Below are 72089 nucleotides of genomic sequence, written 5' to 3'. Positions count from 1 at the left end.
TTAGTAAAGGTACCTTACAATTTTAATTTTAAGGTTGGAATTCCATTGACGGTAGGGCTTCAAGGAGAGATAGCTCCATGCATGTACTGGTACCTCGCTTAGATGATGAAGAGTATAGAAAGGAAGTGGAGCAAATTGAATTCCAATATCAGCAAGCATTAAACAAAATATCAGTAAAGAGGCATCCAGCTAGCTATCATGGAAGCAAATAAGAAGAGATTGCCACGGATAAAATAGAAGGTCTAGCAGATTATTTATATGACCAAAGTGATGATGAAGAGCATAGAAATGAAGTGGAGCAAATTGAATTGCAACAGCAGCAAGTCAGCAAGCACTAAAGGAAATATCAGTAAAGAGGCATCAAGTTCTCATGGAAGCAAAGCAAATATTGTCACGGAAAAGATAGTGCGAGTTTAGCCATGGATCAAACTCTTTGCACTCACATGTAACTCTAACTGTATAGAGACTATAGAAAATTTGAAAAAAAAAATCGTACCTTTATATTTTGATGATTAGATTGCTCTGTTGATAGAAAAAAGGAAGCACTTGCGATCATTTTAGTTAGGTAATCAGAGAAAAGCACCACCGTGGAGATGAGAGGGAGAGAGTGAAGAAAGATGGGTTTTTAGTATGTGGGGTTTCTCTGTTTCATTCCGTCCACAGAGAGGACTCTTAGTCTTGCGTTCTTCAACTGTATCCCTAAGTTTCGGAGTTTTGGAGTTTTTGTTGGAGACATATATCGCAGACGCAGACTCGCAGTTTTTCTCTCCTGATTTTCCATAATCCCCCTGTCGACGTGGACACCCTCAGAGCGCTCTAAAGGGGACTGCGATTATAGCCAAACCTATTGATTAAGAGCATATATATTATAGCCAAACACGGGGAATATCATTTAAAAGGGAACTGGATTAAGAGCTTATTACATTTTCCGCAACCTATTGTAATAGAACGTGTGCAAGATATGGTGTCAACAGAAAAATATACACAATGTTATACAATTTTAGAGCATATTGTATACTTGATTAAGTGTTAAAAACCAACTTAAATACAGCAAGAAAACCAAGTGTTATTACCTTCTCTTTCTCTAGATTAACGCACTTTGTCGAAAGAATGCTTGTTCCTGAGCAAATTGCATACAAAAACACAAACACCAATCAGCAAGGGCAGACTTCCAACAACTAATAATTGGCAAAACTTTTTTAGGGTACTGATGATCAACAAATAATTATCAACATGGGCACTGATGGAAACGTTATGTATCCTATTAGTTGGATATAGACTCAAATTCACATTGTTTGTTTTTATTGTTTGTTCTTGGGTGTGAACAAAATGAACATTGTTTTAAACCAAACAAATAATACCATTTCAATCTACTACTCAATATTCGCTTTGGTGGAGATAGTAGCACATAGAAGTAATTACAATATACACAAAACACAATGTCAGCTGCATTTCAAACTTGTGCACTTAAATAATCACATAGAAGATCAATCTTAATTTAGCATATTATATGTATATGATTAAAATATCGGAGGGGGGAGGAATTGAAAATAAAAAATCGTACCTTCATACTTTGATGAGTGTCAAAAAGCAAATCGTGATAGCAGTGAAATGATTCCTATTATGATAACTATTATTTGTCTCAGTACTTCAACATTGCAAATGGTGCAATATGGTGTACAAACAAACATTCATTGCCACCTATATCATGATATTTACTTCCATAACTACTATGCATGCCAATATTATTACAGTATATCATTATATTGAGATAAATAAACTTGCAAGAAAAAACACAACATATGAAACTTAAATTCGATAAGGTAAGACATTGTATTTAGGATTTTTTCAGACCAACTTGTTTACTCTCCAATGATTATAAATCAATGTACTATATATATTTACTCTGTAGTCCTGATGTAATCCAAATGCTTTTATGCCGCCTTCAATCCGATTAGAGTGGGCCGGTAATGGGAAAGAGGAGGCATAGTCATCCATGATATCAGCCATTACAACTCCTATTCCATTTGCTAATAGGACCCTTGAACCATCCTTAATCCATCGCGAGAACAATCTTTCCCTCCGCTTTGAGAGAATTCAGATTACCGAGCAAAACGAAAACGTGCAAAATCAGGTTTTGCACCAGCCGACACATTAGCTACATCTCCTCCCCAGACAAGGGGTATGATGTTCCATTGAGCACAAAATTGTTGATGGCAGTTCCCTTCATGTTTGCAAAAAGCAAAGCCGCTATAGAAGGGGAATCAAATGGTAATGAATGAATAGCAAAGGATGTTGTGGGACTTACAAGAAAGATTTGTCCATCGCCAAGCACAACTTGGGACACAAATTTCCTGTCGATGGTGCTGGCAGCCACTGTTAAAGACCAAGGTGAGAAGTTGGAGACTGTTCTCAGAAATGGTCCGGCGTTTCTTGCTGAATTTGAGCTGCTGAATTTGAGGTCAATATTCCTTTCCTCATTGCATGGAAAGAGCCAATTGCTATTGGGTCCTTGAAGTATTCTTGTGGCTCCTCAGACCCAAGAGAAACTGATATGACGTTGACTCTATCTGCTATTGCATCGTCGAAAGCAGCGAGTCCATAATAGCTAGCACCTTTTCCATAATAGCTAGCACCTTTTACAACATTTCCTCCAACTGTTGAAGCAGTATGGGATCTGTGTCCCTCATAATCTCTTGTTGATTTGAAGTCAGAGCTATCATATTCACCCCTGCTATTGTAGAATCGAGCTCCAATGACCTTGCTGTCAAAATGAAACTTTATCAGTTTATAATGAAATTTGATTTGGAGTAATCATACAAACATTGAATAATATTGCTACAGAAACAGATTTACTTATTGCAGGTAAAGTTATCAGCACTCTGGCAAGTTCCCTTCCATTTTGCAGGAGGAGGACCAAATCCTTTATCGTCAAAACTCTTTGCCTCTCATTTGCACACAGATAACTGCATTTGCCTCTCTTGGGTTATGAGTTTCCTTTTTTTTCCCCTCTCAACTGGAAAAAGTAGATCTCCACCACCAATGTAGACTGAATGTGAGAGGAACTGAGGGTGACTGAGCAACCACTAAAAACTCAACTCAAGAGGGGAAAAAAATTGAAACTTTAGTGTTTTCTTTTTTATATTCTAAAGAACTCAAAAACTTGTAGCACGATTTCGTACCTTGCTCAAAAATTGGTAGGCTTGGTCCATTAATTCTATATCACCTCTCTTTGAACCTTCTATGCTTAGGAGAGTCTATGCTGGCTACGTGAAGAAAAAAAAAAAAAAAACCATCACTGTCATCGAATGGGGGTGGGTAATTGGAGTTGGCGGTTAGTGTTTTGAGGTTTTGTGGATTTTGATAATATGAAGAGACATATTTTTTAGAATTGGCAGAGATATCACGTACGAACATAAGGGTTCGGAGACGAAAGGGAAGAGAGGGTGTAAACCCAAAATATAGTTTCGGTGGGGTTAAATTTTGTGGGACTCTTTAGTCATTGACAACCCAATCACTCCCATAAAATTTAAGCATCAACATATAATTAAAAACCACCAAAGAACCAATTATAAGCACAACAAACTATCAAAAACATGCAAAATAATAAATGTGTACTAAAAAGAAAACACCGTATTACAAACAATAAGCATAAGTCAATATTTAGTCCAACAAAAAACTACAAATTACAAACTAAATTAGACCAATAAAAAAAATTGACCTGGGTCTTACGAATTGAAGGGCTCTTAATTCCTTCGGGGCAAGCCATGTAGCTGTTGAACGTTGTCCCGTTACAGATAGATGGTAGGTTTAGGATTACCTACTTGTGATGCCATACTTTAAAACTTGTCCAATTTGAAGACAAAAAAAGAAGAACTGAGTTGAAGAAGTGTATATGAGAGGGTACTAAGAAATGGTAGTCATCAAAATTGAAACTTCGTCACTTGATTTTAGGTGAAGAAGATGATGTTTGAGAGACGGTGGGTTTTGTTTGCTGTGGATTCTTTGTAGAAAAGAAAGGGTTTTGGTCGGGGTCTTGGGGAAAGAGTACTGGGGATTTGGGGTTTATTAGGAAGAGCGTGGGTCTTTTTAGCAGTTTTTTTCTCCACTTTTTTCGTAATCCCCCTCCTTACGTGGATAGCCTAATAGAGCTAAAAAAGGGAGTACTATTATATATATATAAAGATATTTTTAATGAGGTTTTTTTTTTATACCACCTGTTGTTGTGTTAGCATTAACCCTTATATGTGGTAATGCAATAGCCCCAAAGGCTTCTACCATCCTTATGTATAAGATATGCATTATAGGATCTGTTGTGTAGGATAGGAATGTGATTTATAGGTTTCAAGGGGTATATATGTATCTCCAATGATGTCCCATTGGGAAGTTCTTTTCCCCTTCTCAAATTAGTCATTTAATTGAATGTGAAATAATTTGTTACAAACTCCACATCTTGATAAGCAAAATAGCCTTAAGACATTCATGAGGCTGGGGTATGCTATTATATATCTCAAAGATTTAATTGAGCCCGAAAAGGGTATGCTATTATATATCTCAAAGATTTATGAATCAATCAATCAAGCAAGTGCTTTCGAGTTCTTGGGCAAACCAAGTTTGCCTTTACATCCCAAATGTTAAGTCCTTTAGTATTTGAAACAGTCCTTTAGTCGTGGGGTTTTTAGGCGGGTTTAGCTATCCTTCCATTCTAAGTGGGAGACATCTATCGTAGTTTTTTTCTCCGCTATTTTCGTAATCCCCCTGCCCAAGTTTGCCTTTACATCCCAGCGGTTAAGTCCTTTAGTATTTGAAACAGTCCTTTAGTCGTGGGGTTTTTAGGCGGGTTTAGCTATCCTTCCATTCTAAGTGGGAGACATCTATCGTAGTTTTTTTCTCCGCTATTTTCGTAATCCCCCCTACTTACGCGGACAACCCCAATGAGCCCGAAAAGGGTATGCTATTATATATCTCAAAGATTTATGAATCAATCAATCAAGCAAGTGCTCGAGTTCTTGGGCAAACCAAGTTTGCCTTTACATCCCAGCGGTTAAGTCCTTTAGTATTTGAAACAGTTCTGAAGAGAGGGGATTTGGACAAAGAAAACAGAAATTTGTTTTCATTTCTTTGTGCCAAAATGTCGAGCCTAATATGCGTATTATTGATGCAGAATAATATGCTTGGCTTAATTATTGATGCAGAATGCTAAAACAGAAAAAATTACATATTCATTAGCCTGAATTAGGCTGGTGAAAAAATATAAACACATATCATTTATACAACGACCATTCTCGACAGAAAACTTCACACAGTGAATGAAATTAAACTAACCATTTATTCTTAACAAATCAAACTTAACAAACAAAAGTCTATAAGAAACGATCACGCAAAACTCAACCATGCACGCGAGCTTTTATTGAATATCCAAAATTCAATTAGTAAATAAGTTTGTTTGATATACATGAGCAAACCAAAATTTCTCAAAGTAACTAATACATCCACCAACGCTTTGAAATAACAAAGAGAAAGTAAGCCTCACTAACCTCGTTAATTCGAGCACCAAGCCTCGCACCCAAAAGGAGAGTGAAGAAGGCGATACAAAGAGTCTGCAAAGAACCTAATCGCCTATAGTAGCCCGGGCAGATGGAAAAACTCAGAGCAGATTGCAAAGTGTATTGTGTCCCCGACATCCGATCGATCCTATCTCAATGGCGGCCTTGAGTTCTTGAAATATTACCGATTTCATCCCCCGAACCTGAATAAGCTTCGATCACTTGTTCCTGCCCATCACACAACACTCCTCCATATCCTCGCGGCTCGATCATTTTAACTTCCCATCGGCATTCAATTTATTCCTTTGTTCACGGGGGTTCCACCGGGTTCCATTTACTTACTTTTGTCGAGATTTAGGTTCGAAGGTGGTTTATCATTTTGCTTATTAGAGTCGAGAGTGTAGAGTCGCTTTCTTCCTTCTAACGCCGAAAAGACCAAGAAGTGGAATCCAACTAAACGTAAGTGCAGCCTGGTCCTTTCTAGATCCCTTTACTTCCGGCAACCATTAACCTTGAAAGAAATTTCCATACATCGAAACGTGAATCGCAAGAGCATTGTAATTAAATTTAACTAAAAAAAACAAAGAATTTAAATCAATAATAGTAACACAAATCACTTCCGCACAACTCCTAATAATAATAGTAATTTAAGCGGAAACAATTAAATTTGAAGTTATGGCAATTCACATGAGAAGAAAAATGTAGTAAAATAAGGTATTCGTGAAGAACGCTTACCTAGTGGAGTGAGAATCCAACTAACAATCAATCACTTTTATTTCTTCATTCTCAGTTTGCATAAGGACAGATGAAAATGTTTAGCAGAATTTGAGAATGCAAAATCTGTAAAGAAATGATAAAAAGTGGTAAACTGACCATATCATCTGAAGGTATATGGAGGGCAGGTTTATTGAACTGGTGAGCCACATTCTCATCGTCAAGAATGGATTTAGCTTTTCTAGCAAGAACTCCCCAAAAGCCATATTTGGATTCATTCAAATTCTTCATTGACGTATACTCATAGGAGGTGGAATCCTATATGCAAAAAGGAATAAATAATGTATATAATAATAATAAGATATTTCAATGGAAACGTGAAATAGACAACATGGATGAATGGAAACCTGTCTAGAAGCAGCAGATTTTTGGCGGTGGTCAGGTTTATTGAACTGGAGGCGTCAAGAATGGAGCAGAGTCCCGATAGGCTGATGAGAGAGATGAATCGCGATGGGCAGAGGATGCCCGGATCGCTTGGGCCGCCAGAGACGACGACGACGAAGAAGAAGAAGATGGAGCCGCCGCCGCCACCGAAGAGTTGTTGTTGTTGTTGTCATCATCATTATTATTATTCGATTTCTTCTTTGAAAGTCGAAGACCTGGACACCTGTCTTCTTCGATACGCCATCAATCCAATCCAGAACAATCACACCGCAATTGACATGATTCAAACCCAACACGCGATCGATTCTTCTTCTTCTTCTTGTCTTTTTTGGACGGGCGAGATGGAACGGCAGCGTCAAATCAAAATGTTTGTCTACGTGGGGTATAGTTGTTTCAGAATAGAAGTGTTTTGTGTCTTGTGAAAACATAATTTTCTCCACTTTTTTCTCAATCCATCCTGATTTCTCGTGAGTAAAAAGGGTACTTAAAATTTGCCTACGTGGACACCCTCATAGAGCAGGAAAAGGGACTGCTATTATATATATATAAAGATAACAAAATTTGGGTTTCAAATTACGTATTACTTGACAGTTCTGGATCAGTTAGCTCAGCCTGGCAAGTGACACTAGAAACCTGAAACCTGAAGTTACACATGGAATCCTCTAAATCCGGGCCATTTAATAACAAAAGCACCAAAACTCAAAAACAATATAGTTACGTATTACATTACTCGAAGTTGAATCGGAAAGTTTCAATAATCTCATTAGCTAACCTTTCCAACTCTAATCTCATTAGTTGGCATGTTAAGTGCAGCAAGCACAAATTTATTTGGAGACAATGAAAATGTCAACTGGTTCAAGTTTTGAGAATGGATCAATGGACATGTACTAGAGTAAATCTTGATCAGTTTCAATGTCTAAGTCCATATTACCTCCTAAATTCTAACCAACAATGATAACTCAATAACTCCCTAATCATGATCGACATGGATGATGCAAACCATGCACACTTGAGTAGATCAAGGGCAGAGAGAAACCTCTGTTGTACCACACTACCACACATCTGACACATTGGGTCTATCTCCATTTTATGCCTTCTTAGTATATCAGTAGTATTTTTTTTTTTTTTTTGGACCGTTAAGGAGGGAGTATATCAGTAGTTGGAAACATGTTTTTACCTAACTACCGGCTTCGAGAGACTCAATCGGATTGTGGCCAATGCCTTTCTATCTTGCAAATCCCATATGCCTTGCGGAATCTCATCGGGCTTCTCACTTATTAAAGTTTCCATCAAATCCTTTTGATAGAGTACGTCCTCAATTTGTATCTTCCAATAGCCGAAGTTTGTACTATCAAATTTCTCTATCTTGTAGCTTTCTTTATCGGTCGTCATAACTTCTAATTAACCAAAACAACGGTGGAGACCCTCTCAGAGAAATTTCTACAAACACCTAGCTTTGAATGCTAAAGGTGGAGTATTTTCCTCACACACCTTGTATATAATGATTCAAGAACCAAACTCTGATACCATTTGTTGGGAGATTTTACTAGAAAGTCACACCTCAATCTAGTTACTCTCTATCCCAAATGATTTCTCTTGGATTTCATACCAAGGAAATTACTAACCCAAGACTTTGGTAGTTATCACAACAAACTCAACAAAGCAAAACCACTAATTTATCATCACAATTAATAGCAAACAATAAATATAGAAGTAAATGCAAAGAGACACAAAGATTTACGGTGATTCGGTAAATGTTACCTACGTCCACACAAGAGCCGAGTTTCCTTTATAGTAAAGATTGGAGAGTTTACAAGAGGTAACTAGAATCAAGAACAAGAGGCCTTATTCAAACCCTAGCTCAATAGAGCTCTCACAATTCCCATGAAATGAATCACTCAAAGTTGTCTCAAAATCCTAATCTATTTCCTTTATATAGGTACACATAGAAAAAGGTGAGAAAATAGGCTTTGAGCTGAAATTTCGTCAACTGTCGAAATTTTAAAATAAGGTGGAGCGCGGGTGCGCCTTGGACAAGGCAAGGAAAGCGCGTGCACGCCTTCTTCGTATCCAACCTCCAGTAACTTTAGTGCGTGCGCCCCTTGGGTTTGGCTGTAGAGAAGCGCGGGCGCACCTTCTTCTCCAAATTGAAAACATGCTGAAGACAATGGTCGGACACCGGAGCAAAGCTCGACAGTTCCACAAACCAAACAAGAAACACACCTAATAAATTTCAAGGGCATGGGACGATGAGAGTACCAAGGACCAACAAAATCTGCGTAACAACCAACTTTAAAACAAATATAAACAATGGAAACAAGTGTGAGCTACTGTTGAAAAAGGAGATACATTGAAAGGTTTTCAAATAAGAAACACAAAAGCTGTAATTGAGAGACATAAACTATAACTTTAAACATATAGGAGAACTACATTTTTTTTCTTTAATAAGAACAAATAAGAGATACATTCTGTTAACAAAAAAATAGTAGGGTTAATCAATATTACCCCTACTAGATGAGCCAATTAGGATTTTCCCCCACTAGATGGGAAATTAGGGTCTCCTCCCTAAATACATATAATTTATTTTTTTATTTTTGTATTTAGGAAGGAGACCCTAATTTCCCATCTAGTGGGGGAAAATCCTAATTGGCTCATCTAGTGGGGTAACACTACTTCACCCTAAAAAGTAACACAACATGAATTCATGTTGGAGAACTAAAGATATTTGTGCTTAATATCTCCGCAAATTTGTGAACTTTTATCGCTCAATTGAACTAGAACAGGGGGGGGTTTAAATCAGGAACTCTCAGTAGCATGTCCGCCACCAAAATCCAACCCAAAAATGCGCAAAGAGGTAAAACCTTGGCAGTTCAAAAATGGCAGCAAACTTTCACCAATAAATTTTGGTAGCCTACCAAACCATTTTTTCACACCCCTCACCTGCCCAAGCACTTTGATAGTTTGATTCATCCTCTGTTTAATATCAGTTCTATCATGGAAAAGTTCCAAATTTATGGAGAAAACAAGCACACGGCCTCAGTGTTAAGTTCTTACAAATTACAATGAAGTGTCTCAAATTCAGAAAAACAGAATTGGGTTGAGAAGAACCATCGGTCAGCATAATTAGTCCAAAAAATAGTTCAGTTGAAAACACGTAACACAGTGTAGCTGTCCATGTCCCACTTGGTCCCCTCTATCCTTTTGTCGTACTTACATCAACACATTGACTTGAGCAACACAATGCTATAGGAAATATGTTTCTTTTAAATAAACAAAGAGAAGTACCTCAAAGCAGAACACAGTTATTTTATAACAGGGAAAAGACATGTAATTAAGTAAATTGGAAGCAAAAGAAAACCATGAATACTTTGGCAAGCACAAAAACATAGGAAAGACATGAAAATTTTCAGGAAAGGACACATACTAGAGCTTTTATAAAAGAAAAAACTGAATACTAAAGGGATGCATGTTATCTAGTAAGAAAGTTCAGAATTTTTCAAACACGAGTAAACATTTTTCCCGAAAACAGATGCACAAAACACAAGTAAACATTTTCAATTTTTAAGGCTGTGCTTATTGTCTCTGCTAATTTGTGAACTTTCATCACTCAAAAATTGAACTTGAACAGAGATTACACAGGGAACTACTTGGTAAGCACATTTCAAACCGTAATATGCAAAAGGAGGGACAACTAAAATGGTAGCAAACTCTCACCGATAGATTTTGGTGCAGTCTACCAAACCATTTCCCCCCAGGTCACCTACCCAGCACTTGATTCATCCTCCTCTGTTTAATACAATTTATGTCATAGAAAAATTCCAAATTTAACCTAAGTGGTGAATTTCTATCATGAATTGTCGTCTCAAAAACCAGAAAAAATCAATTCAGTAATAGAGACTGACTACTAATCTACACAATAAAGATAAATAAGCAATGAACAACAAATTTAATAATAAGAAAAAGAAACAAAAATATCGGACTGAAACTATAAATATATTGATAGGAAAAAGTAAAACACAATTGAAGAAGAAGAAAAGCATCGACATGAGAGAGGAAAGTTCAGACTCGCTCTCTTTTCGTGCGAGGGAAACAAAGTGGCGCGGTGTTTCCATATTTATAGACAAACACCTGTCTAATTTTGACATACTAACCAAACAGATTTAAGAATGGGCCCAAATACGATGTTAAATAGGCCCAAATATCTTCAGGCCCAAAACTACTGTCCAATTTCACCGCCCCAGTATCCCCCGTCCAAGGACTACAGGTCTACAGCAACCGTTATCTAAAAATGGAGCACGTTGATAATCTCTCAATGACCCGATCCAATACTGCAATGTGACGCCTGATAATCACAGTAATAAGTAACAACTAACCACGTCATTGAACATCTCTGAAGATTTAGAGAAACTCATGACACTGAATACTCTGATTCCAATGGAAGTTCAACATTAATTTTTGGGAAATGAGTAGTTTTTAATCAAGAGTAACTAAAACTCTTTGCGTTCCGACCTTTCAAAAGTAGATACCTACATGGAGATCTGAAGTAATCTTGTATGGATTTGGGGTGCTAACTGGATGGCAAAGTGGCAAGCTACCTCCAGCTTTCTTATTGATCGAGATCTGTAGTAAAGGTATGAGCTTTAGAAAGGAAACAACTTTGCAATTTTTTCCCCGTTTTTCTCAGTGTGATGGCGGTGCCTGCCTAAGGTGGTAGAGAATCCCAAAGTTACGGCCCTTCAGAGGTATTTCCGGAGAGATTCAGGCCAACTATGTAAAGATTCCGGTCGTCCAGTTTTTGCTTCTCTTTTGCAGTATTGGTGGTGATGATGTGGGTTAGCATATAAAGACACAATTGAAGTTAGGATTTAAGAGAGCCATCTCCGATCATATCCAGGCCAACTCTGATCATTTTCAGGCCAACTCCGGATTAGTCTATATAAGAAGAAGATGCTTTCTGCTCCGATCAGCTAGTTCACTCAATCACTTTCTTTCACCATCGCGAGGGTCTCCTGATTTGTCTATTGCTATTGATTTTCCAGCTTCTCCTCATTTCTGAATATGTTTGCAGTGGAGATGTATCTTTTGTTTGCGTGTGATGGCATCAGCGGCATTTTGGGGAGAAAAACATCGGGTTCTGACGAGATACAAATTGCTTTGCAGAGAGGAATTGAGGCCTTAATTAATCGATTTCCTGCTTGTTTGGGGGGGATGAATCGATGAAGTGAGGGGATTTCCATTGATAGCAGAGATTTTTCTGGTCATGCGAAGTTAGTTCTTTCCGGGTTTTTTGTCTGAGTTCATGAAACACCAATTTTGGATGATGTTGCTGCAGTATTAATCAGAGATAGAGACAGTGCTGATATTTCCGTTGCAATCAATTTGAGAATAACTTTCTGGATGGTGGTAAGAAAGTGATTGAAGTTTTATTCCTACTGAGTTTCGAGAAGTCGGGTGTGACCTATGTTGTGATTCTTTCTGAGTTTACATCAGTTTAGGTTTTGTGGTTTCTTGTTCAAGGCTTTGAGTTGTATGGGTGCTGATTTTAGTTTGTCTTGGTGGTTTTTCTTGATGTAAGACGAGTGGGTTAGTAGGGGTGTACTGTTGCCGGCACGAGAAGATTTCGGTTGCTCAAGAATTGCCTATGCTACTAAGGTCGCACTGAAAGTAACCATTTCATACCTAGTGAGACAAAGGTGTGAATGATACTTCTTTGAAAGCAAATGATCGATGACACGCGATAACTCATCCACACAAGGTGTTGTTACTTTGAACGGGTTCGCGAACTTCGTCGCTTCGCAACACCTTTTGGTGCAATGATGATATCCCGAACTGTTTGGGGATGGGCTCTAAGGAAACACTTCTGAACCTTAGGAGCCTTGTGAAGCAGTTTAATCCCGATGTTTTATTTCTTGTAGAAACTAAACTTATGTATAATAAACTGATGTATGTAAAAAAATCGCTTAAATATCCTCAAGTTTTTGCGGTAGATCCGGTAGGGCAGAGTGGTGGTATTGCAGTGCTCTATAAGGATAACATATCCTTTCAAGTGATTGATGGCTGTAAACATGCAATATCTGGCACTTTTATCAATTACCTAACTAATGTATCTTGGCATGTTTCTTTCATCTATGGGGAACCGATAGCCCACAAAAGGCGTGCTGTATGGGATTATCTCAGAGCTTACAAAAGGGTTTTTTCTGGCCCGTGGCTCATTATGGGTGATTTCAATGCTGTGGTGTGCTCTGCTGAGAAGGAAGGGGGGAATACTATACCCCTTAGACATTTGGATGATTTTGTTAGCCTTATTAATGATCTTGATATGACTGATCTTGGGTTTTCTGGACCATCTTTTACTTGGTCGAATCATAGAATGGGTGAAGCCAATATTAGAGAGAGACTGGATCGAGCAATTGCGAATGTGGAATGGCTAGATATTTTCCCTATGGCATGTGTTTCACATATTGCAACTTCTTCGTCTGATCATGTGGCTCTGGTTCTTCATATGACTGGTGTGGTTGATAGTGGCCCAAAACCTTTCAGATTTCATGACATGTGGTGCAAAGATGTTTCATGTGAAGGCGTGATCGAAAACTGTTGGAGTCACCTATCTTTGGGGTCGCCATCTTTCATTCTGAATTCTAAGTTCAAGTTTCTCAGAACCTCTCTTCGGACATGGAATAGGGAAGTGTTTGGGAACATTTTACCCGTGATTAAAGAATCGTAAACGGTTAACTTCACTTATCTCGAACATGTTACGGATGTCAATCTTCCGAGATCAAGGAAATGAGAAAAATATTATGGACCTATATCGAAAGAGCGGTTATAATTGGAAACACATCTCTCATTCAACCTTAAATCTTTGGATCTGCGACAACAAGATAAAAGTTTTTCACTCCTTTGCTAGCTTTCGGAGAAGGAATGGTATTGATAAAATTCAGAGAAAGGATGGCACATGGCTTACCTCCGCACAAACTATTGCCAATCTAATTCCTCACTTCTTTTGAGGATATTTTCGGACCACCATCTAACCCGACCCTTCCTTCTCTCAATACAATCGTCAATCTCTTTGAACCTTTGTATAACCGATATAGAAAACATGTCTATCATCAGATGTCCTTCTATTACAGAGATTCGAAAAGTTGTTAAATCCATGGGGAGTCACAAAGCACCGGGACCTGATGGCTTTTCAGCCCTGTTTTATCAAAGATTTTGGAGGATTGTGGGTCCTGACCTTGTTAAGATGGTTCAAAAAATTTTCACTGAAGGAAAATTTGGTAAATATCTTAATCAAACTTTCATTTCTCTCATCCCCAAGACAGACAACCCTTGTTACACTTCACATTATAGACCCATCAGCCTATGTAATGTTTCCTACAAGGTTATCACCAAACTCCTTGCGAATAGGTTAAGAGGGTTGTTGCCTAAGTTTATCTCTCCCAACCAAGGTGCTTTTGCACCCAATTGTGCAATTAGAGATAACATTGGAGTAGTACATGAAGTCATCCATAAAATAAAAAAAGCGGCGAAGAACAAACTGGGTCTTTTTGCTTTAAAGATGGACATGTCAAAGGCTTACGACAGAGTTGAATGGGTTTCTCTCCTTGCTATCATGAGTAAGTTGGGTTTCTCTGATAGAGTTATTGCGCTGGTTCGTTTTTGCATCTCTACTGTGAAGTATAATGTTTTGCTGAATGGCTCCCCACTGAAGACCATTACACCGATGAGGGGACTTCGGCAAGGGGACCCCCTGTCTCCATACCTTTTCATCATACTCTCTGAAGCTTTATCCAGACTTCTTCTACAAGCTCAAGTTGCACAAGCCATTTCTGGCATCAAGATCTCAAGAAAGGCTCTTAGTATCTCTCATATGCTATATGCGGATGATTTGATTATATTTGGGAAGACTTTACCGAATGAAGTTCACAATATCGATAAGATTCTGAGACTCTATTGTGATGCTACTGGTCAAATGATAAATAGAGACAAATCATCTATTCTTTTCAGTCAGGGAACAAGTCATGATATACAGGAGTCGGTGAAGCACACTTTGGAGGTGGCTTGATGATGGTCTCCGATATGTATCTTGGCTCGCCTATCATCTTTTCAAAATCTAAGGTCCGGGACTTTCGCTTTTGCTAGATAGAGTGAGAAGTGCGATGGCGAATTGGCGGGAAACTTCTTTCCCGGCAGGCCTGACAACTCTCATTAAAGCCGCTTTCAAGCAAAGCCAGCTTTATACTATGTATGCATTCCATATTTCCATCTCCATCACCGATAAAATGGACAAGGCATGTCGGGATTTCTCGTGGAATAGCCCGATAGTAATGCCATTCACCTCTCAGAATGGAGTAGCTTGTGCAAAACGAAAAGCGTATGGGGTTTGGGTTTTGTGGATGCTCATTTTTTAACTTGGCACTCCTTTGCAAACTTTTCGGAGAGCTATGACGAAAAGTCACTTTGGAGTAAACTCATGAGGTCTAAGTATACCAAAACTCTTACCCTACATAATTTCACTACAGATACTTCTGATGCTTCTCTTATCTGCCAAGGTTTGAAAAAAGTTAAGTCTTTTGTGGAATTGGGAGCACTTTGGAGGATTGGGGATGGTGCATCGGTGAAATTTTGGACTGACCAATGGGTGATGGTGATGAACAAGCCATGGGCTCTTCTGGATCTTGTCACCCCTCTTCCACCATGTGTGGACCTGGAACTTACAGTGGATGATTTTATAAATCCTGACGGCTCTTGGGATTGTGTGCGCCTTTCTTCTCTGGTTCCTCCTATGGTTCTTAATTCTATCAAGAGTGTGCAAGCTCGTCCATCTTCTTATGATAAGTCATTTGTGGAATCCGCTCCAAATGGAAATTTTACAAGAAAGTCCGCATATGATTTTATTTGCTCTCTAAACATGTCAGAAGGTCAATGCTCAACTAATCCACAAAATAAGGATTTGATGGGAATATGGAAGCTCAAAATTCCAGCAAGAGTGAAACTTTTCTTATGGAAACCGCAAAAAATTAATCGCCTTTGGTAGTGCTTTGGTGGAACATCACATCAATGTAGAGAATTTGTGCATTTTTGCAATGATCGAATCGGAAAATTTGGATCATTTGTTCTTTGAATGCACTTGGAGCAAAAGACTTTGGTTTTCTTCTTGGCTAGGGCTCAGAGTGGAGAGTGGAGTTTTTATGTCTCAAAGATGGTTTAACTTTTTTCAAGGCAGAGATAGTCCTTCTGAGAATGTTTCCCTATATGCTTTTGCTTTGTTGTACCACCTTTGGTGGCATAGAAATGATTGTCGGTTTAGGTTTGTTCGACCTAACCATGAACAAGTTCTTGCCAAGGCTTTGGCTGATTGGCAGGAATGGACTACTGTGGATAGCCCCTTGGTTATCTTTTCACAACAGATGGAACTTTCTGAAAGTGAGGGGGAATGGATTGCTCCTCCTTTTGGTCGGCCTCAAAGTTAACTACTATGGTTTGTTTATGAAATCTAAGCTCTCTACCGTCTGCAAAGAATTATAAGAGATCGAATGGAGTGTGTGTTGCCGCGAACCCAACACATGCGGTCCCTCTCGCGACCGGCTAGCCTTCTTGCCGCAGAATTTCGCGGTTGATCTCGTCGACAAAAGGGAGTGGTGAATGCGATCTTTGAAGGAACTGATCAACAAGTGATCAAAATCATAACTAATCCATCAAGGAGCTCAAATAGGGATCAGAAGGCCTTTGTAGAAGAGATGAACATGAAGTCGATGGATATGATAGAATTTTCGCTTAGGTACACTTCGTAATAGGAATAAATGGGCTATAAAGCTAGCAGAGTGGGCTAGTTCCGATGGTCCAAACAGTTTTATTTGTAATCGTCCTAGGGATATTTTACCTATTTTAATATAATGTATGAAGGTTTTATCAAAAAAAACGCCATTGAAAACTAACGCGTCGCGAGGTTTTTATGTATCATTCCCATTGCCAATACTACTATACTACCACACCAAAGATCAACTACTTGGCTAATCAAGAGTTTTAATTCGGATTTGAACAGGGAAAGTTGTGATATGATACAAAGAGCTCCTATGAACACAATAAACTCCAAAATCCATATCCACATCATGAAAGGTAATCTGATTTCGACTGCTGCAATCAGTGGCGGAGCCAGGAATGTAAGTGAGGGTGAGCCACTCATAAACCAAGCATAAAAAAAATAAACACACTAATTTTTTTTTAACTAAAAATTCAAACCCGATCACAAAACAAGTATATTTCGAACATAAAAAAATTATATAAAATAATTGCAATAAATGTAATATAAAAAAATTAAAAAAAATAAAAAAAAAAATAATTCAATCTAAACAAATACTTATTCATAGTTGTCCTCGGCGCCCTTCTTTTTTGTCACCCTTCTTCATCTTTTGGAAGCGTTGCAAGATCAACTCGGTATCAATGCTATCAAAAACTTCTTTTTCAATGTATGTTATTAAACAATCATTCAACCATTCATCCGCCATCCGATTGCGTGCAGACGATTCTTTATGATATTCATAGCAGAAAATGCCCTCTCCACAATAGAATAGCAACAACGGTAAAATCAGCCCAACTTAATCAACAAATACACAAGTGGGTACACAATATCTTTCTTTGTCTCAACCATTATTTTGGCTAGGTCGCTAATTCCGCTTTACTTTACCAAACTTAGTATCGAACGCACATCAATGATATAATTCTCAAGGCGATCCGCTAATTCCATCTGATCTATCTCTGAAAAATCATCGGGATAAAATCGAGCAAAATGGATCAATTTTTGCTTATCGAAAGCAAAGAAAATGACTCACAAGGATCAAGACATGCTATGCAAAGAAGTAATTGTGTTTGCTTCATTAAACCGGTCGTTTAACTCTTGAAGTTGCAAATCAATACGTTGATAGAATAATCCAACACGATAGTAATGTAAATTGGTGCTTCCTTCCGCTCTTCGCCGAGACCTCCCTCGAGTCACATACCTCTTTCCATATTTGGAACAACCACATCATGTTTGGCACATAGTGAAGAAACTTCAATCGGAGACTATCCCACCCATCATCTCTCATCGCCCGTAAAGCGTATTCTTTGTTATTTTAACAAGAGCCATAGCATTGACAATGTCTTGGTCTTCACGCCGCAAAGCCTTTGACAAATCATTGCTAATTCCTAGTATCGCTTTCATCAAATGCAAATTTAAGATAAATTCAAAAGATCAAGACTCAACTCAATAATCCGTAAGCCTCACCTCTTTGTTCCGAAGCTTGAACCATCTTCCGCTATATTATCAAGCACATCAAGTAATCGAACCATAACCGCTTTTATCATGTCAAGAAGTGTATAATAGTGTGAGCCCCATCGAAAGTGTCACCAGATCGCTTAAGACTAGTCTCTTGATTCAACCCTTTACCACTTGAAATTTCTCCGCTTTGTAAGGGCAACAACTCTCTAGTCTTCATTGCTTCACGTAACATATCTCGTCGCTTACATGATGCTCCAACAAGATTTACCACATTAGAGAAACACTAAAAAGGTTAGCAATTGACTCATGGTTCTTGCAACCCTACAAGGGCTAACTGGCCGGGATGAGCTGAAAACAATGAACATAAAATGCACTCATTCTCTTTCATTATAAGTGTTTTTAGGCCATTCAAATCACCTTGCATATTGCTTTGCCCCATCATACCCTTGTCCACGCAGCCTAGATATGCTTAACCCATGCTTAGAGAACAACTCATCAATTGCCTTTTAAGTGTTACCGCACTAGTTTCCTTAACATGCACAACTCCAAAAATCTCAATCACGCAACCTTTCTTTGTCGACATAACGCTAAAACAACCGCCATTTGCTCTTTAATTGATATATCATGTGCTTCATCGACTAAAATAGCAAACAATGAATTTCCATAATCCTTTAAAATAACATTTGTAGTTTCCACAAAGAAATGCATTCACAATCTCTTTTTGTATATCGGCGAGGTCAATTTTCGATTTTTAGAAGCATTATCAAGAACATTCTTAATGACTTCAAGTATGATCTTTCAAAAATCGTATAAGTTCAAGAAAATTACCTTTTACCGATCGACTCCTCTCGATTCATCATGGCCACGAAAAGCTAAACCTTGTCTCCTTCAAAAGAAACCTAATACAATCCGGTTATTGCAGCTTAGATGTATTCGGTAATCCCTTCGAACTTGGTCAGATTGTCTCTCAAGAAATGTTTCGATATGCTGCTCTTGATTTAGCAATGCCTGTGCTGCCCTGTAAGCAATATTATGAGCACTATTTGGTCCTCCAACATGCTCTTTTAATTTGGTTTTCCTTTCCCAATTAGTAAACCCCTTGTAAGAGAAAACATCTCCGCCTCCTTGTGCCCCCTGATCAGATTTAAAGAGATAACAATAGTGACAAAACGCGGCATCTTTGTGAATACTATATTCCAACCAACTAAACTCTCCATACCACTCTTTCCGAAAGCGGGCCTTCTTGCCTATTGTCCTTGGAGGAAAAGTATGATTTAAGGGCAAGGACCCCTAAGCAAATATGTTCTTCTCTGATTCATTCATCATTAGGATGATAATCAAATCTTGTTCCTCAATCCGGGGTCTCCCTAAGACTAGACAAGTCAAGTTCTTCATTTATTTCCATGTTGAACCCGCTTTGACGTAGGTTGTTCAACACCACCATCCTCGGTTTCTTGGTGACCTCGCTTTGAAGAGGATCCTACTTCAACACTAACAACATGATCTGTGTTACTAGTTGGTTGAGCGGGCAACGACTTTTCTTTGATCAAATACTTTAGCATAGCTATTTAAACAATTAAAATAAACCACCAATCAATTTAATTGAAATTGCACAAATTAAAATAAACCACCAATAATGTTCACAAAATAAAATAATAATCACAAACATATAAAAATCTAAATAATATGGTTTAGGAATCGGTACAAAAACACGACAAAAAATTAAATAATATAAGAGTTACCTAGTTACCTCCACAAAACCGGTAGGTGTAAAGTTGTTTGTTTGGGTAGAAAAGTAGAAGACTTAAATTTTAATATATGGTAATAGAGAATGGAGGAGAAGAGAATTAGAGTAGGTGAGGGAGTTTTTTTTTTCTTTCTATTTTTTTTTAATAGATACAAGATGGTTTCTATTTGGGTTTATATATGGGTGGATAAATACGAGATAAAAGAGAAACATACGGAATACAAGTACTATTGGGTTTTCTATTTGCTTTTTTAGTACTATTTGCTTTAACCAAATTTAACCGAATCAAATTGTAACCATAATTCGTGATTCCGAACGAAACTCCGGAATTCCGCCCGGAATTTCGGTTTTTAAAAAAAAACGGAATTCCGAATATAGAGTCGAAAAATCCGAAATTCCGAAATTATCCGAAATTCCGAATACAACAAGGGTCGAAATTTAATAAATTTCGGTTTTTTAAATTTATCGGAATTTCAAAAATTCCGAAATTCCGAACTATGATTGTAACCAAATTTCAGCACATCCTTTTAACCGAATCTATTTGTACACATGACATCATGACATCAGCATATCCTTTTGTTTCCTTTCTAATTTCTAATCAGCACATGCATACTTTTCTTTATTTTTTTTGTCTTTTACTTATACCACTTAGCACTTGCGGCAGTTGCCAAAATCTTGATTGAAGGTGCGTGCCCTACTTCTCCAGTCCAGGCGCAGTCTTTTCAAGAAGAAAGTCACACCGCTAATAGGCGGAAGAAGAGATTCCCAGCTACTGACTCTAATAAGACTAATAGCCGTACCGCAGAAAGGGATAGTAGCGGACGAGACAAGCTCCTGCGTCTACAACAGATCCTGCAGTTTCAGCTTCGACACCAGCGGCTACTTAAGCTGAAGCTCCTGTTCAAGGGAAGGGTTCCAAACCAGCTGAAGCCGCTACTCGTGCGAGTGAATTCAACCTGCTTCCGCCCCCCTGGCCCCTGAATGAGTTGCCGGCTTCTGGCTGTGCTACCGGAGGCTCTGGGGAAGTCGGAATAGGAGAGCACTCATCTTGGGGTGGGCTTACTACTTAGATGCTTTCAGCAGTTATCCGCTCCGCACTTGGCTAGAACAAGCTAGTAGTTATGGCTTAGTAGGCACGGTCCGGGATTTGAACGGCATAACTGATAAATTTTTTTTTGGCTTGGATCAAAGTGAGGGTACGCCAGGGTGTATGCTGGCCCCCCCTGGCTCCGCCACTGGCTGCAATGCCTGGCACTTCGACCACTTTTGTCAAATTAATGCGTTAAAATTTTGAAAGAAAAAACAAGTAAAGGAATGGAAGCAAATGACTCAAGTATCAGGTACTTTGCCTATAGAAAAATGAGAGAAAAAGGCAAACGAAGAGAAAGTTGAAGAAAGTGGTTCTGGTGGAAAGCAAAGGTAGTCTAGAAACTTTTTAACGGGTAAAAAGTTTGTATGATCTTCTGAAAACCACGGCTGCTGTAGGGGGAAACATCCAGAAAGTTCCTGCACCAAAGAAAATACTCTTTACAGAGTCGTTTCCTCTTCTTAATGGTTGTTTCTGCTGTTTTTTGGATTTGGAGATGCGGTTGGAATAGTTCCAGTTCCTCCAACAGAGACAACTATACAAGGAATAGTTGCAGTTCCTGTCGCTGCGTGCAATAATAGCTGGTTCAACTTGTTCAAGTAACCATCTAATGGTTTCTCCATCAGATTTATGGCCAAGTTCTCGTGTTAACTGGAAGGATCTTGCAGCACAAGTTGCTGTGATACGAATCCTTTTTCCCTTCCATCAACCTTTATATGCTACCGTCATTGAAGCATTTTTAGGTTATCAGCTTGGAGTTCACTGCAGGGGACGGAACGAATATGTAAATTGTTCAAATTGTGAAACAATGAACCACGGTAATCACTGAGGTGGCGACCTTGTCTCTCTATCAAATATCAATACCTCCTGAGAGCGTTCTCGCTGAGTCGATCCTAGAAGTATAGGTCCTTGACTAGCGAGACTCGGAGAGGCTATGGAGCCTGTAAGCTCTAGAGAGCGTGTTGCTCACGGAGAGCGTGGTAGCTTATGAAAGTGTATTGCTCACTAAGAGCGTTCTCGCTGAATCGATCCTAGAAGTATAGGTCCTCGACTAGCGAGACTTGGAGAAGCTATGGAGCCTGTAAGCTCCAGAGAGCGTGTTGCTCACGGAGAGCGTGGTAGCTTATGAAAGCGTATTGCCCCTTGAGAGCGTTAAAACTTCAGAAAGTGTTGACAATGCATGTGTACTGGTGGTGCTTGCGGTGCGAATTGCGTGATTTGGCGATGCGAGTAGATTGTAATAACAAACATAAGTAAATTAAACTTGAATTTACAACGAATGAAAACATGGAATATACAACAATGTAGTTTTATTGATAAAACTTCTTTAACAAATAAGTGTTCCAAGGGCGTGGCAATAATTTCCCCTCTTGGGTTTTGATCCAGTACGCTCCATTGCCTACAACGCGTTCCACTCTGTATGGGCCTTCCCATGTTGGTGCTAGTTTTGAGTCATCTTGAGTCTTTTTCAAAACTAGATCGCCGTGTTGAAAAGAGCAAAGATTCACTCGCTTGTTGTAAGACTTTTTCAGAATTTGTTGATAAGATGTGACTCTGATGGCGGCTAGGTCACGCCGTTCTTTTAACAAGTCGACCTCTTGTGCTAGGATGGAGTCATTGTGCCCCAAATCTACGAGTTCTGATTGAGTCGTAGTGACTGTCAGTTCGGTGGGGATAACGGCTTTTGTGCCATAACACAAGGAGAATGGAGATTCGCCTGTGCTGGAGTGAGCTGTGGTGCGATGAGCCCATAGAATGTCCTCTAACTGATTTGGCCATTGGCTCTTGTTCTTTTCAATCTTTTTCTTAAAATTTTCTAAGATTGCTTTGTTGCTGGCCTCTGCTTAACCATTGCTTTGAGCGTACTGAGGAGTGAAAAATGCATGAATGATCTTCCACTTGGCTAGAAATTCTTTGACTGTTTTGCCCTTGAATTGGGAGCCATTGTCCATCACCAGTGTGTGTAGCAAACCAAATCTGGTGATGATGTGAGTCCAAATGAAGTTTCTGACATATGACTCTTTGACATGTGCTAATGGAATTGCTTCGACTCACTTAGTGAAATAGTCGGTTGCAGCTAGGACAAAGTGGAAACCGGTGCTTTTCTGTGGGATGAACGGTCCCATGATGTCCATGCCTCACATGTAAATGGCCATGGGCTTGCGATGTTGATCAACTTCATGCGAAATGTTGATGATGTTGTGGCCAAATGTTTGACATTTTATACACTTGAGGACGTATGCTTTGGCATCGATCTGCATGTGAGGCCAAAAGTATCCTTGGGAAATCGCTTTATAGGCCAAAGAGCGACCTCCAGCATGGTTTCCACACTCGCCCTCATGGATCTCAGCAAAAATCAATTGACCCTGTTATGGACTTATGCATCTCAAGTGCGGTCCACCAGCAGATTTTTTGAATAACTTGTTATGGACTAAAAGCGAAGAACGGCGTGCCCGATATGGATTTGCTCGGCTTGCACGCTTCTTTCCGGGGCGCGCCATGTTGGATGTATTCTATGATGGGCTGCATCCAGGTTTGACTCATCTGATTGTCAGAGAGTGGGCACAGATCGCTGATTGCCAGGGCGTGCTCCCCTTGGTAGGCAGGTTGGTCAACTACCTTAATGAGTAGTTGTCTTGGGGCGCAGCTCGGTGTTTAAGTGGCTAAGTAAGCTAAACTATCTACATGACGGTTCTCGTCACGTAAAAAATGGTGTATGGTGGCTTTCTTAAAAGAGGGTAGTAAATGATAAACGAATTGGAGATATTTAGAAAGGTTACCTTCGTGGGTAGTGTACTCTTTTGCAATCTGGCGAACAACCAGTTGCGACGTCACTAAAGACTTGAAGTTCTTTTACACCGAGCTGCAGCGCCATACGAAGTCCCATGATTAATGCCTCGTACTCCGCCTCATTGTTGGAGGTCGCGAAGTCGATGCGAACTGATTTCTCTACCATAGCTCTATCTAGGGACACTAAGACGACTCTGATTCCACTCCCTCCCAGGTTGCTAGAACCATTGACAAAGAGAGACCAGACTGATTTGGTACTTTCCTTTATGGGTGCGATCTCTGTTTCTAGTTCCCAATTTGGGTCATCGACAGGGAAATCTGCTAGGAAATTTGCCACGACCTGACCTTTCTGAGAAGTTCAAGGGATAAACTCCATGTGGTGTTCTCCGAGTTCTTCATCCCATACTGCCATTCGAGTCGTCTTGTTTTCCTTATGAATGATTTTCTTTAACGGCAGGTCGGTGAGTACTTTGATTGGATGCGCTTGAAAGTAAGGCCTGAACTTCCTTGCAGAATATAATAATGCAAGTATTGCTCGTTCAATGTAAGAGTAGTTCTTTTCAGCTGGCGTCAGCGTCTTACTTGTAAAGTAGATCGGTTTCTCTGAGTTGTTGTCTTCCTTGAAGAGAACCGAACTGATAGCAAAGTCTGATATTGCTAGATAAAACCCCAGTGTTTCTCCATCGGTTGGTTTTGCTAGGACGGGAGGTGTTGTCAGGTATTCTTTGAGAGTGGAGAACGCTTGGTGGCACTGATCGTTTCACGAGAATTGCTTGCCTTTTTTAAGAAGTTGTAAGAACGGTCGGCATTTGTCTGACGCTCTGGATATGAATCGGTTTAGTGCTGCAACCATTCCGGACAACTTTTGTATTTGCTTCTTCGTCTATGGATCGGACATGTCTAAGAACGCTCGAATTTGGTCTGGATTAGCTTCGATCCCTTGTTGTGACACTTGGTACCCAAAGAACTTCCCGGAGGACGCTCCAAAAAGGCATTTTTCTGGATTTAGCTTCATTCGAGTTCGGCGTAATCTGGAGAACGCTTGCTCGAGATGCGTGAGGTGGTCCCCTGCTTTCTTGCTCTTGACTACCATGTCATCAATGTAGACTTCCATGGTGTCACCTAACATATCTTGGAACATGTCAGTGACGAGCCTGCGATAAGTTGCTCCAGCGTTCTTAAGGCCGAACGGGAGAACATTATAACAATAGATTCCTTGCTCGGTGATGAATGATGTTTTCTCTTGATCTTCTTCAGCTAGTGGGATTTGGTTGTATCCACTGTATGCATCCATGAAGGAGAGGAGCTCATGGCCACAGGTCTGGTCCACAAGTCGGTCGATGCGAGATAAAGGGAAGCTATCCTTTGGCGTTTCTTGATTTACATTCGTGAAGTCGACGCAGAGGCGAACTGTGCCGTTCTTCTTTGGGACTGTGACGATATTAGCGATCCAATTTGGATAGTCTACTTTTCTGATGAAACCGACTTGCTTCAGTTTGTCGACCTCATCATTGATTGCTTTTTGGAATCTCAAAGATAACCGTCTAGGTTGCTGACGAACTGGCCTTGCGTTAGGATTTACATTTAGTCTATGACATGCAACATTAAGGTTTATACCCGATACATCGATATACGACCAAGCGAAAACATCTTTATTCATTGCTAAAAAATTTACAAGTTGAGCCTTGTCTTCCAAGGGATTGATTTCTGGCGACACTTTGCCATTCTGAGGGACGGTGTAATTAGCAGCTGGGATTGGAGCGACCTCTGTTGCGACGACAACAGGGGCTGATGTGGCCTCTGTGGTCATAACAACAGGGGTTGGAGTGACCTCTGGAATGGTCTTTTGTTGCGACATGATGGTGCGACCTCTCCGTCCTAACGGGTACAACAACAACAAGCTTACAAAGCCGGATCAAAGGATCAACAAATCTTTGGATTAACCTCTAGGGTCCTGACTGGTGGAGCAACAACTACTTGATTGACCTCTGGGGTCCTGATTGGTGGAACAACAACGGCTTGAGTGACTTTTGGTGTCTGGCTAGATGACGAGATCTACTTCCTAGAGCCCCCAACATTTTGTGTTAGTGCTTTGATTCTGACTTCAGTGACCAAGTCTTTGGCCATTGTATAGCTGGTGGGCTCGTTCCTTGTGTGGACTGATAGTTTGGCGGTCTTATTTGCTGAGAGAATTTGATTACAATGATAAGCCTCGAGCTGATTGCTTCGAAGCTCCATCATGCCTCTAGGGCCTGGAAAACGGAGAACTTGATGCAATGTTGATGGTACTGCTTGCATTTGATGAATCCAACGCCGACCTAGTATGGCATTGTAAGATGATTTGATATCCAGGACGCTAAAACGCGTATTGAAGCTGACTTTATCTTCGCGTGTTCCCACAAAAACTGGGAGTACGATATCACCAATTGGGTCGGCTCTGGAGCCATTGAACCCGTAAAGAGGAGCAATCGGATCTATAAACACTGACTTACGTTCATCTCTTGGATGGTATGATAGAACAGAATGTCGCACAAACTCCCAGGGTCTATCAGGACGCGCTTAACTGTCCAGTCGCTGATCTTGATATGGACGACAAGTGCATCATTGTGAGGGAGGCAGACCTTGTTGAGGTCGGCCTTTGTGAAAGTGATATCCTCTGCGTTGCGACCTAAACTTCGCAGGGCATGTGCTGCCTGTGAAGAAAAATGATAAACTTCTTGAAGGGCGCCTACGCGCCTTCATTTCTTTCTAGAAGATGTCACAGAATCATCTGAGAAAGTGATCATATGAATGGTTCTATCGTTGTCGCGATCTGACGAATGTTGACGTCGCTCATGGCAAGAACGGTCTCTGGGACGTCCTCTGCTGCGGGAACGAGCTTGAACATTGTGGCGGCCATGGCGAGGTGGGGATCTACTACGCACGCGGCGAGCCATGAGCTTATGGCGCAAATCACCGTCGGCAATGTTGGTGTCTTGCTTGATATGTCCAAAATTTAATGAGGTTATGGAGGTAGTGCTTTAGCCCCCGCAAAGCATCGATCTCGTGACACTTGGCTCGGTGAAACGCGCAGTGCGGTTTGTCAGGTCGGTCTGCTGGTTGCCGCACATCAGGTCGGAAATATGAAGCTCGCTTGATCCTTTCCAATATGTAACTGGGAGAACGTGTCAGGACATCGAACTCTCTGTTGTTCAATCGGTTCCCCGACTTTGGTGCTTGTGATCTGAACTGCTTTTTGTCACGTGAGGTGTCGTCAGAGATCGCGACGACCTCTTGGTCTTTGCTAAGCCGTGGTGCTTCAAACCTTCTTGCAATTTAATGTATTTGTCTACCCGAGCATATAGCTCGGACAAATAAGTTCCTGATGCTCTTTCATCGATTGATCCGAGAGTCGGTGTTAAGCGACTCGGCAAAGCGCTGAGAATGCCGGTGGCGAAAAGACTTTTAAGGCCGCTCTCCATGCATAGCAGTTCGGCTTTGAACCGACCTAGGAATTGGCGAATGGTCTCATCTTCACCAAACGGTAACTGAAAAAGTGAATCAAGATCTGCTTTTTTACGTCTATTGTGGACGTACTGACTAGCAAACAGATCAGTGAGTTGCTCAAATGTCTTTATCGAAGTCCGACTTGGTGAGAGAAGAAACAATCGAGTCGCGCCATCTTTGAAGTGACAGAAATAATCGACAATGAAGATGATCGAACTTAGGTGCACTGTAGAGTGCTAAACTTTGGATGTAGCGGGCCACGTCCTGACCAGGGCATGTGCTGCCATCATACATCGGAAAACATGGTCGAAACGAAATCTTGGGGAGGGTTTACCGAAAATACCTCGAAGTGAAGGGGGATCGCACTACATTTTGAGCATCTTTTGAGCAATCCGGGTTGCGTTTTTTAAATCTTGCGACTTCGGGCGATCCGATCCTTTCGATAGTTCGTTAATCCGTTGATTAACCGTTGATGCCATTCTCGGCAACATTACCAACCGGTTGTTGTTGCGTCTACTTTGCACACGAGCAAAGATTTTCCGCCTCGAAAGCAAGGAAATGCTCTCATTTGTTAAACCTAGCTGGTTTGCGAGGCTTTGAACTTGAGCTTCGAGGGCTTGCCATGCTTCGCGGGCTTGAGATTTTGGATGTTTGGTTTTGAGTTGTGTGAAAGTGGTTTCTCAAGTAATCGAGACCACAGATGCCGCCAATGTAAAGGTGCGCTTTGGTTTCCATTACAAGGGGGGAAGAAGAATGTGATTGGATTTAGGAAAGACCGAAGTTCGCTATGGAGCGCGAAATACCACGATATTCTCTTGATTACGGGAGAGAAGAATCGTGTCTCAATGAGTTCAAGCGGTGGTATTTATAGGCACAAGGGGTGTTGATCCATCACGACGTGTATTGACATGTGCATATGTAGGGTGGAGATTATGAATGTGTGTTAGGTTGGTTTTGGTAGGAATGGTGTGATCATTGGGAGTGGGTGCGAGTTCATATTTCACGGGTGATTGAAAGTACGCGTAAAGCTTTGGTGATGATTATACCGATTAGAGATGGTGTCTTTATTCGCGTTACGCTTTTAGGTCGCTCGTCGCTTGAGGTATTCTTGAGCGAGCTGAAGTGTACCACCTACATGAAGCGAGCTGTTCACGACTCGATCTTGGAAGGCAATGTCATGAGTTCGTTACGATCTTTGTTTATGCTTAACGCGTGCTTAATATTCTTTAATGAGAATATTACTCCCTTACAATGACCACAAGTAAAAAGGAAGTGCCAGACCTGCATTTATGTATTCCCCACCCCCCCCCCCCTCCCAACTAAACGTATTGGGATCTCCTCGTGTTGTTTGTATGGTGTCAGAGAGGGTATGAATATATAAGGACATCTATGGACATTATATTGAAAGGTTAGAAGTTGATAGTCATGCACGACAAACTGGAATATACACATAACACATTTCTTTTGTAATTTAATATGAGCTAATTCTTGCTTTCCTTCTTTGTTTAGCTCATGAAAAATAGTACAAAAATTAACAGTACTAGGGAATATCCCACTGTCCAACATTTCATTAACAAGCCGCAGGGCTTCTTCAGACCTGCCTATCTCACATAGACAAGTGATGAACATTGAATAAGTTCTAAAATCAGGATATGGTCCTTCCAGTTTAATTCGGAGAAAGACGCTCCAAGCATCGGAAATCATTCCGGGGTTCATATATATCCACAGATCAGGGCAAAATAAGTAACAATGGTTGGCTCACAATCTTCTGTTCTTATTTTCTAGAAAACGTCCAAAGCTTTCTCAATATGTTTGTCCTTAACATAATGAATCATTAAGGATGTATGTACATGGATTGTGTGATTAACACTGCCCTGCTTCATTTCATCCACTTTTGCCAAGGCCCGCCTCCACTTTCTTGGCTCTGAAGTGGGAGAGAGAGTGGCGTATTTTTTGGGAGAAAATATTGAGAAATCTTTATTTCCATGTATATCTTGTATTAATTTCGTTTTAGAAAAGAAAATTAATAAATAAATAAAAATGAAAAAAAAGGAAATTAATGATAGAGTTGTTTGCTGGACACCTGGGCTACTAAGGGTGCTGGTAGATTTTACCAGCAAAAGTGCTGGTGAACAAATCCGGACTCCTTGACTTGATATTCTAAATCCTAAAAATTGGTTTTGACTTGTGGGCAGTGAACCAGTATTCCAGTAGCAAGTAGTCCATTGCAGCTGTTACTATGTGGGGGCAATGCTTTGTAGATTTCTCATAGTTTGTTAGCGTGTCATGGTGCAATCGTTATACATAGGTTGTTAGTCATTTTATTTAGTCTTGCTGCCTTGTGAATTGTGATCCTTTTCAAATATGCTGTCTTGGAATGATACTATATATATTCGTAACTAGTAATCTACATGCTACTAATTCGCTGCCTGGGAGATTGTTGGCAGTCCATGATAGCGTGCTGTCTTTTTTTTTCGATGCATGATAGTGTGCTGTTTGAAGGTTCATCTCACGATTTTTCAGATTGTGCTTGAAAAAAAAGGTTGTTCGTTTTGATTTTCTGAAAAAAATGTACGCTAGACCTTACTTGGTAAGTTGGTAGTGCGTGTTTTCTTGCACATCATACGTTGACAGAGAAAGTCACCGAGGGTTCACCTCTATAGATGTGCGGATGTGCCTACCGTGATGGAACATATTACATCTTTGTAGGTTGTGCTCGATACTATCCTACAAAGTAAATTTTATTGTAGACTATATATTTATATTTGTAACCAGTATTCCTTTAAGCAGCATATTACTTCGCCAGCTTACTTTGACGTTTAAACCGGCCACACCAATAATTTAACTTTTAAACCAAAAAGTCACCCTCAGTTGAGAGTTGAGACGTAGGGTGCTTGTTTTTCAACCTCTATGCATTATTTTCTGACTCGATCTCATTTTATCAGTTTAAGGAAAACTTAAGGCTGTGCTCTTTAAAATAGAATGTTAGGGTTTCGCGTCTAAACAATCACTTGGGCTTATTCTTTGTAAATGGCCAAGGTTACCTACCTGGCTTGGGCATTTGGACATTTGGACCTTGTTGGTCCTAGGGTGGAATTAAAACATTGAACCCTCATTTAGTCCCTGGTGGCGAGTATATCAGACAATATCAGTTCCCTCTCAATACACCAGATATATGTCAACTCAACTGAACTCTTGATTCCCGTGTCATGTGAGATTCCAAAATGTGGTTCCTCACTTCCTCGTGCAAATAAAAAACGTGTTGGCTTGACTATAAGTTGACTCTAGTTTGACTGTAAAAGGCTCAAAATGTCGATATCGACGCGGATATCACAAAAAGGCCAGATAATTTAACCGATATTGAGGGCATTTTAGACATTTTGGGGGCTTGGATTAGACTAATTGGGGCAGTAGATTAGGGAAGGAGATTAACCATTCCGAGCAGGTACTTCTTGTTCAGGCAAAGGAGCTGCGAACCGAAAATGGTTAATCTGAACCGAAAAAAAACAATAACAATGAGTTTCACTTGTTGGAGAGAGAAAGAAGCTAATTTTCAGATCTGTTCTCGTATACTCTCTCCGAAACCAACTGAATTGTGCAAAGGAACTCGAATCCAGGGTAAGTTTTTCTTGTCCTTCTACTTCAGTTTTGCATCTAGCATGTTTTCCTTTTGAACAACTTCCAATGCATATTTAGATTGAGATAGAAAAAATCTCTTAACTGTCCTCTGTACTTCCATGCCTAGGAAGAAATGGATGTCACCGAGTGTTTAGAAGCTGTGTAGACTTTCTTTTTGTAAATTCCCAGTTTGGATCTTGTAGACATTGAGTGAATTGATGAGTCAGGTGGATTGCTAGATTGAGAAATTTTCTTCTGAGAACTTGTGACCAGTGTGAGGAATGAATTTTGATGCATTTTTTTTTTTTTTTTTTTTTAATTGAATTTTATTAATGGAAGGGATCAATTACATACCTACGTATACTTACCACACAAAGCAACAGTCTTGATGTACTATGGTGACAGAGAGGATCACCCTTAGCACAAACATGACAGAAACAAAGCAAAAGAATACTCCAACCTGAAGGATAACACTCCACCAGTTACAAAGCACTATTTATGATCCCCTGCCAGTTAAACACCAAGTCCCTGAACCTATAGTCCTTCCTTTCTAGTGTTGTCGAGGACCAATACCATAAGAAAGCCTTCACTTCCACACAAGCTCTTTCAGCCCTAGTACACTTGTTTCTGAAGACTCTATTGTTTCTTGATTTCCACAATACCCAAATCACCGCGTACAGAGTCATTCTCCATACCTTAGCAGCGAAGCCGACTCCTCTGAGCTTAGGCCATGCCACTAGCCATTCCTCCAAAGAATCTAAATTGAGCTATCCTAGGAAAAGCAATGCATACCGGCTGCATCATAAGCATCCACAATTCCAACAAGAAAAGAGCAAATGAAAAAAAAAGGTGAAAAATATTCTCGTGGAAAGGTTTGACACATAGAGCATACAGGGGAGATGTCCATTCTTCTTTCTGAATAAGGGAGTTTGCTGTTAAAGTTCGTCCATGCACTTGCTACCCAAAAGAAGAACTTGACTTTAAGTGGAATGGGGACTATCCGGACCAACTTTGTGGGGAAGCTTGTACTGCCGTGAGCATTGCCGATGATACTTCCCGTCAATCGCGTCATAAAAAGGAACTAACAGAGAAAAACACCATTATTAGTCAAACACCAACACCCCCGAAGTCTCGTTGATCTGTTAAGACAATGTTGCCTAACATAGCAGTAAATTCTGCATATTGTTGCATTTCCTAGTCATTGCTAGCTCTCTGAGATGAAGATTCCAAGAGATACTAGTCAATCCATACTGCCAAACTCATCACCATGCCGCTTCTTCAAACTTGAAGCTTGGAAAATGAAAGGAAACTTCACTTTCGAGCGGTTCGACCAATCCATGGATCCGACCAAAATCAATGCTATTACCATACCCCAAGACAAAGGATATGCCGTTCCGAAAGTCAGGGAGAGCTGCGAGAATTCCTTTCCAGAGACATACACCATGTGAGTGTGTAACCTGGTTAGGCCATCCACCATACCTACTAACTCCGTATTTCGCAACAATCACCCTCTTCTATAAAGGATCAACTTCATTTCCATATCTCCACGACCAATGTCCCAAAAGAGCTTTGTTCATTGTTACAAGGTTGCAGTAACCAAGACCACCACTCTCCTTTGGTGTGCATACTGTCTCCCACTTCACTAAATGGTACTTCCTTTTAACTTCTGTGGAACCCCAAAGAAAATCTCTAACACTTCTTTCGATTCTCTCAGCCACACTAACTGGGATCGTAAGCAAGGACATGTAGTAAACTGGCAAATTAGCTAACACACTTTGCGTAAGAATCAATCTCACACCTTTAAAAAGAAGTTTCCTTTGCCACCCACCCATTCTTCTTTGAAGCGGTTTCTATCCGCGGGATCCCATATTTTCTTATTCTTATGCGATGACCGAGAGGTAAACCCAGTATCGACAAAGGCGAGTACCAATACCATATCCCATAATGCGAGCCAACTCTTCCGGGTTATCGGCCTTACCCACTTACCTCATACAAATTGGTCTTCATCATATTAGCCTTGAGGCTTGACAACACCTCAAAAATCAGAAATACCGCTTTGACAACCAAAAGTGAGACAACTAAGCATCTATCATAAACAGATCGTCATCGGCAAAATTGTGTAGAATGCTCACCTCCCTAGTAGGAGCCGGTTTAAAGCCTTTCATATATCCCGAGTCCATAGCTTTTTAAGGCTAAACGGGCCGTAGAGCTTTCATCACAATATTGAACAAGAACGGAGATATCGAGTCTCCTTGCCTCAAACCCGGGGCTTCTAAAGTACCTGTAGGCAAACCTTCAATGAGCACGTAAAAGAGGTCGAAGAGATACTCAATCTAATCCACCCTCGAATTTATCAACAAACCCCATCCTTTTCATCAAGTAATCGAGAAAATCCCAGTTAACACAATCGTATGCTTTGGTTATATCCACCTTCAATAATATGCCACACTCCTTCATTCTAAGAAGGGTCGATACATTCATTGGCAACAAGAGGGCCATCCAATATCTCTTCACCACCAATGAATGCACTTTTGCACACAATACACAATTGTCGGTAAAACTGCTTTTAATCCGTGTGGCCAAAACTTTGGAGATTACCTTATAAATACCACCCAAGCTAATTGGTCTATAGTCACCAATGATAATGCACCCTCCTTTTTAGGGATTAAGGTAATGAAAGTTGAGTTGTTTCTTACGTCCATAGACGTAAGCTCTTGAAATTCAGCTTACAATAGCCATAAAATCTACCCAAATGTTTGCCAACACTTCCGATCACGGTCATTTAAACCGGGTTTCCAGCCTCGAGCTCTCTCCCACCATTCGTTAATTGGTAATATCTCAATTTCATCAATTGGGGCTTCAATACCGGATTGCTCTTAAGAAACTTTGATAAATTTCATTCCATCCATCTCGGGCCTCACTAGCGTATCTTCTGAATAAAGCGCTTCATAAAACTCAACTATATGATCTCGAATGGCTATTTTATCGCTAACTTCATCGTTCCCAATAACCAAACGGTTTATAGTGTTAACTCTTCTTCTCGCGTTAGCAAACTTATGAAAATAACTAGTATTATCTTCACCTTCTTTAAATGACCGAGTTCTAGACTTCTACCTCCAACATATTTCATTCTTCCTCATGAGACTTCTTAGCTCACTCCGAAGACACGCCCTGTACACTTCTTCATCTAGTGATAGTGTAGATGTTTCCTCTTTTTTGTCAAGCTCATCAATCTCTTGAGACTTAGATTTGATAAGTAAGTCCACCCTGCCGAAAACTTCTTTGTTCCACACCCTCAATTTTTTCTTGAGTTCTTTTATCTTGCACCACCGCACAAAGCTTGGAGGACCCTCAAAAGCAAAAGAAGACCACCACTCATCAATCAAATGCATTACATTCTCATCTTGAACCACGTAGGCTTTCGAACGAAAACGGTAAAGGTCCTTTTGTCGACCGACTGCAATCCAACAAGATAACCCTATTAATCGACATATATTTAGGATAGGCAATTTCCTTAGCTTGAGGAAATTGTTCATCCCATTCCACTGAAGCAAGGAACCTATCTATCCTACTCAAACTTCGCCTATCTGCCCATGTATACAAGGCCCCATTTAAAGGATAGTCGACCAAGCAGTTCTTAGAAACAAAATCATCAAACTTACGCATATATTTTGTAAGTCTACTCCCACCACTTCTTTCATGACTAAACCGTATAATATTAAAGTCACCACCGATACACCATGGTAAATCAGACCATGCCCTTATATCTTCCAGCTCATTCAGAAAATGGGTGCGACTACTATCATCATTTGGACCATAGACCCCAGTCATGAGCCAAGAAAAACCGTTCGTTTTAAGATTGCACTTCACGGATAATGAGTATGCCCCAAACAAGGTATCACGTAACTTCAACTAAGTCTTAATTCCATGCCACCATAATTCCCCTGACAATCCACTTAAACCCATTCTTTGGAACACATGCATACTCCCATGGCTATCTCCACAAATCCCCAAGAACAGAATGTTGTCCCTCCCCCAGTTTGGTCTCTTGTAATAATAAAATTACAGGGTTATTATGATTCCTTATCAGTTAACCTTAAGTTATTGCATGTTTCATCGTTTCCGAGACCCCTTAAATTCCAAGACACAAATTGAATCGACATGGGTACCTACATTATCCCCCACCATAGTCGAAACCTGACCTCCTACGACATCCCTGTCCACCACAACATGTCCAAAGCCGCCATTGCTGCTGTCGTGTAACTCCCCAAACAATTTTTCTAGACCAGTTCTGCCCGACCGAGTAGAAATACCGAGATTTACGGCAAGAGGAACCACCATAAATCTAATCCAATCACTCACATCTCCTGGATTTTGACACCTATATAAGTTACTAGCAATTTCTGCCACATTTCCCATACTTGGAGCGTCGTTGGGAGCTTCTATAGGTTGATCATCAATCGGCTCCGCCATGGAAGAGCATTATCTGCTCCATTGATCGAAGAGACAGATTCATTAAGACTCAAAGATGGGCCTGGATCTGTTACCTCAATTCCCTTTCTGTAGTGGGCTGGATTCACAGGCCTACCCCTACCTTTGTAAGCAGTAGAAATACCCATTCTCCAATTAAATTTGTTAGGCCACAGTAGAAGCCCATATGCACCCACGGACGAGATCTCTACCTTACCCATATGGGCTTCTTTTTTGACCCACCGAAGATGTCTCTCCTCCCCTTGTTCTATGGGCCCCATGCTTACTGTTTTGTGCAACAATTAAAGACTCATGTTCTAGCTGGACTATTTGAAGGATACAGACTGTGTGGCCACCTCAACATTACCCTCTGTTCTGCCACCTGTTCACTCTCCAATATTATCCTGTTCTGCCACCTGTTCACTAACCACATTATCACACCCTGGTACACAGCTCTGAGGTTGTTCAGTACTGCTCATCTCAATATCCTTTGCCTCACACTCTGCCAGAACGTGATGCTGACAATCACCAACTAGTGGGGTGTCACCATCTTGTACAGCTAAAGGATGCTCCTGCGACTGTATCCCCAATTCAAAATTTAAATAGAATGTTAGGGTTTCGCGTCTAAACAATCACTTGGGCTTATTCTTTGTAAATGGCCAAGGTTACCTACCTGGCTTGGGCATTTGGACATTTTTGACCTTGTTGGTCCTAGGGTGGAATTAAAACATTGAACCCTCATTTAGTCCCTGGTGGCGAGTATATCAGACAATATCAGTTCCCTCTCAATACACAGATATATGTCAACTCAACTGAACTCTTGATTCCCGTGTCATGTGAGATTCCAAAATGTGGTTCCTCACTTCCTCGTGCAAATAAAAAACGTGTTGGCTTGACTATAAGTTGACTCTAGTTTGACTGTAAAGGCTCAAAATGTCGATATCGACGCGGATATCACAAAAAGGCCAGATAATTTAACTGATATTGAGGGCATTTTAGACATTTTGGGGCTTGGATTAGACTAATTGGGGCAGTAGATTAGGGAAGGAGATTAACCATTCCGAGCAGGTACTTCTTGTTCAGGCAAAGGAGCTGCGAACCGAAAATGGTTAATCTGAACCGACAAAAAACAATAACAATGAGTTTCACTTGTTGGAGAGAGAAAGAAGCTCATTTTCAGATCTGTTCTCGTATACTCTCTCCGAAACCAACTGAATTGTGCAAAGGAACTCGAATCCAGGGTAAGTTTTTCTTGTCCTTCTACTTCAGTTTTGCATCTAGCATGTTTTCCTTTTGAACAACTTCCAATGCATATTTAGATTGAGATAGAAAAAATCTCTTAACTGTACTCTGTACTTCCATGCCTAGGAAGAAATGGATGTCACCGAGTGTTTAGAAGCTGTGTAGACTTTCTTTTTGTAAATTCCCATTTTGGATCTTGTAGACATTGAGTGAATTGATGAGTCAGGTGGATTGCTAGATTGAGAAATTTTCTTATGAGACCTTGTGACCAGTGTGAGGAATGAATTTTGATGCATTTTTTTTTTTTTTTTTTTTTTTTTGGTAATTGAATTTTATTAATGGAAGGGATCAATTACATACCTACGTATACTTACCACACAAAGCAACAGTCTTGATGTACTATGGTGACAGAGAGGATCACCCTTAGCACAAACATGACAGAAACAAAGCAAAAGAATACTCCAACCTGAAGGATAACACTCCACCAGTTACAAAGCACTATTTATGATCCCCTGCCAGTTAAACACCAAGTCCCTGAACCTGTAGTCCTTCCTTTCTAGTGTTGTCGAGGACCAATACCATAAGAAAGCCTTCACTTCCACACAAGCTCTTTCAGCCCTAGTACACTTGTTTCTGAAGACTCTATTGTTTCTTGATTTCCACAATACCCAAATCACCGCGTACGGAGTCATTCTCCATACCTTAGCAGCGAAGCCGACTCCTATGAGCTTAGGCCATGCCACTAGCCATTCCTCCAAAGAATCTACCCGAGCTATCCTAGGAAAAGCAATGCATACCGGTTGCATCATAAGCATCCACAATTCCAGCGCAAAAGAGCAAATGAAAAAAAGGTGAAAAATATTCTCGTGAAAGGTTTGACACATAGAGCATACAGGGGAGATGTCCATTCTTCTACGAATAAGGGAGTTTGCTGTTAAAGTTCGTCCATGCACTGCTACCCAAAAGAAGAACTTGACTTTAAGTGGAATGGGGACTATCCAGACCAACTTTGTGGGGAAGCTTGTACTGCCGTGAGCATTGCGGTTATTACTTCCGTCAATGCGTCATAAAAGGAACTAACGGAGAAAACACCATTATTAGTCAAACGCCAACACCCCGAAGTCTTTCGTTGATCTGTTAAGACAATGTTGCCTAACATAGCAGTAAATTCTGCATATTGTTGCATTTCCTAGTCATTGCTAGCTCTCCTGAGATGAAGATTCCAAGAGATACTAGTCGAATCCATACTGCCAAACTCACTGACCATGCCGTTCTTCAAACTTGAAGCCTGGAAAATGAAAGGAAACTTCACTCGTAGCGGTTCAGCACCAATCCATGGATCCGACCAAAATCGAATGCTATTACCATACCCCAAGACAAAGGATATGCCGTTCAGAAGTCGGGGAGAGCTCGCGAGAATTCCTTTCGAGGAGACATACACCATGTGAGTGTGTAACCTGGTTAGGCCATCCACCATACCTACTAACTCCGTATTTTGCCCACAATCACCCTCTTCTATAAAGGATCAACTTCATTTCCATATCTCCACGACCAATGTCCCAAAAAGAGCTTTCTTCATTGTTACAAGGTTGCAAAGAACCAAGACCACCACTCTCCTTGGGTGTGCATAACGCCTCCCACTTCACTAAATGGTACTTCCTTTTAACCACGTGGAACCCCAAAGAAAATCTCTAACTTCTTTTCGATTCTCTCGACCACACTAACCGGGATCGTAAGCAAGGACATGTAGTAAACTGGCAAATTAGCTAACACACTTTGCGTAAGAATCAATCTCACACCTTTAGAAAGAAGTTTCCTTTGCCAACCACCCATTCTTCTTTGAACGGTTTCTATCACGGGATCCCATATCTTCTTATTCTTGTACGATGCACTGAGAGGTAAACCCAAGTATCGACAAGGCAGAGTACCAATACCATATCCCATAATCGCGAGCCAACTCTTCCGGGTTATCGGCGCACCCACTTCATACAAATTGGTCTTCGTCATATTAGCCTTGAGGCCTGACAACACCTCAAAAATCAGAAATACCGCTTTGACAACCAAAAGTTGAGACACTGAAGCATCTATCATAAACAGAGTATCATCGGCAAACTGTAGAATGCTCACCTCCGGACTAGTAGGAGCTGGTTTAAAGCCTTTCATATATCCCGTGTCCATAGCTTTTTAAGGCTAAAACGGTTGAGAGCTTTCATCACAATATTGAACAAGAACGGAGATATCGTGTCTCCTTGCCTCAAACCCTGCACGGCTTCTAAAAAGTACCAGAAGGCTTAACCTTCAATGAGCGAGGAAAAAGAGGCCGAAGAGATACTCAATCTAATCCACCCTCGAATTTATCAACAAACCCCATCCTTTTCATCAAGTAATCGAAAAATCCCGCTTAACACAATGCATTATGCTTTGGTTATATCCACCTTCAATAATATGCCACACTCCTTCATTCTAAGAAGGGCGTCGATACACTCATTGGCAACAAGAGGGCCATCCAATATCTGTCTACCACCAATGAATGCACTTTGCACACACGACACAATTGTCGGTAAAACTGCCTTAATCCGTGTGGCCAAAACTTTGGAGATTACCTTATAAATACCACCGACCAAGCTAATTGGTCTATAGTCACCAACAGATAATGCACCCTCCTTTTTAGGGATTAAGGTAATGAAAGTTGAGTTGTTTCTTCTGTCCATAGACGTAAGCTCTTGAAATTCAGTTACAATAGCCATAAAATCTACCCGAAATGTTTGCCAACACTTCCGGAATACGGTCATTTGGAAACCGTATAGCCCTGGAGCTCTCTCCCCACCCAATTCGTTAATTGCAGCCAATATCTCAATTTCATCAATTGGGGCTTCAATACCTGCTGATTGCTCTTAAGAAACTTTGATAAATTTCATTCCATCCATCTCGGGCCTCACTAAGCGTATCTTCCTCATAAAGCGGCTTCATAAAACTCAACTATATGATCTCGAATGGCTATTTTATCGCTAACTTCATCGTTCCCAATAACCAAACGGTTTATAGTGTTAACTCTTCTTCTCGTTAGCAAACTTATGAAAATAACTAGTATTATCTTCACCTTCTTTAAATGACCGAAGTTCTAGACTTCTACCTCCAACATATTTCATTCTTCCTCATGAGACTTCTTAGCTCACTCAAGACACCACACAATTCTTCATCTAGTGATAGTGTAGATGTTTCCTCTTTTTGTCAAGCTCATCAATCTCTTGAGACTTAGATTTGATAAGTAAGTCCACCCCCGCCCGAAAACTTCTTTGTTCCACACCCTCAATTTTTCTTAAGTTCTTTTATCTTGCACCACCGCACAAAGCTTGGAGGACCCTCAAAAGCAAAAGAAGACCACCACTCATCAATCAAATGCATTACATTCTCATCTTCGAACCACAGAAGCTCGAAACGAAACGGTAAAGGTCCTTTTGTCGACTGACTGCAATCCAACAGTATAACCCGGTGGTCAGACATATATTTAGGATAGGCAATTTCCTTAGCTTGAGGAAATTGTTCATCCCATTCCACTGAAGCAAGGAACCTATCTATCCTACTCAAACTTCGCCTATCTGCCCATGTATACAAGGCCCCATTTAAAAGATAGTCGACCAAGTAGTTCTTAGAAACAAAATCATCAAACTTACGCATATATTTTGTAAGTCTACTCCCACCACTTCTTTCATGACTAAACCGTATAATATTAAAGTCACCACCGATACACCATGGTAAATCAGACCATGCCCTTATATCTTCCAGCTCATTCAGAAAATGGGTGCGACTACTATCATCATTTGGACCATAGACCCCAGTCATGAGCCAAGAAAAACCGTTCGTTTTAAGATTGCACTTCACAGATAATGAGTATGCCCCAAACAAGCTGTCTGTAACTTCAACTAAGTCTTAATTCCATGCCACCATAATTCCCCCTGACAATCCACTTAAACCCATTGCTGGAACACATGCATACTCCCATGGCTATCCCACAAATCCCCAAGAACAGAATGTTGTCCCTCCCCCAGTTTGGTCTCTTGTAATAATAAAATTACAGGGTTATTATGATTCCTTATCAGTTAACCTTAAGTTATTGCATGTTTCATCGTTTCCAAGACCCCTTAAATTCCAAGACACAAATTGAATCGACATGGGTACCTACATTATCCCCCACCATAGTTCTAAACCCGACCTCCTCATTTACATCCCTGTCCACCACAACATGTCCAAAGCCACCATTGCTGCTGTCGTGTAACTCCCCAAACAATTTTTCTAGACCAGTTCTGCCCGACCGGTAGAAATACCAGATTTACGGCAAGAGGAACCACCATAAATCTAATCCAATCACTCACATCTCCTGGATTTTGACACCTATATAAGTTACTAGCAATTTCTGCCACATTTCCCATACTTGGAGCGTCGTTGGGAGCTTCTATAGGTTGATCATCAATCGGCTCACGCCATGGAAGAGCATTATCTGCTCCATTGATCGAAGAGACAGATTCATTAAGACTCAAAGATGGGCCTGGATCTGTTACCTCAATTCTCTTTCTGTGGTGGGCTGGATTCACAGGCCTACCCCTACCTTTGTAAGCAGTAGAAATACCCATTCTCCAATTAAATTTGTTAGGCCACAGTAGAAGCCCATATGCACCCACGGACCGAGATCTCCTACCCTTACCCATATGGGCTTCTTTTTGACCCACCGAAAGATGTCTCCTCCCCCTTGTTCTATGGGCCCCATGCTTACTGTTTTGTGCAACAATTAAAGACTCATGTTCTAGCTGGACTATTTGAGATACAGACTGTGTGGCCACCTCAACATTACCCTGTTCTGCCACCTGTTCACTCTCAATATTATCCTGTTCTGCCACCTGTTCACTAACCACATTATCACACCCTGGTACACAGCTCTGAGGTTGTTCAGTACTGCTCATCTCAATATCCTTTGCCTCACACTCTGCCAGAACGTGATGCTGACAATCACCAACTAGAGGGGTGTCACCATCTTGTACAGCTAAAGGATGCTCCTGCGACTGTATCCCCAATTCAAAATTTGAATTCTGAGCATTTACCGCGATGCCCAACAGACTACCTGATGCGTCCAGTGTATGGCTGCCACCTGGACTGCTAGCTATATTCCTGTACTCATCACCCTGATCTCCTACTCCCTCTCCGGTGTCATTCTCCGCCACCACACTGCCAACGTTCGCCATCTCCGGCCAACTAGGTATATCAACCTCCTTTTCCCCATCTAATTCCGCCTCAACCCAAATAGGGAACATATACCCCCTTTCCTCCAAACGAATAATTCTAGGAACCAACCCCACATCTCCCACCTTTGATTTTACACGAATCTTCTTTCTGCACACATCTAGAGAGTTCTCGTCTAGGTCCATCGAGCTACCGCATGCTTTAGTTAGAGCCTTTGCAATCTCTCTGGTTTTCAAGTGAATAGGGACTCCTGAGAAGGAAAGCCAAACTTCCGTCAACTTCAAACGATTTTCATTGACACTCCGACTTCGGGTTCCATCGCCCTAAAATGATTTCTCCTTCACACACAATCAAGATCGCGGCATCTTGATAAGTCTCTCAACATCCTTTTCTGATTGAAAAAAGACTAGCGTTTCGTCTCCTTCTTCCATGATCCTGAAGTCAACTTAGCCGAAAACTATTTCAAGATTACTTTTGACCCAAACCCAGTCCGGTGTCCCTTTACTAGAAGAAGAACATAACACTGTCAAAGTCCACCAGGAAGAGTTGAGGACAGACCCCATTGATCTCACTGTAACTGTTGGCACGCCAGCCTCCCACGCTAGAGTTGTAAGGTCACGCCTTTCAGATGTAGGATTTAAATCTCTCCTCTCCAGGTTTGGCACTTGTGGTTCGCCATTTCTTAAGACATGATTAGTCTATACCTGCGCGGTAGATTCTACCACGGAAGTCCATGAACGCTGGCAGATAAAATGGATGGTTTTGGTATGCTGTAGCAAGATTGATTACGAATGATTCATAGCTAGCTCGCTGCACCCACTTCACTAATTCGTCTAACAAAACTGATAATTTATACTTCTTATTCACTTCTGAGTCATTCACGTAACACAACCGACATACGTCCAATGCTTCTTGTATAGGGACATCCGCTAGTCTTCCATCCATAAGAATACCAGCGGCTTCTAAATCAATATGATTCTTTTTAAGTAGATTCAAGACTTCTTTATCAATCCTAAAGACTTGAGACTGAAGTTTATTCAAAACTGAGCAAACATCTTTTTTAGGATTCAACTTTATATAGAAATTCTCATTATCTTTAGAAGTAAATAGTTTAAATCGATTATACATTTCTCCTGTTAGTCCGCATAAGTAACCACCAGTTATATCATTTAATGTTTTGGCAATTCCAGCCTTTTTTTAGACCCAATCTATTGGCTTACAAACCATGGGAAGATTCAATTTCATCGGAAACACTTTCAAGTCAATAGTCAAAGTTGCGACACATTTCCTGTAAATAGATACATTTTTCTTTGATACTTTCTTTTTATCAGAAATTGTTATTATTTTGATCAATTTTCTGTCACACAAGAACTCTACCAAGTAGATACCTATATTATATTCTTGTGTTTTGCTTTTCTTTTTTGCTTTGGTTTTAGTTACTTTTTGATTCTCTTTCTTTATTTCCTTATTGGTATTGGATTTTTTTGAATCTTTCAAATTCTCTTTTTTGTTTTTACAATAAACTTGATATCGTACTAAAGATACAAGCTGGTCAATTAAAGTAGAGACCCTTACCATGGGTGATAAAGCAATATTGTGGAACACAATCCCAAGTACATAAATCATTATGGCTTCCAGTGTATATGAACCTAAGACATTAATACAATGGCGATCCTCATCAGTTAATTTTTGCTGCTTTACATACTCCTTCAGCGGTTATCCTTTTTATCATTTATGACATAATCCATGATATTTTTATGATTCTTATAAATACTTTCCTCTTCAAATATCATTGTTAGTCTTTCTATTTGCACCTGTAAGTCTATTTTCTCTTGCTCAGTGTATTTGGAACCATCTTTTTGTAATATTTGATCATATTCGGACATTCTTTGAAATAATATATTGTGATATTTACTCACATTAGTTTCTTTTTTCCTTTTATTCTCAATTCTAAGAATTACCTTATTCCAAAATCGATCCAGAATTTCGTCACTTTCAGAAAGAAAAAAATCACTTTTATAATCTTGACTATCATGAAATTCACTTTCATTAATTTCATCTTGTAGTTCCTCATTATCAGAACTTTCCTCAATAGTACTATATAACCTAATACTACGAAAATCAATATTCCTAGAACACCTCAAATCCATATTCCTATTCTTTCTTTTTCATGTCGATCCTTCGGCACTCAGCTGTATTGCCGTCCACGCATTTTCGCGATTTACACTTTTCACTTATTTTTTTAGCAGCTATGTATGGAAAACAACTCCCATATCCTAGCCTACCAGGTCCGAAAGACGGGGAGTTTTCCCCTTTACGATCATTTTTTTTCCTATTTTTGGGGAGTTCAAAGCCTTTTTACGCTTGCAATGAAAGGCAGATTTGTCTGGCGTTGCCTTAAAGATTTTATTCCCCTTGTGCCTAGCAACACAGGCAGGAAGACACGCCCCCTACGGGCCTTCTTAGTGCACTAGCAGGGGGTTCACGATCCCCACCTGAGAAGCACTCACTACGGTAGACTTCTTTATTGTGCCTGGTCATCCTATTGACTCTTCTCTTACTTTCTTTCACACCCTATCGTGTTATAAGCCTAAAGGCAAGCTACTCAAAACCATCTAGCTAATAGGACAGCGGAAACATCCCATTGGGCTTATAATCCTTATGCGGTCTAGGTGCTCGGCGTGAGTAAAAAAAAAAAAGAAAAAGAACTTAATTGAAAAACCACTGCTCTCCACCCACTGCTATCTGGTTTGTGCTTTCAACTACCTGATATATCTCAGTTGCCGTCTCTGAGTTGACTGCCTTTTTTTATTGAAGCTCCGCTGACTGCAAATTTTGGAGATGCCACTACATGAAACACATACCCTCTTTCTTCTAACTCGATGACTCGTGGCATGGATGCGGAATTAAAGACTTTTAGACTAACCCTAGCTGTAGGTTTGGTAAATTGCATGTTGTTATCGCCTTTTTCCTGGTTCTCCACATTTTCTCTCATTTCATTGTATGGAAGGTTGTGTTTTTGCGGTTCTGTCTGTTGGTTTGAGGTAGGGTGGCAGATGTCGTCGGGATGGTGGATGAGGATTTCTTTTGCAACTGGTATTCACTTATAGTCATTCTCAAATCTTACTAACGAGGAAAGAAAATCCTTGCAATTAAAAGCGTCTCCGAAAAGTAATTTTTGCAATGCTTTCGTTTACATGAACTTATTGTGAATGAGTGTTTGATCGAGATTGCGTCAAGTTGTACCACCAGGGAGGGTCGGCAGACACAGTAACGCATCCATGCAAGTTATTACTCTGTTGGAATATGTTGGAATATGTTTTTTATACATTAGTTGTGATTTGTACGACTGCTTTTTGTCATAATGTAGTTTTTTGAATTTACGTAAATATAGTTTTATTCTTGTTGAAAATTATTTTGCAAATTTTCAACAGATCATGGAGGCTAGTGCCCCGTTGGACGATTTTGTGAGCATGCATGAGGATGGTAGCATTCCTCAGCCCAAATTTACAGATGGGCAAATAGTTGAAGTAGTGGTGGGCTGCATTGCTGGTATGACTATCTCTGTGTTCCTGATAGTTTGGCTGGTGCAGAGATGGTGGGCACATCAGCTAGTTGCTCAACAGCCTGCTTTACAGATGGCGGAAAAACAACCAATCGCCATCATCGATGGATGACTTGGAGTCTCCTCCTAGTGTAGTTGATGACGATTGATTAGGATTGATGTTATTTTTAGTTGTTTGTTTATTTATTTTCGGTCTACATTTTTCAATCTATTCAGTGAGAAAACAGTGTTATTTCTCATTACAACATCTTTACTTAAATGAACTACCCCATTCTGGCACTCACTATTGAAAGCTGTCTTGTGTCTTTCTTCAGCGCCAAATACAGAGATAACCTTATGGATTTAGGAATGGACTAAATATACATATGAAAATGTGTACTGTTACACATTTACACGTACATTTTCCAGATTATCAACTTTTGCCATGAATAGAGTTTCATCTCTATCTAAATAAAAAGGAACGGTGTGGGTTCTCCAAAAACAACCTTAATTTTTGGGTCTAACTTATGATGTGATGTGGCAGATCTAAAGGCTTATAGGGGTGTGGGCAGGATAATAAGGGCCAGACTTATTGGTGGGCGGTTGGGCTTTTTAACCGGGTTTCTACTGGACGGGTTTTGATTGGGCTTTTCAGTGTTGTATGGCACGGGTTATGTACTAGTCTATATAACAAATTAGGAAAGTGTACAGCCCGCAAAGCCTCTTATCATATGACTCAAACAACTTTTCAAGTTCTCATAATACTGCTCGTGACATGGTAGAATCTATGGCTCTTTGGTGGTATATTGTTTTAGTAAATTTAAACCGGTTCATACGATCGTTTCTTTTTCTTTAAGTCGCATTAATAAAATAGTGGTCAACAAAAGTTGCATGGACTGGACACTCTAATAATTTGGGCTGGACTTTTTACGTGCCTATTTACACCATTTGGGTTGTTGCAGCGTCAACCCCTAAATATTTTGTGATTAGACACTCTAACTATTTGGTTTGGGCTTTTCATGTCCGGGCTATTTGGGCAGTTGGGCTTTTTAAGTCGGCAGACTTGGGTTAGGCTTTTTACAGCTGTGCGGTATGGGCCGTATGGCATGGCAAATACTAGTACTTTATGTTCTCTTTTGATACTTTACATATGATCACTTAAACAGTTAGGAGAGAACTCATCATTATTGAAAGTATTGTTATAAACACTTACACTAGCTTTCGAACCCGTCCTACAAACGGGTGCCCTTATATTAAATTATTCTAAAAAAATATTAGCAACTATGCATATCTCTACTACTAGTATAGCCTATAATGATCGTGGGCTCTTAAATTCATCCGGGACTTTTTCTGACGCATAATGCCCTTAATAAATAATAAAATCATATGCCTACCTATTTATTAATGAGGACTACTTTGTCTTTTGGTGTGTTTATAAATTTTCAGTACCAATTTTGTCCTTAAATAAAATAATTGCTTAACACCTTTAAATAGGGTCAATTAGTCTTTTCATGTGGGAATATATTCTAAAACCAAATCCACGCAATGCTCAATTGTACGCATTGTTATAAATGTCATTTACAGCTAATACGAACAGTCTCTTCTCCCTTCTCTCCCATCTCTACTGTTTCTCATCCTTTTTTTACCAACAAAACAAAACCACCACTTCTTCTACATCTATCTCTCCCAATTGATATAGCCAATTCACTTTGTTCTAATATCAATACCACAGCACCTGAACGCCAACAGAAAGCCAAATTGTTCTGCAAAGAGACAACATTCAGTATTATGGTATAATGAATTAATGACTGAAACACAAGCTACTTTCAAAGAATAATATCGACTGTGGAGTGAGTTTATGACAGAGGCCACGTTGTATTAATCAAGAAACTTTTGTGGGGTTGTGCAGTGTGAAAACATGGAAATTCGTAACTCTATTTCTTGATTGTTCAAGGCGCCAGGTCTGTCCGTGCTAATTCTCTTGAAGCAATATATATCTTTGTCTGTCCACCGTCATTTGAGGAGCTTGAGATGCGACTCCAAGCACGGTAACTATACACAGCAAAAGCCCAAGACTTTTGTGTTGAGGCCTTAGAATATGCCTGTGCAACTAAAATATTATTTGGATTAATAGGGGAACTGAAACAGAAGAACAAGTCCAAAAATGACTGCGGAATGCAATAGCAGAACTTGAGGAAGGGAAGTCTTCAGGTCTCTTTGATCAAATTTTGGTAAACGATGAGCTCGAAACTTGCTATCAGAAACTTAAGGTACCCCATACTTTTTCACTGGGCATCTGCATTTCTATACCCACTAATTGTCATGCTGAATGACCAAGTATTCAAACTTTCAAATGTTTATCTAATGTAACAACACTTCAATATGTGCAGGAAATATTGGGTCTAAAGCAGAGTACAACGGAGCCCTCTTGACAGGCTGCCTGTAGATTGAACATTCACTTCGTTTGGCTGCACAAAGGGGTCAGGTACCCGTTCACTATTTCTATTTTGTTAAATGGCGACCAATTACCATTTTGTTCCTTTATTTATTTATTAATTTACTTTGTTATTTATTTGTGTTACTTTACAGATTGATCTGGGAGTTTTTGGTGGAGAAGTTTTATGCCAGGTAGAACTGATTTATATATTGGCGCCGTATGCACTTCTTAAAATTTCCCCAGAACACTTTACTGCTGATATTGGCTTACTTCTTTCTTGAGTTTCACTATTTGCTTTATCATAGTATAACTAACTCTGTATAGATGGTTGTTGTAGCCAGATGCATTTCTATGTTCGGTTAATGAGGTAACAGTCACAAACTTGGTTGATCAGAGGGCCCGTAATGGTGCTATGAAATGCATATCTTTTTCTGATTCTCACAATTTTACATTTCAGTTCTAGCGATATTGACTTTATCCGGTCTGATTCTGTTACCGGTTCTTCTGCCCGTCTCTGCAACTGATAAAGCTGAGACTAAAATTGCTCAAACAATCACCAAAGGGGCCTTTAACGACCTTGACAAGTTATCCATGGCAAATGTGGAGGTAAGATTTGTTTTCTCCCTTAATCTGTCTTTCATCTTTATTCGTTATGCACATACTAACTAAATAAGATAATTGTTGGATTGAAAATTTTCAGGCCTATCCCTAAAACAATCTCTACGGTTTGGTCCAGAAGAAACAAGTGATCGAGGCCATCGAAACTCATCTGTAAGTCTTAATATTTTCATCATCATCATTTAAACATTTGATCTTTTCGAATGAGATAACACAAAAAGTCGAAGGACAGTTATCAAACTCACAGAAGGAATTTCTTCTGCGTAAACAGGTATGCCGTTTTGCATACTTATTAGCTATTTCCATTTTCTTCAATTAGCATACATTTCATACGCATGGTTAATATGAGATTTGTAGTATCCTGGAGAGGGGGAAAAAGTATTTGTAGAATCATGTTGCTCTATGGTTAATATTGTAGGGTTTAGGGTTTGAGGTTCATGCTTGTAGACTTTGATTCTCGGGAAGCATGTCGTGTATATATACATTTGATCAACTGCTGTCACGTCCTTTATTTGTGTCATTGTTGTTTCTGTATTCTGTATTCTGGAAGCATTTCACGATCAATAGATGTGCTAATAGTTTTTGTATTCTGTCTCTGTTGGTTGCATAGGTCAAGCCATGTAGGCCTCTAGGAATGACACTGGACATCAATAAATCATCACATAAAAAACTGTCTAAGTGGTTGCAATCTAAATCTTTTGCAGGACTGGTGTGTTTCCTATTTCTTCCTTTCAACTTCTTTTGTTGCACATAAACCTAGATCTAGATCTAAAACTGTGTAACTAATTGAGTTAAACTATGGCTGAAGGCTAAACTAAGGCATAAGGCAATTGTGAGAATTCTCTACAACTCCTTTTATAGTGAATAAGGAGAGGAAGTTACATGTGGGTCGAAATCCATATAAGGTGGTAATATTTAGATGACAGGTGAAGCTATGTACTTTATGTAGTTAGAGGGTCAATGGTTAATAAGGATTGGTGGAATGGTGGCAAGCTTATCCGCCTAAATTCTGTATTATTTCATTTTTTGTGTTTGCTCTAATTTGTTACCCCCGATGTTCCTCTCCAATTTAGTTTTCACGAGCCACATGGAAGCGTGCTTGATTTAAGGCTTAATACGCTATTTACATAATAATGAGACAGATGATGTAGTGCTTGATTTAAAGCTATCTTTTGGTCCCCTTTGCTGGAATTTCAATATATAAAAAATTGATTCCTAAATTTTATACCAGTTGACCAAGATTATGCCACTGCATCTGCGAAATATGTGATCTCATCAGTGGATGCTGGGGTAGCCTTTGCTGCAGTCATGATTGCTGAGTATCCATATGGCTATTTTCTGCCTCCAAAACGTTTGAATCATTTCTAATCCTATCAATCTCTGTCCTGTCCAAATTTTATGCTTTAATCAGTTCATCCTTGACACTATATCTACTTCCGTAGCAATCCAAACTAAACAAAGACACACTGGCATCCTGATTTGGTACCGCTTCCAAAATTTTTTGAGGATACTTTTGACCCCCAGTGCTCCCGTACTATACTCCTCTTGGATCGGCATGTAGGTGTAGCCCTGGACCATTCCAACTTATATCAGAAAGACTATCCAGTTATGACCCAAGATGTTGCCGCTGTACTCCATCAAGGCCCACAGGTGTTTGTCTTGCTCTTTTTGAGGAGGGTGTAAGTGGAACATTTTGATTCTTCTTAGGTTCTTTCGCACATCTAAAAGGGACTGGGCGTTTGCATTATCATGCTAGAATCTCAGAGGTTGTTGAGGCATGTCTGTTTACTTTTATCTTTTCAAAGTAACTGTGGCAATGAATAAGTTTAGAATTCATATATTTTTTTTAGACATCTGTGTCAATAATTACTTTGTAGAAAACCGTGAAAAGTGGGTTTCTCACAACTGCTACCGCGAATGCCTCTACGGCTCTCCCCTGATCTACGGTTTCATGGCATGGTAGTGATATAATAATTTTTAATCGATTGTGTTCTACTCATAATCCTGGTATTACTCTAACATTTTGATGTTCTTTGAAAGTTGGAATTTCTTGGTATGAATTAGGAAACTTGAAATTTATGGGTTCTGCTCAATTTCAGTTGTAAATTACAGAGTTCAGAAGATCATTCATGGATGCAGTTAGAGGTAAACTAAACATTCAACATCTGATTGAGTTGTTATGCTAATTAAATTTTAAAAGAGTTATTGTTCGTTCTACAAAAAATTTACAGTTAAACGATGTAGCCCAGTCGGCAACTCTGTGAGTATACATCTTTCATTCAATTTAACAACTGCAAAGAACAAGAACCGTATTTTTAGAGAACGAGAAAGTGATAAGTGGAGAAGAGAAAAGAAGGTGGTGAATTCAAGTTCTGAAGAAGGCGGTGGTTCCTGTCTACAGATTCTAATATCATCAGTGATTTCAACTTTTGGAGGTGTTTTTGGTCCAAAGCAATTTCAAGAACAAGAAAACGAAGAAATGGGTTCAAGACCTGTTGTTCCAAACCAACCCAGAGGAGGGACAGTAATTGTAGGTGGAGGAAATTAACCACAAGGATGGTGCAGCTGAAGGAAATAATCGATGAGCACTCATAAGTGTAACAAATAGAGGTGTTGATGGAAGAGGCATTGATGCGAAGCCAATTACTCGCTCAGTAACGAGGGATTTCTGTGCACAGATACTTTCCAAACCATAAGAGACATACTGCAGGTTACTTATTCTTTACTTAACGAAATTTAAATGTAGTTCTTTTGTCTAGAATGAACGTTTGATGTATCATTGTTACAGATTAACAGGAAATGCTATATGTTACTCTTGAAATGTTTTGTCCTATGAAATTTTATTCCTTAGTAATACACTGAGCTGTACACTGAGGCATCTGGGTCTTGGTTGTGATATATGTACAGATTAAATGATATGATATGTTGATATTTTTTTAATGAGATTTGCAATGCCCTTGAATGAAATGTTCTCTTTTTGTACTTTTAATTCATTTTCTTTGATGGGCATTCCAATTTCTTTTAATTGGTACTAGGACTGCTTTACTGAAAATTTCAATATTATGGTTTTTTGTTCAATGAAGGATCAAAGACACCCAAGAAGAGTAATGAAGTAGTGTTGAAGGATTGGTTGAAGAAGTCGAATATTCGAGTTCAACGAGTATGGCTAAATTCTTCATTGATTCCAATTTTGGAATACCTGGTGCCATTGCAGTGACTAATAAACACCAAAAGGAATTCTTCTTGGAGAGCATAGTCATCGAAGGGTTGGTGTGTGAACCAGTTCATTTCTCTTGTAATTCATGGGTTCAATCAAGGAAAGATCATCCAGGAAAAAGGGTATTTTTCTCTAACAAGGTAATTTCCTTCTTTACTTCCTATGAATTTGAATGCACAAGTCAAAATTTGTGGACGCTTGAATAAAATTCAAAGTGAAACCATTTTGTCTTAATCTTTTTTTTTTTTTTTTTTTTGTTACTAAGTTGGTCTTAATCTTTGAGTCAAGCAAAGAGTTAGTTGTTGTCAAACATTTTGTCCTTGAAGGTCAACATATTCTTCCTCAGATATTACAATAATGTAGGAAAGAGAGACCTTCAAAATTATGGATTTAGGTAGCTAGGGGAATATATAAAAGTTGGTCCTGAGGATCTATTACCACTTACGACTTATGACATTGAGTGTTCATTAATTATTGAGCTTTCTTTTGTTTTTTTGGTTTGAGCAACCATATCTACCTTCTGAGACACCAGCTGGACTTAAAGAATTAAGAGAAAAGGAACTGAGTGATCTCAGGGGTGATGGTCAAGGAGAGAGGAAGCACTCGGATCGGATATATGACTACGCCATATATAATGATTTAGGTAATCTAGACAAAGGGATTGATCTTGCTAGGCCCAAACTTGGAGGTGAAGCGATTCCTTTTCCAAGGCGGTGTAGAACTGGGCGCTCTCCAACTGATACTGGTTGGTTCCCTGACTATTATACATATTGTAACAATGTTTAGACTTCAGTTACTGGAAATATATCGTATTTGTAGTTATCCCTTCTAGGGACCAAAACACCATTTCAAATTTAGTGAAGAGACTAAGATGTATTTACGCGTACAATTTCCTACAGATATAAATGCAGAAAACAGGGTTGAGAAGCCATTGCCAATGTATGTGCCGAGAGATGAAGCATTTGAGGAGTCAAAACAAGATACATTTGCAGCCTGGAGGCTAAGGGGAGTGCTCCACAATTTGATACCATCATTAATTGCCAGTATTTCTGCCGGATAATCATGACTTGAAGTCCATGTGTACTGTCACAATATATTTTGGACTTCAGTCATACTTTGTTGCCTACTAGAACCACCAATATGTACATCAATTTTATTTTCAGACCACAAGCAATCAAGTTGACCCTTCTTCTGAAAGCACACCCAATTGCAACTTGCAGTTCTTGTGTTGCAATTTAAATGTTTCGAAACACCAATTTGTTCGCAGCCATTAATTAAATTTATTCTTTAACTTGTGTAACATTGTAAGATTGTGAATTTCGTTCTATTGCATAAAGAATTGTCACGAGTACATCTCAATTTTTTGTACAGTCGGAAGCATATGCATGCAATCTGTTCTTGGACACTGATAATTCATCAGAAAATTCACCAAAGATGTCAGGCGATAAATGCAAGAGCATTGCAACCCAACAAATTAACATCTTTACTCTAATATAAAATTATCGGCCGGTTCAATCAAGCACACGCTAACATTAAGAAAATGAAGGAGTGGAATACTTACCTAAATTAAACTATGGTGACAAATTGACAATTATTGTGTCCTTGCAATTAGACTCACACTCTTAGATTGTGCATCAATGCAATAAAATATCCAATTTGTATTAGATTGTTGCTTTCCCTATAATCAATGTAAGAGACCCATACAAAGGCTTGGAATCAGCGGTGAAGCTTCTTAGGATGAAATACAAGCAGCAAAAAACTTTTTGATTAACAAATATGCAGGACACAAGTCCAGTGTCGATGCTATAGAATCAACACATGACAAGATAATTATGCAGAAGTTTCATGAAAGGAGGAGACCAGAAGTTAACGTCAAGAAAAAAATGAGGGATGTAACTTAATCACAGGTTGTGCTGGCTGTCACAAGTATATTTCAAACTCCTTCCACCAACTCTGTCATAAAGACGGCTGCCGTCTTTATAGTACTTGCTGCTTAGCATACTCTTTCCGACAAAGGATAGACTGACTCTGCAGGTGTTAATATCTTTTTTGACAACCATATATGAAGTCGAAGATCAAACTCCGAGCTCGCTATATGGGTATGCATCTTGATAGTTCTTTTACTACTAAGATCGTTATAATCTTTTCTCTATAGATCTTTGTTTTTGTTTTGTTGGATAACGCTAGGCTTTACTCACTCGGGATTGATTCCACATTGTACTTGAAGTTACGGTCCAAGGAGTTTGGAAGTCACAACTTCACTTTTAACTTATCTGCTTCTTTGGGTTTCTTCTACTTATCTGAAGTGATTGCGGTACCCTTGGCATCATATTTTTACGTGGCGTAAGTGGGTTGAAGCGGATGTTTATGGATGTTCTCGCATCTTTCTTATTATTGCAAATGAGCATTCACGTTTTGTTTGTTTCTCTATCATTTTTATGACTTTCGGAGCACATGCTCGCCCGATCAATGTGTTCAATACGTGTGATAGTACTCAACTTTTCATTCCCGATGCAAACGTTCTCATTTGGAAATAAAATCCGGGATGGTAAGTTAGGTTACAACTCTTAGTTTAACACTTTAACCCTCCCTTATCTCGATCGAGCTTATAACGCACATCTCCCCCCTCCCTCCTCCCTCCCCTCTTTAGACTAATGTAAGGATGAGTCTTGAACCAACGAAGATAGATTTTTGCTACATGAACAAAACCATGCATGATCTTTGGGCGCTTTTTGTCACTCTACTCTCTAAACCAATAAGTGGAGTCTCCCCTCTCCCTCTACCTTTTCCTTATAAGGCCTAAAAAACTTACCTATCAATTTCAGAAGGCATGTCAAAGTTTATGATACAATTCACTTTCTTCAAAAAATCCAACCACCAATAAATTCCATAATGGACGGGTGCTTTAGGATGTGTTATGTATGTAATGGTTTACTAACCTTTGTATACTATGTAATAAATTTGTTTGTTAACAACGTGCAAAGCACGTACATCTTGCTAGTATGCATAGTTAGTTAGCTATGTATAGCTATGAAATATGAAAATTATATTAATCACGCATTCAAATTTATTGCACCACTCTCTATAAAAAGGAAGCACCATACATTGATAAAACCTATCGACTTCTTTTTGTTGTTAGGTTTAATAATAGAAGTTTCATTGAAGTTTTGTGAGAATGTCAAATGTGGCGAAAATAATATTGAAGCTACTTGAAGAGCAAGACATTTCCAATCATAATAAAAGAATTATGATAAACACTACTTATAATACAAAACTATATTTGTCGAGACATTCCCCACATGTAATACAAACATGTTTTAGGGTTATTAGTTCAATACATATGCATCAAGTTTACGATTTTCCATTAATTATTCTTTCACGGTTAGTTCAATGTAGTACGTTCCATCCGGTTTCCAATTTCTCATTAATTATTTTTTGAGGTTAGTTCAATGCAATAATTACATCAAGTTTCGATTTCACTGTTAATTATTATTTGAGGTTAGTTCATTACAATTGCATCCCCTTTATGATTTCCCATTTGTTATTCATTAAGGTTAATTCAAGATCTGATTGCATCCGGTTTTTAGATGTTTAGTTAATTAGTCTTTTAGATTAGTTCATTGCATTTGCATCCAGGTTCTAATCTCCTATTAATTACTCTTTGAGGTTAGTTCAATACATCTGCAACCAATTTCTGATTTCCCGTTAATTATTTTTCTAGGTTAGTTCGATAGTTTACAATTTATAATTATTTATACTTTGAGGTCAATGTGATACAGTTACATCCGGCTTCCGATTTCCACTTAACTATTTCTTTAAGGTTATTTTAATACATTTGCATCCAATTTCTGATTTCCCGTTAGTTAATCTCTGATTTTAGTTTAATGCAGTTGCATCCAGTTTTTGATTTTCAGTTAATTATTCTTTGAGGTTAGTTCAATACGGTTTAGCATCTAATTTCCGTTTTATGTTAATTGTTATTTGAGGTTAGTTCAATGTTTTGCATCAAGTTTTTCGATTTTACATTAATTATTTTTTGAGGTTAGTTCATTTTTTAGGTTAGTTCAATGCGATTACATCAAATTTATAATTTTTCATTAATTATTTATTTAGGTTAGTTCAAATCTGCAGTTCATCCATTTTTCAATGTTTAGTTACTTAGTCTTTGATATTAGTTCATTGCATTTGCATCCAATTTTTAATTTCCGTTAATAACTCTTTAAAGGTTAGTTCAATACATCCGCATCTAGTTTATGATTATTTATGTTTTGAGGTTAGTTATTTGCCAATTACATCCGATTCTTTGAAGTTATTTCAATGCATTTGTATTTAGTTTCGATTTCCCACAAATTATTCTATGGGGTTAGTTCAATGCGATTACATTCGGTTTTGATTTTTGTTAATTATTTTTTGAGTTTAGTTCAATGCATTTGCATCCAGTTTCCCATTAGCTATTATTTGAGGTTTGTTTGATGTATTTGTATACTATTTCCAATTTCCCGTTAAATATTTTTCAAGGATTTGTATCAAATTTCTAATTTCCCGTTAGTTATTCTTTGACGTTAGTTTAATGCAATTGCATCCAGTTTCCGATTTCTAGTTAATTACTTTTCGAGTTTAGTTTATTGCATTTGCATAAAGTTTCCAATTTCCTGTTAATTACTCTTTGAGCTCAGTTATGTATTTGAATCCAGTTTCCGATTTTCTTTTAATTATCCAATGTAGTCTGTAATACCAACTTCTACTGATCCATCTGTAGTGTCATTGCAAATATGACATAAAAATTAAATTATACTTGATTTACTATGTGGGATCATCGAAGATTATCCAGTTCCCGATTTCTCGTCAATTATTCTTTAAATTATATGCATGACTCACTATGTGGAATCTTCAAAGATTATCTACGAATGGGTGTTGTTATATTAATTATTCTGAAAAATATTTGCAAATATACAGAACTATTATATATTAATATTATATTGATCACTCATCCAAATTTCTTATAATGTGAAAACCTCACTCTCCATTAAAAAAAAACTCACTTTTGATAAAACCCTTCAATTCAACTTCATTTTGTTGTTTAATAATAGAAGTTTGATTGAAGTTTTGTGAGATTGTCTAATAAGGCGAAGTTCATATATATTGAAGCTACTTGAATAGCAAGGAGTTCTCAATCATATGGAAAGAGATAAGATAAACACCATTTTAAATGCAAAACTGTACTTATCGAGACATTCCCACAACATATAACCCAACTATGTTTTGAGGTTAGTTCAATGCATTTGCATCCAGTTTCTGATTTTCCATTATTTATATTTTGAGGCTAGTTCAATGCAAGTGCATCCAATTTCTGATTCTCGTTATTTAGTTTTTGAGGTTAGTTCAATACAGCTGCATCCAGTTTCCAATTTTCTGTTAATTATTTCTTTGAAGTCAGTTCAATGCATTTGCATCTAGTTTCTGATTTTCTGTTAATTATTATGTGAGATTAGTTTAATGCATTTGCATCCAGTTTCCGATTTCCGATTTCTCATTTATTATTTGATAAGGTTGTATTTACATCTAGTTTCCGATTTCCTGTTAACTATTGTTTGAAGTTAGTTCAATGAATTTGCATCCAGTTTCCGATTTTTCGTTAATTATTCTTGAGATTAGTTCAATGTATTTGCATCCAGTTTATTTTTTGAAATTAGTTCAGTGCAGTTGCATCCGGTTTCCGATTAATCTTAATTATTCTTTAAGATTAGTTCTACTCATTTGCATCATGTTTCCAATTTACAATTAATTTTTCTTTGAGGTTAGTTCAATGGAGTTGCATCTAATTTCCGATTTCCGATTAATTAAATCTTTGAGGGTAATTCAATGTATTTACATACAATTTCTGATTTTCCGACAATTATTTTTTTATGTTAGTTTGATGTATTTGCATCCTTGAAATGCTTCCTCAATTGAAGAGGGTAGAACTATAATATATATATAAAGACTAGTATTATCTGAACTCATTCATTATAGGTAAAAAATACGGTAAAACTGACTGCTCGCCTGTTCAATCTATCCCTACACGAGAATACTTAATGGTAGATTGCTAGAAATGTTGTCTTTCAGTATTGTCATGTCGAAAGTTATCTTGCCACCAGAAACTCCAGTATGTCCCGACGTCTATATATATAGAGATAGATAGATAGATGGCAACCATAGCAGAGGCAGCACACCTCAAATTCTTGATATGGAACTTCTTCCTCTAGCCAGATTCAAAGCTTTAACCATTGGCATTCACATCAAACTACTCCAGTATAACCAAAAACCAGCGTACAGCCTAATTCCAAAGAATTTCCCCTTCACCTCAGGTCGTCGTGCTCGAATGTATGTAGGAGCTTCGAAGCGGTATATGCTACTTATTGGGTACCACTCTGTTTCATATTAACTTCACCCATGGATTCTATCACATAGTAAGTCAATGATTAGCCTAAATCATTATCAAAGAAACAGTATCTAAATTAAAGTTTTTTGTTCTTTTTGCTTGGTAAGCCAGTTAACATAAAAAATTACTTGAGCACTAAACAATGCAGTTCAAACCTTGACTTCTTTTGTTAAAGGTAATTTCAAACACGGATAACACAGAATTGCAGAACCTATATTCTTAAGATTTAGATATATAGGATTTTCAAATCGATCATTTGCTATTTTCGTTGAGTTACACCCTCTTTCGTAATCCTATAAATTATAAGCAGCACAAATAAAGCGATGGCGGCAATATTTGCCATAAAACCTATTTATTGCTTGGCAAGTGATATGCAAAGAATTTGATCTGGGCTACCACGAGGATATCCCTATAGGGATGAGTGTTTTAAGACCGTTGGATCCGAGATCTAACGGTCCGAAAATCAAAAACAAAAAGGAAGAGAGAGAATATGAATTTGTTTTTATTTTCGGACCGTTAGATCTCGGATCCAACGGTCTCCGGCTTTCATCCCTATAGGGATATCCTCGTCGATGGAGCGAGGGGCAGTGGTACACCCTGGCTCACCCTCAACTTCTTAAAAAAAAAGTTTTTTTTTTTTTTTTTTTTTTTTTTTTTTAGGATAATACTCAAAAAAAAAAACTACCATATATATGAATACGGTTTTATTACTAAAACCTCACCGAATCCCGACCAAAATAAAAATCTATTTCCCCTAACTAACGTGAGAAAGCTCATGATCTCTAATTTTATGTATTTTGAGAAACAACACTTTTGGCAAGTGTTTTTCTTTATTTGGAAAAACAAAAGAGATGAAAGAGAAAAAAATAGTAATAACACTCTCAACTCTCCGTCCCAATAACTCATATGTATATTTATTGGTATGTTTTCTAAACCTTAATTCCCCAATCTCTTATTCTTTTAGTTTTTTGTTAATGAATTTTATTAATTATAATTCAATTTTGTATGTAATGAATTCGATCTATCGAGCGGTTACTCGAGTCCATTACAATTTTAATTTGTTGCATAAATTTTTTTGATTGTCAATTGTAGTGAATTTATTACTTTTGAATCTACTTAAGGCAGTGATTGGAATTTCAGAATTGAATGAAAATGAAAACAATTAAAATAAACGCTAAAGTGACGACAAAAAAAATGTACTAGCAGTGTCTAAACATATACAGTTTAAAACAATGGTGGGATCATAAACCATGTTGGCGCAACAAACTAGCTTGAAAATTGGGATCATAAACCATGTTGGCGCAACAAACTAGCTTGAAAATCCAAATTTTGCTTACCCACTATAGATTTTTGACAAAGCGGAAACATGGGGATTATATTCCCAATCTAGAATTTGTAAACGCTTTGTAAGTCTGTAACACTATTTTTTGCTATTAATATTAATTACTTTTTAGCCAAAAAAAATGTCTAAACATTGTACAATATTCTTTATTGTGCCCTAAGTTCTTATGTTTTTTCCTAATGCCTTTTGGACTATTTTCCTTACAATTCCAAAGAATTCATTGCTTTTTTTCATTTGTGGAATTTTAAAGTGGTTTCCATAAGCATATATATTTGTAAGAAGCATATATTTGTAGGCACTTTTTTCCCAAGTTCTTAATTTTCCAAAGCTAAATGTCCGTGTATTTATTTATTTTCTCCTAAATCATTTCATTAAGCAATCTAGTCTTTTGTAATTCCAAAATTTACATATCTTTTGTGATGGGATTCGAATTGTGTGTTTTTTTTTTTTTTACTTTTAAAAAATATGCAAGGGAAAACAAAAATTCTACAAATTGGGTGTTATTTTATTTTAGTTTTTTTTTTATAGTGACTAGTTGTGGCTCACCCTCACCCAATTTTCTGGCTCCGCCACTGATCCTCGTGGTAGACGAACTCGAGAAAAATAGGCCAAGTCTCTGTTCTGCAATCTTGTCAGAATTGACTAGGACTCTAGGAGTGACTCCATGTGTTCTTAGGATCGGATGATTACAAAAGAAAAAAACTGCATGGTATAAATTTGAAGAATATGCACCCTTTAAGGTGCTAATAGATCAGCTTCACAGAATATAAATTGTTCTTTCTGCAATTGGATCACTGATCACCTTATTTTGGATCGATGATCATATCATTTAGGATGGAGAATAAATAGATCAGGGCGACACAGAGGCAAACTAAATAACTAATATTAGATCATTAGCAATGCTGCTCAACACTCCTCCATCCCATGGAAGCCCACTTCCCAAACCTTCCTAGAAATACATACGGTTTTCCCACTGTAAGGCAGCTGCAAAATGCAATCTATCAAAAAATGGTAATATATAACGTAACCTTGCATGTAACCACAATGAATGTACAACAAACAGGTGATAAAGATTAACTTGGACAATTCAAGTTATGTTTTTCGTTCAGTTCACTTTGATTAGCATTTAGCAATAGTCTTGTTTGTATATCAGTTATAGTCCTGAACTCCTGATGTATATTAATATTAAGTTGGTGACTTGGTGACTCGGGGTCGGGTCGGGTGCGGGTTTAAAGTTTAAACTCCATGTAAAATTTGGCAAATGCTAATCCCAAACCGTTCCATTGCCACAGCAAATCTTGCACTCATATTGTTTTCCATTGTTTTGTGACTTTGTCAAATTATCCAGCACTTGATAATTACCCGGCCTGAATCATAATTACTGAAATATTAACGAAGATTAAAACCCACAACTTTATGGAATTATTCTGTTGGATCTGAAATTTCCAAATACGTTACAGCAAATACGGAGAAAGGACAAGAATATTATTACATATATTTTGCTTAAGGAAATAATATCATAAAGTATATCTTCCTTTTATAAGTAATATATGTACTTATATTTTCCATAGTGATCGTCCAAACCAATTCATTTAAACTTGTTTCCTAAGTCGCATCAAAATCCTATTATCTCTTTCCAAAATTCAAAAAACAAACATAGAACCAAATTAATAACAAATAACTTACATAATTAAACAACTAAAACTAAAAATAGTATCAAGTAAGTAAATAAAATTACTTATATTTCCACAAACAAATTAAGAAAGAATAAATCTTAACGCCCAAAAAAAAAAGTTGAATTGGATGCCTAAGTGCGAAATAAATCATTGTATATATATCTTGACATTTATATACACCATATATATATGAACCATTTGTTCAAGTCAAATAGATAGAGAACCATACCATATGAATTTTTTTTCTCCATTCGAAATTAATATAAACTATAACGATAATAATAATAATAATAAAATGTGGAATCTATATCTATATAATAAGATAGGGTTTTTTTTAGCACTAAATGACAAAATAACACACAAAGGACGGTCCAGATCTATTTGAGCATGATCTAACAGTCGAGATATGCGCTAATTTTAATTGTTAGAGTCAGGACACTGTCGGGAACGACTCCCGCTTGGTTTTTCTAGGCTTTGTTTCCATCAGGTCGTGGGTTTGAGCCCAAAAAACTTTAGTTTTAGGAGTTTTTGATAAAAAAATCAGGTCATTCTCGCATACCGCAACTTCACTCTCAGAGTTCAATGCCTCCTGAAGAATGTGTCCCATGACATATGTACCTACTATTTTTTCTTATCTAGGTTTTATCCCACTGGATTTTCCTAGTAAATGTTTTAATGAGGCGGTATTAAGTAAGTCCCAATAATACTATTTCAATAATTCTGAGAAATGTTGTACTCTTTTTCCTTCGATTTGGTTTTTTCCATTGGATTTTCCTTAACAAAGTTTTAACGAGGCAGTTTTGATTTTTTCCACTGGGTTTTCCTTAGTAAAGTTTTAACGAGGCAATTGTCATTGGATAGTCATAGAGCATCCATAAGAATGCTACGAAAGATGCACTCTTTTTCCTTTATATTTGGTTTTTCCCATAGGGTTTTCCAAGATTTTAATGAGGCAACAAAATATGCACCTACCAAAATTTCCAGAAGAATGGTGGACATCCAAGAGGGAGTGTTATGAAATACGTGGGTCTTTATGGATGCCCACCATTGAGCCCATATGGATCACTTCTCATATGTTTTCATTATTGTAATCCTTATATCTTGAAAATGAGGTTACCTAGCTAGTTATATACAAAGGTAACCTCCTCCCATTCATGCACACTTATATTATTAATATTTCTTCTTATTCTCTCAATTATTCATCTATTTTGGGGCTATTTGTTTTTTTGGGTTAAGTTATAAGAGGGTCTTATAAGACCATGTGTTATAAGAGGGTCTTATAAGATGGTCTTATAAAGTGGTTTGTTTTTCATTTTAAGTTCCTCTTATAAACACTTGTAAAAATAGAAAAAACAAATACATAACATCTTATAGATGGTTATTTGACAAATATAACCCTACTTTACATCACATTTAACATGAATAGATTAATTTGAAACAAAAATATAGTTTGATTTTCGATTTCAAATCAATTTTGATAATTAGAATATCGATTTTAGGAAACTACTTTAGTTGGCAGTGGTGGTAGTGGTTTTAATAGTACGGTGGTGGTGGTAGTGTAAGTGATGATATTGGTCTTAATAACACGGTAGTTGTAGTGGTAGTAGTAGTAGTAGTAGTAGAAGTGGTAGATATCTTAATAGCACGGTGGTGGTAATGGTGATAGTCTTAATAGTACGGTGGTAGTGGTGGTGATGGTAGTGGTAGTGGAGGTGATGATATTGGTCTTAATAGCACGGTAGTAGTGATAGTGGTGGTGGTGGTGGTTTTAATAGCACGGTGGTGGTGGTGGTGGTGATAGTCTTAATAGTACGGTGATAGTGGTGGTGGAGGTGATGATGGTGGTAGTAGTGGTGGTGATAGTGGCGGTAGTGGTTTTAATAGTTTGGTGGTGGTGGTGATGATGGTGGTGGTAGTGGTGGTGAATTGGTGATGATAGTGGTGGTAATGATGGTGGTGGTAGTGGCGGCAGTGGTGGTGGTGGTGATGATAGTCTTAATAGTATGGTGGTAGTGGTGGTGATGGTAGTGGTAGTAGAGGTGATGATATTGGTCTTAATAGCACGGTGGTAGTGATGGTGGTGGTGGTGGTTTTAATAGCACGGTGGTGGTGGTGGTGATAGTCTTAATAGTACGGTGATAGTGGTGGTGGAGGTGATGATGGTGGTGGTAGTGGTGGTGGTTTTAATAGCACGGTGGTGGTGGTGGTGGTGGTGATAGTCTTAATAGTACAGTGATAGTGGTGGTGGAGGTGATGATGGTGGTGGTAGTGGTGGTGAATTGGTGATGATGGTGGTGGTGGTAGTGGCGGCAGTGGTGGTGGTGGTGGTGGTGGTAGCTGGTGGTGGCTAGGGCAATGGAATTATTTGGAGAAGAAGATAATGAAAAATAAATAAGAGATAAATGAGGTTAGGAGTATATGGACGGGGGTGTTTGAGTCATTTTTTAAGTTATAAGACTTATAGAATTGAAGTAGATCTAATTTTGGTACTTATAGAATTAGAGCCTCTTATAAGATATTTCTAGTAGAATGCCTCTTATAAGAGGCAAAAAACAAACCAAAAAAATGTTCAAAATCACTGGGCCACATCTTATAAGAGGTTATAAGACCTCAAGGTCTTATAAGAGGCAAAAACAAATGCTCCCTTCTACTAGAAATATCTTATAAGAGGCTCAATTCTATAAGTACCAAAATTAGATCTACTTGATTCTATAAGTCTTATAACTTGAAAAATGACTCAAACACCCCCGTCCATATACCCCTAGCCTCATTTATCTCTTCTTCCATTTTCATTATCTTATTTTCCAAATAACTCCATTACCCTAACCACTACCGACTACCACCACCACCACCACCACTGCCGCCACTGCCACCACCACCACTACCACCACCATTATTACCTCCACCACCACTACCATCGAACTATTAAGACCATCACCTCCACTACCACCACTACTACCGTACTATTAAGACCAATATCATCACCTCCACTACCACCACCACCGTACTATTAAAACTATCACCACCACCACCACCGTGCTATTAAGACATCCACCACTTCTACTACCACCACCATCACCATGTTATTAAAACCAATATCATCACCTCCACTACCACCACCACCGTGCTATTAAGACCACTACCACTACCACCGCCAATTAAGGTAGTTTCCTAAAATTGATATTCTAATTATCAAAATTGATTTGAAACCGAAAATCAAACTATACGTTTATTTCAAATTAATATATTCAAGTTAAATGTGATGTAAAGTAGGGTTATATTTATCAAATAATCATCTATAAGATGTCATGTATTTGTTTTTTCTATTTTTACAAGTGCTTATAAGAGAAATTTAAAATTAAAAACAAACCACTTTATAAGACTATCTTATAAGACCCTCTTATAACACATGGTCTTATAAGACCCTCTTATAACTTAACCCAAAAAAACAAATAGCCCCAGTGTTATTCATTCTCCCTTATATTTGTTTTTATTTTTGTTTTTTTTATTTTTGAAAAGAGAAATATAATTTGGATGACGTAAGATATCTAGGGAGTTATTAAGGGATTTTTTTGTAAGTATATACTCTCTAATTGTTTGGGAAAACAAAACAGAAGAAGAAAAGATCGATACATAAAATAGATCAAGAAGATCCAAAATCATGGTTACGAAGGTCTTGACCACGTTGTTGGTGGTATTATTTGCAAATCTAAGCTACTACATAATTGAAGGGAGGATTTTAACTGACGAAGAAGATTTTGAGTTGGAAGAGCAACTAAGGATTCTCAACAAACAACCCATCAAGTCTATCGAGGTATATAATGAAATTATTCTCTCACAAATATTAATAGTGTGGAAAATCAGAATGAACAATTTATATTCAAACACCATTGGACATAAATGATAAATGTGCAGTCTTCGATGATCTTGTACGGCTTTTCCATATCGACCTCTCACAAAAAAGTTTTTATCGATTTATTGATTTTCGCTAACACAAGTTAGAATTATTCTTAGCGTTGAGGATAATTTTCCTAAGATGTTTGTGTTGACGTCAGTCACTTGCTTATGTAAGGTAGTACCTTTACATATTGCATGTCTTTAACTTGATTGCGTGCAGTGATACGTGATGATGTAAGCAAGAGTGAAATATTGTCTTGACCTGCTTGATGTAGGACACCTAAGCAGTTCTCTCTGTAAAGATTAAAAATGTTTCCATTCGTTTAAATTGCCGGTGTGTCTTAATCCAATACCAACAACATTTTTTCCGTTTTTAATTTTTAGGATGAATTTGGAGATGTATTTGACTGCATAGAAATTAACAAACAACCGGCACTTGATCATCCTTTGCTTAAGAATCATGAAATTCAGGTATGTTCTTTCTAAGTTTATTTCCTTGAAATATATAAGTCTTACTGTAAGTCTTCTTATTTGACGAATGAAATTTAAGGAAACAGAAGACATAAGTTATGTTCTTTTCGCTGTCGCAATATTCAAAGTTATATCCCATACTTGGTTTAGTTGAACAAAAATATGTCCTACACTGGGGGAAGTGAAATATGAGATCTCTTGTACGTTACATGTGCTTGTAGCCCTGTAGACTTGTCGTGTAATCGTGTTATATTTGCAGGAAAATTTTCATCTTCCTCTCTTTATCATGTTTTTTATGCTTTTACATACTTAACTCTCGTTGAACAGATGGAACCCACTTTTCTTCCAAAAAGTTCAGTCAAGAAATCTACAATGACGCGTAAACAACCAGTCGTGTCATTACAAGCTATAGACTGCCCGCATGGAACAGTACCAATACGAAGGACTAGAAAAAAAGATTTAGTAAGAGCTAAACTTTTCATGGAAATGCACTCGACCATTATTCCTTATCGAGATATAAAACCTGGTCAACATGTAAGTAAAACCCAAATCCCTACGTTTTGCACTTTTTCTAGGTTTTATTGTTAATATTCCTTATTTCTCTATTTCCTTTTTTTGGAACTATGAGTCTATATGGTTTTCAATTTAGTACTTAATATTTGTTTTCTTAAACAGCCAGCAATCGTCAGAAGCAATTTGAACTCAACGGATCGTTTCCATGGAGCCGGAGCAACCATGAATCTACATAATCCAGAAGTGGCAGATGATCAATCAACTTGGTCTCAAATTTGGCTTGGGAATGGTATTATAGAAACAGAATTTGATGGCATCCAAGCAGGATGGGCAGTAAGTCCACTTAGAAGGAAAACAAATCTGTTACAAAAGTTACCACCGTTTAGATTTCAAGAATAGATTTATAGATAGGCTAGTACCAATAATTGCCACTTTTCTATTTTGTCTATATGCATTTGCCCAAACATAAAATGAAAAGCACAAATGGACAACCATAGTTATTAGTAAGGCCCAAAATATAGAATTTGGTGAATATTTCGATATACTTAAAAACCGATATATATCAGATATATAAGAGATATCTATTTTTTTGTTGACCAATCAAAATTTTGTTTTGTATATCGATATATCAGAAATATCATCGATTATATCAAAAATATCGTAGATTATATCTGAAATAGTGTCAATATATTAGTCAAAGTCAACAATATTTAGTCAAAATCAATAATATCGGTCCAAGTCAACAAATTATATCGGATATATCATATATATCGGTCGATATATATTATTATTATATCAGAAATTGCGATATATATCGGAAAAAAAAGATTCAATATTTGGTTGAAATATATCGAATATATCTATGTCGGTATACTAAAAAAACGATATATATGGATGATATATCAGATATATCATAGATATTTTGGGCCTTGTTTATTAGTGAGTCCTTCGTTTCCCACTCTTCTAATTTATCTATTCTACGTTGTAATGAGCCGTAGGCGAGTGAGCCGAATGCGCCGTGGAAAATACCGTTCGCACACTTTTATATGTTTAACACGTGTTTTTTTTTAAAATGGTGATCTCTAAAAAGTCAAACCCTTCACCACTTCTATCACTTTTTAGTGTTGTGTTTTAAAAAAAATAAATACTTCAGCAATTCTTTTATTTTGTTCTGTTTTGTTTTTTTATAAGCTCGGGCTCACGGCCCACCTAAATACTACACTTCATCAATTTGTTTTGTTGTTTTTTCTTTCTGTTTTTTTTTTGTTTTTCTTAAATCGTAAATCGTGCGTAGCACGTGCAGAAATCTAGTTATTATAGTTAAAACTTCTCCAGTCCATCTGAACGGCAAATTTGTTATTTTTAACAGGTAGCACCAGAACTATATCAGGATCATAACACTCGTTTTGTCACATACTGGGAAGTAAGTTTACTATGGCAATTATAAATTCATAATTATGGGACCTCATAAATATACCTCTTATTTTATTTTATTTTATTTTTTATTTACTCTTTTGATCAGTAAAGAATCAATATACCTCCTATTACTTACTTCTTTCTTTTCCTATTTCAATAGTCTACTTCTCAGGGTAAAAAGACAGGTTGCTTCAATGATCGTTGCGCTGGGTTTGTGCATGTTGACAACAGGTATACTCTTGATGGAGTCATAACGAAAACCTCGATCTATGATGGACCAATATATTCGATGCAGTTATTAATCTTTCAGGTATAAAGCACGACATACAATTTCTTACAACATTAAGTATACACACGTTTTTCTGCCTATGTTTTATTGTGGGTTGGGTGGGGGTGGGTTCGTATGCCCGTTTGGCAATTCTATGTAAATCTGATTATACATACTTAATACGTTGTTTGTTTGTAAATCTGACCAGCTCGTAAATCGAATGGTTCTGGCTATGAACAAAAAACACTTAAAAATGGTTGAAACCGGGGTAATGGCTATCATGATGATGACAACCAAAATCCAGGGTGATTTGGTTTTCGGTAGCGTACCAAGTTTCGTACAACCATAACTAATATATCATTTTCCTTACAGGTAACCCAAATTTCACTTTTTAATGTACTGGACTATTTATAATGGATAGAACTAACCCACATGGCCCAGTACAGAAAAAACCTCCGAAGTCAATTTTGATTGGTGTATTGTATTAAAATAATGAGTTAAATTCTCTCTCTTCTCTCCTCACCAGCCAATCACAGCTGACTTCTGAAGTCTTTTTCTGTGCTGACCCTGTGTGACAGTCGCGCCCATTTATAATCTTTGAAAACTGAAAAGCACGGTATACAAATAAAGGTGTAAATTACATCATAGTATAAAATATTCCGATATATCGTGATATTTGTTGATATCTATCCAGATTTCAGAGAAAAATATATAAATATTTTGATATGTTCAGAGATATATACGACTGTAAATATCGGAGTATTTCAATAATATTTTTGATATTTGTAATATTTGGAGATATTTTACGATATTTGGCGATATTTTGTATATATAACAATTTTATTTAATATTTACCATTATATTTCAAATAAATATAAATAATGTATCATGATATATTAAGAAATATCTACAATATCTACGATATTTGTCGATATTTTGCATATATCCATGATATTTACATATGAAACAATGTCAAATATCTCCAAAGAGGAAAATATATCCACGATACATATCCATAAATCAGAGATCGATAAATACCCATATCCTGATATTTTGTACTATGAATTACATTATCGAAAAAAAAAAAAAAAAAGGTGTAAATCCTAATTGGCTGATTTTTTTTTGGAGGTTTGTTGGTTTGTTACTCGACAATTGTTAGTTTGTTGTTTCATCCATAGGATTTTCCCGATTACTCTACAGTTGTTTGTTTGATGTTTCATCCATTTCAATATTTCACTGGACTACTTTAGGTGTGTTCTCTGATACTTTGATTTGTGAGAATAATTTCAACTCATTTAAAGGCTTGTTTCTTTCTCCTATTGTTGCTGACTTGAGCATATCATCACATCATCATATATTCATATATGGAGTGAGAATGTTGCACTGTATGTACATGCATTTGCTCAGCTGGAGCAAATTTTTATCAACGTTTTCTGATTGCTCTTAATTAGGAAATTTTCTTTTCTTTCTTTTGGCTAGGATATTAAGAAGAATTGGTGGCTGACAATTCCTGATAAATCCATAAATATCGGTTATTGGCCAAACACCATACTCCCACATTTAGCCGAAGGTGCAAGTAATGTTGCATGGGGAGGATTAGCAATGGCTTCTGCAAATGGGAATAGTCCGGTAATGGGTTTTGGGACATTCCCTGATGGTAACTACAGGCATTCGGGATTTTTTTGGGATGTGGTAACAATTGATGCCCAGAATAAAACGCGGATTTACTTTGGTGTAAAGGATACATATGTTGAAGCCAAGAACTGCTATAGTATTAGGAATGGAGTGGGTGAAGTAGTAGATAGTTACCTATTCGGTTATGGAGGTCCAGGGGGCGCTTGTGGAGCTTAAGATGTGACTATGATTCATTGGAATAATCTATGAAATAATCATTCGTGAGATTATTTGTCTTTGCTTATATTGACCTCAAATCAAATTCTAAAAACTGAATTTATAGTCAGCCATCCCAGCGACCCAGCGGGAGGCCAAGATTGTATGCCCAGGCTTATCTGTGAAGCGGATAAGATTGTATGCCTAGGCTCCTGCAACAGTCCCACATAAAGGCCTACTATGTATATCCATATTCCCTTGTACCGGTTTGCTACTATCGCTGGTCCTAAACTTCGAGCTGGATTCATTGATACCCCTGAAACCGGCCTGTCAATATAATAGAGGAAAATGCTTTCATCAAGTGGCTCTGTATAAAATCAATCTATTGCACCCATACCACAAGCCCTAGGCAAGCTTTAATTTGGAAAGAAACTGAAACTTGGTTCTCTAAACCCGCAGGAAGTTAACTAGTTTAATGCGTTAGCTCCAAAGTTTTTGTGTGCTAATTTAAACAATATATGAAGAGAAAAATGTAAGAAAATATTTACCCCGCAAAAATAACGTTCAGTAAAACAGTAGCTCCAACAGCTAGCCCAGCAAGTTCTCCAATCTGTGCATTAGTTTACAACAACTAGAAGTTAAGTTTCTATACAAGTGAAGAAAATGGTTACCAAGTAATACTAAAGAACAAATATCGCCGAGATATCCGATATCTCGCCGATATATCTCAGTAAATTGGTACACCGATATCGATATTTTCGACATATATCCACCGAATATTGAACTTTTTTTTTCCGAGATATATCGGAATTTCCGATATGAAAGTTTATATCGCCAATATAATCGATATTTCTGAGATAATCGATATATATCAGTTGATTTTTTGACCAATTGTTAATAACTTAATATTGAAATTTCAGAAATATCCGACATATCTCGATATCCGAGATATATCGGTGAGATATCCGATATTTTAGAAACTTTGGACTGGTCACCAAAAAAACCGAGATATTCGATATATCCGATATATCTCGGTTTTTGGGTACACCGATATGTTAACCGATAGCGAAATTTTGGTCCTTGGCTCTAGCTACCATAAGCATTGCATATTATAATATTAATACTAGCTATGCAGCCCGACCTGTGGTCGGGCTTGCTATTCGTAAACCCACTATGTATATGCTGTTAATTTTCAGGCTTTTAACTTTGGTTGATGTGCTTAAACCTCTATATATATATATATATATATATATATATATATATATATATATATAGTTCCTAGTGTTAGCTTTTGCCGAACCAGTAATATTATGAAGTTACAAATATAATTAACTGAAGATTATAAGTTCAATTCCTTTCAAATTAATCCCAAACTTGTTAACATAACAATGGAGAAAAATAAATGTTATTGAAAAACAATTTTAAAAGTAAGAAAATTTTCACATGTTATTTAACAATGTTAGCAAACCATTGTATTATTCAAAGTTTCTCAGTGAACGAAAATTACATGAGTTATAACTTTTAAAACGTGGACATCACTAAGAACTTAACATGGTCTTATATCGATCAATGGTCTTTTATTTTCTTATTATTTATTCATAGCTAAGCAAAGAACCTCGATCACCTAATGATTGTGTGATGCAATCTCAGCCATAAAACAAAAGATAAGGTAAGGGTTGTGATGCTTGCAACTTGGTGAAAGAGAAGATATTAGATGTGTTAAAGAGTAGTTGCAAACTTCTAACTTGCTTTGAAAAGAACATAAAGTTAAAAGAAGACTAAAAAGCTTGAAGAAGTAAAGAGAATATGATCATTAGAAACACAAAAATGAACTGCCATTGTCATTGAACATATCAGTAGATACGTAGATACACAAAAAAATCAATAGACACAAAAATATGACAAAATTCCGCACGTTCAACTTTATATTTCTCTTTCACATTTCAGATAGAGAGCAATATATTTACATAACTAAATGATCTCATTAGTAGTCCTAAACTCTCACATACTCCAAAAACTCGTTCAAGTGTTTTTTTTTTTTTTTTTTTTTTTTTTTTTTTTTTTTTTTTTTCATACAAAAAAACAATCTGCATAGTCTAATCACTCTCTATGGTATACCACATAATGAAATTGTTTTCTGCGGTGATCCTTCATTGTTTGGTACTTGTACGACCATAAATAGTTGCAATTCGTTGTGCACCATGAACATATTTGTTGTGCACCTTGAAAGTGGTCATGTGATTAACCACTGATATTTGCATCCCTAGAGTTTGTTCTACCACTCGTCCTGCAATGCCAAAAGAAGGTCAATATACTACACCAATTCAAAAGTCTATACAAAAAATCTAAGCTATGTGCTTATATATATAACAAACATGTATATTGTGTAAACAATATGTCTAGCCTCAACCTTGAATGGAATATCTAATATATTGCCAAATGCAAATAAATATATTTAATGGTAGTTCTAACTGTATATATCATATAGATCACAACCATAATATTTGTTACGCAGGGTACATTGGACTCACTTTTCATGTCGTTGGCTCGTAATGGTCTTGTTTCAAATCACCATACAACTTTTCTAGAGCCTCTAAGTGAGTGCCTTTGGTTCTTCAATTTTTTAAGCTTTTATAGCTGCTGAAATTATTGATGAAAACAATATTAAAAATTTTAAATGCAAGAGTAAACAGATTAATTATCATATTTGTCACTGTTATATGTACTGACCGACATCCCTAGCATAGGTATAACAAAGTGTCTGATCAAAACTAATGAAACCATTCTATGAGACAACTCCTCA

The 72089-nt window shown here is 38.1% G+C and overlaps 2 protein-coding genes, 5 long non-coding RNA genes and 1 pseudogene across 17 annotated transcripts in view; 6 read left to right on the top strand and 2 right to left on the bottom strand.

Moving 5' to 3' along the window:
• LOC147513882 (uncharacterized) overlaps positions 1 to 1911 on the bottom strand; it is a 3606-nt gene extending 1695 nt beyond the window's left edge. Inside the window, exons 1-2 of one of the 2 annotated variants that reach the window (XR_015215727.1) lie at positions 1074 to 1911; positions 497 to 844 (exon numbers count right to left, since the gene is read on the bottom strand). This is a non-coding gene — a long non-coding RNA (uncharacterized LOC147513882). The other variant, XR_015215726.1, reaches the window with a different exon arrangement.
• Positions 1912 to 6265: 4354 nt separating this feature from the next.
• LOC147513881 (uncharacterized) lies at positions 6266 to 6702 on the bottom strand. Of its 2 annotated transcripts, none has more exons than XR_015217428.1 (3): positions 6668 to 6702; positions 6420 to 6578; positions 6266 to 6331 (listed from the first exon to the last, which is right to left on the bottom strand). It is a non-coding gene; the product is annotated as an uncharacterized LOC147513881 (long non-coding RNA). The 2 variants fall into 2 exon arrangements; XR_015217427.1 differs by having other exon boundaries at positions 6280 to 6324.
• A 5943-nt stretch (positions 6703 to 12645) lies between these two features.
• LOC147513880 (uncharacterized) lies at positions 12646 to 13428 on the top strand. The gene has a single exon (XM_086598976.1). The coding sequence runs from the start codon at positions 12646 to 12648 to the stop codon at positions 13426 to 13428; it is 783 nt and encodes a 260-aa protein (XP_086455102.1).
• A 22758-nt stretch (positions 13429 to 36186) lies between these two features.
• LOC147513879 (uncharacterized) lies at positions 36187 to 45506 on the top strand. The gene is made up of 2 exons (XR_015215723.1): positions 36187 to 36400; positions 45071 to 45506. It is a non-coding gene; the product is annotated as an uncharacterized LOC147513879 (long non-coding RNA).
• A 1261-nt stretch (positions 45507 to 46767) lies between these two features.
• Positions 46768 to 52743, top strand: LOC147513877 (uncharacterized). 9 transcript variants are annotated; one of them, XR_015215714.1, is made up of 10 exons: positions 46768 to 46971; positions 47090 to 47228; positions 47315 to 47450; positions 47571 to 47665; positions 47770 to 47808; positions 49467 to 50380; positions 50467 to 50945; positions 51319 to 51592; positions 51985 to 52197; positions 52352 to 52743. It is a non-coding gene; the product is annotated as an uncharacterized LOC147513877 (long non-coding RNA). The 9 variants fall into 9 exon arrangements; XR_015215715.1 differs by having other exon boundaries at positions 46768 to 47228; positions 49467 to 49554; positions 49678 to 50380; XR_015215716.1 differs by having other exon boundaries at positions 46768 to 47228; positions 49467 to 50194; positions 50300 to 50380.
• On the top strand, positions 47828 to 49276 carry LOC147513878 (uncharacterized). The gene is made up of 3 exons (XR_015215722.1): positions 47828 to 47984; positions 48075 to 48223; positions 48318 to 49276. It is a non-coding gene; the product is annotated as an uncharacterized LOC147513878 (long non-coding RNA).
• A 90-nt stretch (positions 52744 to 52833) lies between the features above and the next one.
• Positions 52834 to 53761, top strand: LOC147513876 (protein CHAPERONE-LIKE PROTEIN OF POR1, chloroplastic-like; annotated as a pseudogene).
• A 10791-nt stretch (positions 53762 to 64552) lies between these two features.
• LOC147513875 (protein neprosin-like) lies at positions 64553 to 69736 on the top strand. Its single transcript, XM_086598975.1, has 7 exons — positions 64553 to 64705; positions 65173 to 65259; positions 65587 to 65793; positions 65935 to 66105; positions 67142 to 67195; positions 67349 to 67498; positions 68936 to 69736. The coding sequence occupies exons 1-7, from the start codon at positions 64553 to 64555 to the stop codon at positions 69305 to 69307; spliced, it is 1194 nt and encodes a 397-aa protein (XP_086455101.1). The 3' UTR covers positions 69308 to 69736.
• The last annotated feature ends 2353 nt before the right edge of the window (positions 69737 to 72089 follow it).

Source organism: Coptis chinensis, chromosome 3 (assembly GCF_015680905.1).
Source record: "Coptis chinensis isolate HL-2020 chromosome 3, ASM1568090v1, whole genome shotgun sequence".
Lineage (NCBI taxonomy): Eukaryota > Viridiplantae > Streptophyta > Magnoliopsida > Ranunculales > Ranunculaceae > Coptis > Coptis chinensis.
Note: the sequence above shows the minus strand (reverse complement) of the source record. Positions and strands in the feature narration are given on the sequence as shown.

Bases quoted from the DNA above. Each gene is read 5' to 3' on its own strand.
- LOC147513880 (XM_086598976.1), top strand. From the start codon at position 12,646: ATGTATGTAAAAAAATCGCTTAAATATCCTCAAGTTTTTGCGGTAGAT.
- LOC147513875 (XM_086598975.1), top strand. From the start codon at position 64,553: ATGGTTACGAAGGTCTTGACCACGTTGTTGGTGGTATTATTTGCAAAT. The intron at 65,794-65,934 runs GTAAGTAAAACC...TTTCTTAAACAG, and splicing joins ATATAAAACCTGGTCAACAT to CCAGCAATCGTCAGAAGCAA. The intron at 67,196-67,348 runs GTAAGTTTACTA...CTATTTCAATAG, and splicing joins GTTTTGTCACATACTGGGAA to TCTACTTCTCAGGGTAAAAA.